At 46.3% G+C, this 72,089-nt stretch overlaps 2 long non-coding RNA genes across 3 annotated transcripts; both read right to left on the bottom strand.

The window, feature by feature from the left end:
• Positions 1–1,725: 1,725 nt before the first annotated feature.
• On the bottom strand, positions 1,726–5,016 carry LOC129651080 (uncharacterized). Its single transcript, XR_008713987.1, has 3 exons — positions 4,865–5,016; positions 3,558–3,651; positions 1,726–1,825 (listed from the first exon to the last, which is right to left on the bottom strand). It is a non-coding gene; the product is annotated as an uncharacterized LOC129651080 (long non-coding RNA).
• A 17,614-nt stretch (positions 5,017–22,630) lies between these two features.
• On the bottom strand, positions 22,631–52,049 carry LOC129648518 (uncharacterized). 2 transcript variants are annotated; one of them, XR_008712761.1, is made up of 3 exons: positions 51,701–52,049; positions 48,452–48,615; positions 22,631–22,837 (listed from the first exon to the last, which is right to left on the bottom strand). It is a non-coding gene; the product is annotated as an uncharacterized LOC129648518 (long non-coding RNA). The 2 variants fall into 2 exon arrangements; XR_008712760.1 differs by lacking the exon at positions 22,631–22,837 and adding an exon at positions 47,770–47,930.
• Positions 52,050–72,089: the final 20,040 nt, after the last annotated feature.

The raw sequence follows: 72,089 nt of genomic DNA, 5'->3' as shown, positions 1-72,089 counted from the left end.
GTGGGTTGTCATTTCCTTCTCCAGTGGATCTTCTCGACTCAGAGATGGAACCCAGGTCTCCTACATTACAGGTGTGTTCCTTACCATCTGAGCCACCAGGGACATGCATAAGAAACTGCTACCTCCCAAAACTGGGGTCAGAAGGCTGGGCATGTGGTTCAGGCTCTATAAGGCATTTCACATCCTCCTAGTATCTCCTCTTGTCTCCCTAAGAAGCTCTTACATCTCAGGACACCTCTAACCAATACCCTCTTTTGGTGGGAGCTAGTGTTCAGCGGTTAATATTTTCAGCCCAGAGAGACACAGCCTGTGCTTTAGACCATGAAAAACCCTCCCAGCTAGCCCCAGTCCATGCAAATCTCTCCTGTTCCTCAGATCCCATGGCCAACAGACAGTCTCTGAGTCTGTTCAGCAGACAAGCTCCCACAGTGTCCAGCGCTGAGGCTTCTCCCACTCCCATGTTCCCTCAGCCCTGCACAATGAGCCCACACTCCTGGGAATGGAGGGTTCCCTGTGCACTTCCTCCAGGGATGCTATTGGGACTTCTTCCTCCTTCAACCAGAGCAGGGAATTGGCTCGTGCAGATCCGTGAGTAGGGGGAGGAGGGGACTAGCTGTCAGTCCCTCTGTCTTCTGCAGGCTGAGGCCCCCGGGAGGAGGCGCTGGGGGCTGAGAGCGGGCTTGGCCTGCTCAGCGGTCAGGACTCAGGGCACATTCGGGGGAGGCTGAACCTACTGGGGAACGGTGACAATGTTGACGGTGACAAGCTGTTTCCATCTCTGTACGAGCTGGTCCAGTTCACCAAATTCTCCCAAAACTAACACCCGTATATCAACACTCTTCCTCTGGCAACAGGGGGTGAGCTGAGTGTTTTCCAGGAAACTCCTCACTAACCTCTGGGAAAGATTCTGACAGAGTCTCTGATGATGCAACAAATGTCCGCTTTGGTTAGGAATCAACAAGGACTCCCTGCTTGGCACATGGATGTCAATGCTATGTAGCAGCCTCGAAGGGAGGGGAGCTTGGGGGAGAAAGGACGCATGTGTGTGTTTGGCTGAACTGTTCCCCTTGGTGTCACTTGAGACTGTCACAGCACTGTTTGTTAATGGGCTACACCCCAAATACAAAGTAAAAGTTAAAAAAGAGAACAACATGTGACCAAACACTCACCAAAAGAAGACACTGGATGATTTGAACATTGGCTTCAAAAGTGCATTTTGGTAACACAGAAAACTACAGTATTTTAAAATCCTAGTTTATGATTTAGAATCTACGATATTTAGGTGACTGATCAATTGTTTAATACAGGCACTGATAAAATACAAGCTAAAGGCTAACCAGTTTTAATATCATAAATTTCACCCTACAGTCTAAAGCCAGGGCACATAGTCTATTTATCTGTCTCCCTGCCTCCAACTCCCTCTCTCTGTAGTTTTAAGATTTGTGTCACCAGTGAGCTCACTCCAGCTCTCCTGCAACACACACCCTTCATTCTGTGGGAGAAGTGATAACACTCGTTTACACTAGTGTAAGTGAGGAGGTGATGCACGGTGACAGAAGGAAGGAGACTGGCGGGGGGCTCGGCCCGGCCTCGGCCCGGCCTCGGCCTGGGGGCTTTGCCTGGACCCTCGCTCCCTCTCTCACTGCTGACCGTAACAGGGGCCTGGAGAAGCCTGTGAGGAGCCCTGGCTAAGAGCCTTCATGCACGTCTCACCATTTACATCGTGAGCATGGAGTTTGCGCAAAGATCTTCAAATTTCTGTTTTTTTCTGACTTCTTTAGTCTTCATTAGTCTTCTCACCAGGCATGTCGTTAACTAAATCAGCCTATATATTATTAATATTAACATATATCATTGATATATAAATATTATATTAAAATAGTAATAGTACATAACATTTAATATTTATTTACATTATATATGCATATATTTATGTAGCATTATGTTATAATAACTTAAATTAATAAATATAAGTAAACTAGCATAGCGATATGAGTATATATTACTCCTCAGAGGCAGACCTTTGCCTTTTATGCAGTCAACTCTGCCTGCTAATCATATTTTGTTTGCCAGAAAAAAATGAAGACTGAGGCCAGAGTGAAAAGTGAGGGGAAGGCAGGCAGAGAAGACCCAAGCTGAAATTACAGGGGAGGCATAATTGAATCACTCAAGTGAAACAAGAAGTGTGTTCCCCAGACCAGCCTGAAGCACACAGTCTTAGTGAGGGGAGCGGATGCGACCCCCCACCCAGCCCATGGGCACCTTCTGGGGTGGGGTGAGCGGAGGGATCCTCCTCTGGGTGTCCCTCCCCAGGCTCTGCTGCAACCAATGTGCTTTGCTACCAGGAGGCCTGTTTCCTGCCCTCCACTCTTCTCCTTCTATCATCTCTCTTTTCTTGATTCTCTTGGCTGCTACCGGCCAGGCTGGAGACACAGCCATCACAAGACCTTCCCCGCAGCCCATGGGCTGTCCTCTCCCCGCCCTCCTCCTTTAGCGCTGGGTTAATGGGGTGCCTGGTGTTCATCACTGAGATTTTCCTTGCTCGCAGTTTCCTCCATTCCTGATGGTGGGATGCGCAGGGCAACTAACATTTCTGAATTTCCCTGAATGTGGATGCTAGATGAATCTAGTTTGCTTATAGCAGAATCGTGTTGTTCTAAAGAAAGATTTTTATATTCCTATTGAAAACCACTGGAAAACCCCCAAACAGGAAATGGTGACACCTTAAAGTCCTACTGTTACATGACAAAAGCAAGTTGTAAAACAACACACACATTATTTGTCTAACTGAACTAAAAATGAACCTATATTATCTGTGTAAATAAATATATATTTGAAAATGTTTTTTAAAAAGCTGGAGGAATATATACAAATGAACCACAGCTACTTTGATAAGGATGAAAGAGAAATTCTACTTTTACTCTAAATTGTCCCCACCAGTCACTGGGCCATTCCCTGAACACTGGCTGGGTTTAAGGCAGCCTGGAAGTCAGTCACCTGTCCAAGGCAAGTCTGAATTTATGCCAGGCCCATAGTAAAGACAAGTTTTATTTAGTATCTCTCAGAGGTAGAAAATGTACACTGTATTCTCTAAACTTATTTTGGCCCGTTCTATAATGGATTGTTCCATTAAAAACAAAACACTCAAACCAACATTAAAAACCACCTTTTTGGTGTACCTGAAAGCTTTTGCCATTTTAGAGCTTTCTCTTTTTCTGTCATCTCTTAAACACATATAAAATAAATACAGTCAAGTCCCCAGCAGGAGGGGCTACTCAGGGAGCTCTGGGCCTCAGTCGTTACTAGGAATAAAAGTGGCAGAGAGCATTTTTACTCCAGAACTCCAAAGGCATTTTGGTGTGGGATAATCGGGACCCGTGGAAAGCATATGACAGCCTGATACTGTTTCTTACATCTGCCACAATTCAGTGATTTTCAATATCTTACTTTCTGTAACCAAAGATTGAGAATGTCAGGAGAGAGCATAAATATAACTACATAACTCGTTATAAATAGCATATAAGTAGAGAGTATAGTTAGATGTGAGTCTAACTTACCTTAATATCCTAGTTCCTGTGGCCCTCAGTCCATAGGCTCAGACTACATTCCTCGGGCACCTCTACAGATTGGACAGTAGGTGGCGCTTTCAGCCTGTTTGAAACAGTTCACGGGCTTTGGCTTGTTTACTTGCTTTTTAACTGTTTTACCACCATTGCACAGAAAACAGAGTAATTTGGTACATAAGTGTATGAAGTCCAGATCAATGTCATGGGAGCAATTCCAGAAGAACACAAAGCCATATAACTGGATCTGCAGGAAGCATTTACAAATATTCACAGAAAAAGACTTTACATCTCCGTAGATCCAAACTGAAAACAGAAAGTGAAAGTCACTCAGTCCTGTCCGACTCTTTGCAATCCCTTAGACTGTAGCCAGCCAGGCTCCTCTGCCCATGGAATTCTCCAGGCAAAAACACTAGAGTGAGTTGCCATTCTCTTCTCTAGGGAACCGTCCCAACCCAAATTATCCAGTAATAAAACGCTTTAGGGTTTGTGTCACAAATGCTCTTTGCTACCTTGATTCCTGGTAATGACAGAATCTCAGGCCGACCTGGGACCCGCCCTAAAGTAGTGTGTGTCCTGTGACCCTGGTCAGGCACATAGACTTTAGTTCGGTTTTCTTGTTTGGAAACAATTTGACCTAGCTGCTCACAAGCGAAAAGCAAACTGCTAGAGCTTAAAGTGTTCCAGTAGAGTATAGTCAAGTGCTCTTGATTCTAGGAACTCCAAAGGATGTTTTTAAGCCTTGTCAGCCACCAGCTTCTCTTGATTCTGAAAGCTGGGTTTACTAGGGACCTGCAGCAGTGGAAGTGTGATGAAATCACTGCAGCGGTGTTGTGCTTCAAAGCACAGGATCTATACAGACTAGGAACAAAGATAAAATATTCTGAAGGGGTGAATCCAGGGCATTTACTCTTATCTGAAAAAAAGTTTGTGCACAGACGCATTTTATGCATCACTTGGGCTTCCCTGGTGGCTCAGAGGTTAAAGTGTCTGCCTGCAATGCGGGAGACCTGGGTTCGATCCCTGGGTTGGGAAGATCCCCTGGAGAAGGAAATGGCAACCCACTCCAGTATTCTTGCCTGGAGAATCCCATGGACGGAGGAGCCTGGTGGGCTACAGTCCACGGGGTCGCAAAGAGTTGGACACGACTGAGAGACTTCACTTTCACTTTCAGGGAGGCCACATGCTCCCTGGGCTCTCCAAATAACTCAGGTTAAGAGCTCCTGGCCCAGGAGTGAAAGAAAGCAAAGGCAGCCCTTCCATCTTCCCCTTTCCGACCTCTGGTCCCATCACATTCTGACCTCTGGTTCCATGAGAGGGACGGTGGACGCTCAGCACGCTGTCTCAGCCGCACGGCTGCCAGAGGAGTTACAGGAGCAGACCTGCCCAATGGCGCCGCTGCTTCCTGCCTGCTGCCGGGCGCTATGAGAAGGCCCCAAGGAGATCTAGGAAAAAAAAAAGGGGAGTCCAACTCAGCAGAGCAGCCCCCGAAGCACAGGCAGTTAAAGAAAGAGGAAGCAGGAGTCAGGTCAAGGAACGACCCCTTTCTGAAGGCTGCACTGATAAGGGGTGTGGCTGAAGCATCACTCTCCCTGTGCACAGGGCTCTGCCTCTGCAGGCACTTCCGGTTTGCCTCACTGTGAGAGGCGGCTGCTTGTCAGAAGGCAGATCTTTTCTACCATCAATTAACTGTCTTTTCCTTGCTGTCAGCCCTGTACTCTGGCACTATATGCGCCTTGCTCCATTGGCTGCTAACACTTCCGTAAAAAGAGATCTAACTGTCGAGAGTTCAAAATTCCAGGGGTCTGTGGAGTCTCGCCACCAAATCAGCCCCCAGAGTTGTGTTTTAATCAAGTTCAGTTCAGTTCAGTCGCTCAGTCGTGTCCGACTCTTTGCAACCCCATAAATCACAGCACGCCAGGCCTCCCTGTCCATCACGAACTCCAGGAGTTCTCTCAAACGAACTTCCATCAAGTCGATGATGCCATCCAGCCATCTCATCCTCTGTCGTCCCCTTCTCCTCCTGCCCCCAATCCCTCCCAGCATCAGAGTCTTTTCCAATGAGTCAACTCTTCGCATGAGGTGGCCAAAGTACTGCAGTTTCAGCTTTAGCATCAGTCCTTCCAAAGAAATCCCAGGGCTGATCTCCTTCAGAATGGACTGGTTGGATCTCCTTGCAGTCCAAGGGACTCTCAAGAGTCTTCTCCAACACCACACTTCAAAAGCATCAATTCTTCGGCACTCAGCCTTCTTCACAGTCCAACTCTCACATCCATACATGACCACTGGAAAAACCATAGCCTTGACTAGATGGACCTTTGTTGGCAAAGTAATGTCTCTGCTTTTGAATATGCTATCTAGGTTGGTGATAACTTTCCTTCCAAGGAGTAAGCATCTTTTAATTTCATGGCTGCAGTCACCATCTACAGTGATTTTGGAGCCCCCCAAAATAAAGTCTGACACTGTTTCCACTGTTTCCCCATCTGTTTCCCATGAAGTGATGGGACCAGATGCCATGATCTTCCTTTTCTGAATGTTGAGCTTTTAGCCAACTTTTTCACTGTCCACTTTCACTTTCATCAAGAGGCTTTTTGGTTCCTCTTCACTTTCTGCCATAAGGGTGGTGTCATCTGCATATCAGAGATTATTGATATTTCTTCCGGTGAGTCAGGTAAAAATGCTCATTACAGGCATAGGATTGAAGATACTAAAGTGAGAACATGATTGAATTTAGAACTTTTGGAACTTCTGATTTTAAAAGTATTTGTTTATCTTTAAAGTCCAATAAGAAAATTTTACTCTTGCTTATGTTGTCTGAGGAATAAACATGGAAAGATACTTACTGGAAAAAAGCTAAAAAATTTGAGGCTTTGAAGAAGTGAATTAAAAAAGAATGGGTCTCATGAAGAGTAAATCCTTTCAGATGGAAAAGCTGAGAGGAGAAAGAAATTGATTTAAGAAAAGATCTTACTGTTAGAGCTGAGGCCATCTGCCATTTAGTCAAATTTGCTTTTCTGCATGCAGGGTCACCTATACAGACTCGTACAGACACACAATACAGCTACCATCTCCATTGATATGCAGAGGGGTGCCCTGGCCACCACTTCAGACCGCCTTGTGGGCATTCACGATGCTCAGGACTCTGTCCTGTGTGTCCCTGGGAAGCGACTCCCAGGAGGTCCAGCCACTGAGCCGAGTTTCTCTGTTTTCAAGCAGCCCTTTAAGTCCCTGAGGCCAGCGCCCCTCTCTCACCACATAAAATGTCCCCCCGTGTGTCACTGCTCTCCATCAACATGGCTGCTGCTTTTATAATCAGTCTTAAGATATGGTCACCTGATTCTATTATTTTTTATTATGCTGAAGTCAGTCAAGTGTCTTATGTCTTACTAGAATATTAATATGTCAGATTCAGAGAAATAATTCAAGGATGAAGCCAACTGATTATCCTCTTATCCATATGAAGTATATAAATATAATCTCTGGGAGATGGTGAAGGACAGGGAAGCCTGGTGTGCTGCAGTCCATGGGGTCGCAAAGAGTTGGACATGACTGACTGAACAATGATAAAATATTATCTCAATTGATAAAGAATGTACAGTGCATAGGGGAGAGTGGGAGAAAAGTGTTTTAAAAGTTGGATCAAGCTTAGCTAATAAAATTTGCAGTTACAAATGTTGTTTGAGGGAAGAACATAATGAATTATGAATTAGGAAATTTTCCTCTTATGTGAAAGTAAAAAAGCAAAAGTCACAGAACATCCTCATGAGTAGATATATTTATTTATTTAGAAACTGCTTATTTTCTGTCATCCAATTTCCATTTTAAGAGTTTGTGGGGTTTCCATAATGGCTCATGGTAAAGAATCCTGCCAATGCAGGAGACATGAGTTCAATCCCTGGTCCAGGAAGATCCCACGTGCCTCAGAGGAACTAAGGCCATGAACCACAACCACTGAGCCTGTGCTCCACAGCCTGGGGGCCACAGCCACTGAGCCCATGCTCTGACACCACTGAAGCCTGGGGGCCTTAGGGCCCACGATCCATAACAAGAGAAGCTGCTGCAATGAGAAGGTCAGGCACCACAGCCAGAGAGTGTGCCCCACTCACCACAACCAGAGCAAAGCCTGTGCAGCAGCAAGGACCCAGCACAGCCCCCACCCCAGAAAAGAGCCCGTGAAGGAACAGCTGAAGCCCACGCAGTGCTGTGCCTACCCGCCCAGTGGCCTGAGCAGTGGATGCTGCAGGCCAGCCTTCAGGGGGAACTGCGGAGTAGGCAGTGAGCTCACCTGCCTGCCTGTGGACTAGGCCAGCACCTCGGATCCAGTAGCATTGCACTGAGCTGCTGAAGTGACCCATTCATGCTGAAGTCCTCCTTGGTCAGAGCTTGCTCAGCTGCCACCTGCTCTTCCCTTTTAATCTCTTAAGTGTTGGGGATTTTTTTTCCGGGACTTGGAAGCGACGAACTTGAAAGAATGACACTCGGACAGTCTCTTGTAAGGACTGACAAGTTTATTTTTGTAGTCAAGTCTTTTTATAGAAGCAGGAACAAAGAGCTTAGAGTATATAGCCAGCAGAGTATGTACGGGGTTAACATCTAATCAGTAAAAATATTTTAAGGGCAGCGTGCTCTAAGTGACCCATGTGTTTATCCCATAACCCATTTTTTCAAGTAACATCTTTAATATTTATTATTAAATCTTGGTGCTGGACAGAACCAAAGGCAGGAGATGTTTTTTTTTGCCCTCAGCACATCAAGCCAGAGTATCTTTGGCCCTTCGCCTTTTTTTCAAGGACTTCTTCCAACAGGCTATTTTGTACTGCGCTTCCCAACACTTCAGAATCTGCAGACGTAGAGATCAGGCACGACCTCCCAAGAGTGTTCACAGGAAACAGGCAGAACTTCCCAGGTGAGCATCTGCCAAGGCAGACACACCGACTGAGCTCCCTGGTTGCCGGGAATGGGTGGTCTCCAGAGTGCAGAGGAGAGTCCGTGTCACACAGACCGATGGTAAGAAGTTCACATACATGCCTCTGGAAGAGGCTGGCGGTCAGCCCAGGGATCGTAACCACCAGGAGTCTTGGCTCCTGGAAGCTGCCTGGGTCTGGTTAGTGGAGGCTCCAGGAGCAAAGCGGCCGACCAGAGGAGCGGCGGCAGCAAACTGCAGCTCAGCTCGCTGGCCAGGGTTCCTGGAGGACGCAGCAGGGACAGCAGCTGGGTTTTCAGTGGCAACGATGGCATGAGCTGCCTACAGAAGCTTCTCCCAGGTTCTCTTCGGATTCCTAATGTAGACGGTGTCACTTTTCCTTCTGTAGATGTACTGCTCCATTGGGAAGTAAAAGTCGGTGCTACCTAAGTGGTCCCCTGCTGCAAGGAACGTGATGGTGTCGTCCTTCATTTGCGGGACATCAAGGACCCAGGATAGTGTAAAAGATTCACTTCATGTTATGACAAGAATCCAGACAGTGCCATATGGACCACTGTCTGGGTAGCGTGGGAAAAGCCTGAGAAGATATGTTAGAGAAGCCAGATAATCTTTCTGATAAAACAAACTTGATTTTCATTCAGTTTGTAGAAATAACGCTGTGAATTTTATTCTTTAGAGGTTTAAAATTTTTTTGTAATGTCTTGGCATTTCTGAGAAACTTGTAATACATGTACAAGGTTCAAGAACCTAGAAATATAAAATACTTTATATTACATTGTTCTTCCTACCCCCTCCCTTCTTGTCAAGGCCCTGCTGCTTCCACAGTCAGCCATGTGTTTTGTTTCTCAGGAATAACTTCCAGACATTTTTTTTTTGTCCTAAGTATTTATTTGGCTGTGCCTGTGGGAAGTTTTCCATGGGAACTCTTAGCTGTGGCATGTGGGTTCTACTTTCCTGACAAGGGATTAAACTCAGGCCCCTACAATGAGAGTACAGAGTCTTAGCCCCTGGATCAGGAGAGACGTCCCAGAGTGTCATTTTATGGACACAAGCAACTACGAATATCTATTTCTTCTTCACTCCACATGTGGTGCTAGTGGTAAAGAACCCACCTCCCTGTGCAGGAGACATAAGGGACTCAGATTCAATCCCTGGGTCTGGAAGGTCCTCTGGAGCAGGAAATAACAACCCACTCTGGTATCCCTGCCTGGAGCATCGCCATGGGCAGAGGAGCCCGGTGGGCTACAGTCCATAGTGTCACAAAGTGTTGGACGTGACTGAGTGTGAGCACAACCACATTTAAAACCATAAATGGTCGCATACTGTGCACAATGTTTTATGTATCTTGCTTATATTCAGCTGACAATATCTTGGGGAATATTCTCTCTAGGGACACTATTTTCCACAAATCAGCCCACTGACTAGATGATGGACTATAATACGCTTTACTGGTCCACATTGGAATAAACACTAATAAAAAATGACATCTTGACATCACAAAAAACAATGTAATGCATAACCTTAGCCTAATTTATTCCATTTCAGGAAAATGTATCAATTTCTAATGCATTAGGAATTTCTACAAATCTAATGGATTTGTAGCCTGAAGCATTTCTAACTGAAATGTAGCATCTGATAGGATGTTGCTGGTAAACTAGCACATTGCTGGATTCCCCACCCCGAGGAGCTATGCAGTGATCATTTCTCTTTCCTTAAGACTCGACCTCTGCCGGGAGCAGGAGCTCCGCCCCGGCAAAGGTCATGAGGAAGGAGGCTGGGCATACGCAAAGGCGAGATCGAGCCTCAGGAGTCCCCCTGGAAATTCTCGACCATCTACCCCCCAAACCAGAGTCTGCCTAGTTTCTGCTTTGTGCTCTCACCTACACCTCTGACTTTATGGGGGGCTGTCCCCCACTACCTCTCTCTGAAAAAAAGAGTTAACTTACAGCTCCAGTTAATAAAGTTCCTGGGTGTGATAGTGTTTCAACCTACAAACTCCTTTGGAAGTCCTCTAGCCTGCCTGAATAGGTTTTTCTGGCCACATGTGATTGCTCAGAGCCTCCCAACTGTGAGAGGCATGAGATGTTCTAAACTGTTTAAATACAGATTCCTTTGAGCAGTTAAAAGATTGATTAGAAATTGTATTGGTGAAGGGTTTTTCACTTGTTGGGCCAATGTTTGCTGCTAAGTCTCCATATCCCTTACCTGCTATATCCCTGGCAGTGTATTGATTAATATAATTGGTGTAGGTAGTAGCTTTAATGTTTATAACCTTGGACCCTTGAGTTTATTCTTTTTTCTTGTTACAGCCCACCACACCTTTGCCCTATAGGAATGCAACTTTAATGCTTTTGGAGGGTGGCGCCTGACTAATCACCTTTAGAGAAAAATAAGTTTTCTGAAGAAAGGGTTTTAAAATGTTAACAGGCCTCCGGGCCAGAAGATGATGCAAATCACCTAAGCTTTTGCATATGATAAGTCTGCAGAAAGAAAGCCTGGCTTACTGCATGACTCTACCCCTTCCCCCATTATCCTCTATGCATAATTTAAGGTATAAATACTACTTTGGAAAATAAAGTGTGGGCCTTGTTCACCGAAACTGGGTTTCCCCATGTCGTTCTTTCTCTCACCTTCTGGCTGAATTATTCAGCCTCTTTTCTCCACTGAATTTCCTCACTGAGCTATCCTTATTCTATTACTCTTTATATCCTCAATTAATGTTTAATTAAGCCGTTGTTTCCTGATCCTCGCTGACGCTGTCCCTGCTTCGAATTCCCTGGATCCACCAGGGCTGGACCCTGGCAGACCTCTCCTCTCCCAGATTTCTCCCTGATCTGTTTTCAAAAACATACTCCAACCTCTTCTACCCTTGTGACTTCTCTATAATCTGCTCCTCTTCTTAGCACTGTCTTTCATTCACATGCCCACATTGCCTGGCCTGGTCTGTACAGGCCATCTCAACATTGTCCATTATTACTCCACCCATTCCCCTGGAGATGGTATCAATATGGCCAGATAGATGGTTGAGCATAGAAAAATGGTTCATGGATGATATTGAATCACTGAGCCTGGATGAGAAGGAGACATCCACAGGGGAGTTTAAGGTAGCTGGGGAAGAAGGAGAATTTAGGTTTTATCTGTGGTCTTCATTCAGGGGAGGATGCTACAGGGCCCACCAGGGAAGAAGAAGTCAGAGTCAGAGGTAAATACTTGGGAGGTGGTGTCCAGAAATTCCCGCAGGAACTCTGGAGAGAAGAGTGAGGGAGAGCGCCTGCTGTGAAGCTGCTGTGAGTGTTGGGCAGGGACACACACGGGGCAGCAGAGAAAGAAGCAGGAAGGTAATGACAGGCTTCCCAAGGGAGGGGAGGGTGTCACGGTGATAGTGATGTGCACATAGTTACACATGTCACGGAGAGACGAGGGAGGATGGAAAAGAGCCAGTGAGAGGGGAGGGCGGATGCAACTAATACATCCTGTACGTTGTTTCATGAGAGGCCAAGAGCAGAGGCCGAGAGAGAGGCTGAATCACAGCACAGGACACAATGAAGGAGACATAAAAGTTGATAAATAAAAACATAGGTGTTCAAATCAAGATTTTGTGAAAACACTCTTTTAAGGAATACAATTGGGATTTTAAGGAACTCCTTTTAAGGAATATAGAAATAAAATTGCAGGTGAGATGATATTAATTCTTAGATGATGATTCACAAGAATGACTCCCCTGGCTAAAGAGTGACACCATCAGAAGCAATTCTGTGCAGAGGAGAGCAGGGAGATGGCACAGCACAGTGGTGGAGACACGTGGTCAATGGAGACTCTGGGCCTTCACGGGAGGAGGGGGTTCCTGTAGACCCCACACGCCGGTGTGCTGAGAACATCGAGCAGGAATTACTTGAGCCATTGAGAGTGACTGTACTTGAAGGGGTTTTTGTTTACATATAATTTTATTTCTTTCTGGCTGCACTGGGTCTTCTTTGCTGCCTGCAGGCTCTCTCTACTTGTAGCAAGCAGGGCCTGTGCTCTAGTTGGGTGATTGGGCTTCCCACTTTGGCGGCTTCTCTTGCTGTGGAGCGCTGGGCTCTAGGATGCCTGGGCTCAGTATTGGCGGTGTACAGACTTAATTTCTCTGTGGCATGTGGGATCTTCTGGGGACCAGAGATTGAACCGGTGTCCCCTGCTCTGCAAGGTAGATTCTTAACCAATGGACCACCAGGGAAGCCCCTGTACTTGAGGCTTTCATTGGAGCTACCTAAAACATAATAAAAGTGATCTCAGCAAAAGGGGGAAGGAGCACACGGCCTGCCTTCCACCAAAAAGAGCCTGCTGGGTTTGCACAGACCCCTTTCCATTTCTGAACCACACTTGCCATTTACTCACTCCCTCTTTCTCCACCTAAAAACCACACATCTCTTAAATTCTCCAAGCAATCTTCCTGGTGGCTTTCTTCCATGGAAGTAGAATTTTTAGGCGAAAGATTCTGTGCAATCTTTCTATGTGAATATCAGAAGAAGGTGAACATTTTGTTTGAGGTTATGGTTCTGGAAATTCAGAATTAAATATGTTTCAGCTCACATTGGCCAAACGTGCTGTACCTGGCCTCAGACTCCTGTATTTTAGTTGGCTCACTGGTGTCATTAAGGTCCTTGGATCCCTCTGGCCCCTCAACCACTGCATTCCACCTCCTACAGCATGGCAAAAAAAGAAAAAAAAGGCTCTCTGGTACCATTAAGATTCCTGTTGATTATAGATCCTGTGATCTTGCTGGTACCTTGACTTACTGCAGCTTCCTAAGTCCTTACCTAGGATTTGTTGGCATAAGGTTCAACCAGGAAAAGCAGAAAACAAAACCTGTTTTAATGTGTCTCTTGATATTTGGTCTTGTTTTTAGATTTGCAAGAGCAAAACAGAGAAAATGAAGCAAAGGATACTTTCAAACATATATGGCTAACTGATTTAGAATTACTGATTCAAAGAGTGTCTGTAAAAATAAAATGTGACTTCCACTTCCAGCTTTAAGAGGAACAGTGTCTGAACTTCCTCACCTGGCACTGGTAATTAGAAAGCTGAACAAAATACTTGAAACAACTGTTTTCAGATCCTGGACAGCAGGCCATGCAGGACTAAGTTCCTAGAGTGAAGATGGATACACAAATCCATCTGATGACTCCCTGCTGTCTGCCTTCAAGCAGTTTCCATGCTGTAGGTACAGGGAGGGGAACCCAGATGCAGCCCAGCAAAGTCCTGATCTGAGAACACAGGTGAGCCAGGGAGGTGCAGAAGGTGATATGTGTGGGGCAGGGCATCGATAAGAGAGAGCTACTCAGACAGAAAGAATTATTCCAAGTGCCTAATGAGCCTTCTGAGTCTCTGTCATTGGATCACACACAGGTGAAATTCCACAAGGCTGGGCAGGAACAACTTTTGAGGAAAGAATGATTACTGGAGACCTATGCATTGAATGGGACCAGATGCCATGATCTTAGTTTTCTGAATGTTGAGCTTTAAGCCAACTTTTCCCCTCTCCTCTTTCACTTTCATCAAGAGGCTCTTTAGTTCCTCTTCACTTTCTGCCATAAGGGTGGTGTCATCTGCATATCCGAGGTTATTGATATTTCTCGTGGCAATCTTGATTCCAGCTTGTGCTTCTTCCAGCCCAGCATTTCTCATGATGTACTCTGCATCGAAGTTAAATAAGCAGGGTGACAATATACAGCCTTGATGTACTCCTTTTCCTATTTGCAACCAGTCTGTTGTTCCATGTCCAGTTCTAACTGTTGCTTCCTACAGGTTTCTCAAGAGGCAGGTCAGGTGGTCTGGTATTCCCATGTCTTTCAGAATTTTCCACAGTTTGTTGTGATCCACACAGTCAAAGGCTTTGGCATAGTCATTAAAGCAGAAATAGATGTTTTTCTGGAGCTCTTGCTTTTTTGATGATCCAGTGGATGTTGGCAATTTGATATCTGGTTCCTCTGCCTTTTCTAAAATCACAGTGAACATCTGGAATTTCATGGTTCACATATTGCTGAAGCGTGGCTTGGAGAATTTTGAACAGTACTTTACTAGCGTGTGAGATGAGTGCAATTGTGTGGTAGTTTGAGCATTCTTTGGCATTGCCTTTCTTTGGGATTGGAATGAAAACTGACCTTTTCCAGTCCTGTGGCCACTGCTGAGTTTTCCAAATGTGCTGGCATATTGAGTGCAGCGCTTTCACAGAATCATCTTTTAGGATTTGAAATAACTCAACAAATAGATGGGGAAACAGTGGAAACAGTTGCTGACGTTATTTGGGGGGGGCTCCCAAATCACCACAGATGGTGATTGCATCCATGAAATTAAAAGATGCTTTCTCCTTGGGAGGAAAGTTATGACCAACCTTGACAGCATATTAAAAAGCAGAGACAGTACTTTGCCAACAAAAGTCCGTCTAGTCAAAGCTATGGTTTTTCCAGTAGTCATTATAGATGTGAGAGTTGGACTATGAAGAATATATTTGAACCAGTTCTAATGAGGTGGATGAAACTGGAGCCTATTATACAGAGTGAAGTAAGCCAGAAAGAAAAACACCAATACAGTATACTAATGCATATATATGGAATTTAGAAAGATGGTAACAATAACCCTGTATACGAGACACCAAGAGAGACACTGATGTATAGAACAGTCTTTTGGACTCTGTGGGAGAGGGAGAGGGTGTGTTGATTTGGGAGAATGGCATTGAAACATGTAAAATATCATATATGAAATGAGTCGCCAGTCCAGGTTCGATGCACGATACTGGATGCTTGGGGCTGGTGCACTGGGATGACCCAGAGGAATGGTATGGGGAGGGAGGAGGAAGGAGGGTTCAGGATGGGGAACACATGTATACCTGTGGTGGATTCTTTTTGATATATGGCAAAACCAATACAATACTGTAAAGTTAAAAAAATAAAATAAAATATTTTTAAAAAATTAAACTAAATTAAAATAAGAAAATTTAGCAGAGAAGAATTGATGCTTTTGGACTGCGGTGTTGGAGCAGACTCTTGAGAGTCCCTTGGACTGCAAGGAGATCCAACCAGTCCATCCTAAAGGAGATCAGTCCTGGGTGTTCACTGGAAGGACTGATGCTGAAGCTGAAACTCCAATACTTTGGCCACCTGATGTGAAGAGCTGACTCATTGGAAAAGACTCTGATGCTGGGAGAGATTGGGGGCAGGAGGAGAAGGGGACGATAGAGGATGAGATGGCTGGATGACATCACTGATTCAATGAATATGAGTTTGAGTGAACTCAGGGAGTTGGTGATGGACAGGGAAGCCCGGTGCACTGCGGTTCATGGGGTTGCAAAGAGTTGGACATGACTGAGCAACTGAAATGAACTGAACTGAATGCATTGAATAATGTGCAACATTCATGTGGGGCTGAGAATCCTCACCAGCCAGAGTGCAGAAACCTCCTTGAATATGTGGGACATTCAACTGAGACAGAAAATGCATATATTAGAGCTGAAACTAAAAAAAAGAGAGAGAGAGAGAGAGAGATGAAACTAATCACAAGCCTTAAAATAAAGGGCACATAGAATTGTACTAACAAACCTTAGCAATAATCGTCAAACATGTCTGTTATGAAGGTAATCATTTCCTACCAGGAAAAAACAAAATTAACATTTTTAGAAAACATACAAAGAAAACAAACCAAAAGACATTTCTATCACTCAGGAAACTTCAAGACATTTAGGGGTCCTGTGTAAGACAACAGGTCCAATGTATATTTCATATTATCTCATACCCGCCCACAAAAATGAATATAAACCCCTTTATATACACTGTAAATATATGAGAATATTCAAGACATTGACTACTTTCTGGAAAAATATGAATTCTCAAGACCAATATTTAAAGCAGCTATAACAAAAGAAAAATAAGCAAGGAAGGCTATAAAATAAAATTTTTTCAAGAATTACTTCTGAAAATCATGTGAAGGCTATGCAAGCAAAGAACAACTGACTAGAAAAGTACCACATAATTTTAGAGAATCAAGAATAGACCAACAGAAGGAATCTGTATTTTGTAAACATAATTTAACCCTGATATGAGTCGGACAGGACAGAGTGACTTCACTTTCACTTTTCACTTGTGTGCATTGGGGAAGGAAATGGCAACCCCTCCAGTGTTCTTGCCTGGAGAATCCCAGGGATGGAGGAGCCTGGTGGGCTGCCATCTCTGGGGTCGCACAGAGTCGAAGCAACTTAGCAGCAACAGCAGCATGAGAACTTGACATAAGTGACATAAAACAAAACCACACACCAATTTTACCTACTATTCTTGGTCTCCCAATCCATTAAATGCTGATTAATGACATTTATGAATCATTGCAGAGAAATGCTCCATCTCTAAAAAAACTTAGGTTTACTCACAATTTTTGTTCCTTTAAAGTAAGTCAAGCTGTACAGTCTAAGAAGTGCTTGCTCCAGAAGATGTGGAATATATATACAATGGAAAATTAGTCATAAAATCAGATGAAATAATGCCATTTGCAGCAACATGGATGAACATGGTGATTTCACTTTAAGGGAAGTAAGTCAGACAGAAAGAGACAAGCATCGTATGACATCACACATGTGGAATATTGAAGAATGATACAGATGAACTTATTTACAAAGCAGAGGTTGAGTCACAGACATAGAAAACACGCTTATGGTACCAAAGAGGACACGGGGGTGTGGGGAGAGGCGAGTCAGGAGTTTGGGGTCAGTACGCACGCACTGCTGTATGTACACCAGGTGGCACAAGGAGCTGCTGTGTAGTGAGGGAGCTGTACTCAGTATCTTGTGACGACCTGTAACGGGAAAGAATCCGCAAGAATATATAGTCGCTCGGTCGTGTCCAACTCTTTGGGACCCCAGGGCCTGTAGCCTGCCAAGCTCCTCTCAAAGGAGGGGTCACAAGGAGCTGGACACAACAGAGGGACTAACCACACGAGTCCTACTCTGCTCGTTCTCAGCCAACTTGGAGAAAGACATGACGCCCTAGCAGCGCTGCAGTAGTTTTGCTCTAAGATGCCTGCCCTGTAGGGAACGATTTGAACATATTCTGAACTTCAGTTGTGCTTGCAAGTAATTTTGTCAGGAGAAACAGTTGGTGAAAGAAAGCACAGCTGACCCAGAGGAAGCTAACCAGGCGGGAAACACAAAACACACGCTTAACACACAATAAACATTAGACTGATTGAGGACATTGCAGGAGGTGTCCTAATTCATGCTCCATTTGTCCACACTTCATTGAGTGTGCTCAGTTAAGACACTCTGTGTCTACAGAGTGTGCTGCCATTCTTGGCTAATTTAAAATATAGTGTATTAATAGGAAATTGGAGGCATAATAAGGCAAACAGATCAGGAGACGACTGTCCTCGAAAAGAGAGTTGATGACTTAAGAGTTCCCAAGAGGAGGGACAGGCCACGCCACTGGGCCACACGGGAAAGGACCGGCCTTGTCCGGAGAGGGAGGGAGGGGAATTCAGCACAGGGGCCTTTACTATGACTCCTCAGGAGGAACAGTGAGCTGGGTGCGCAGGCTCAGGACTGGCTGGTGCGCGTGATGTTAGCAGCCATCCTCGGTGTCTGGCTCTGGGTGACAAGGGAAGGGGACAGTGGCCCGGAGCACAGCTTAAATGTCACCTCCTCAGAGACACGTCCCCATGTGCATCTGCGGTGACAGCTTCCCCATGTCTCCTGCCCTTACCACCTCGGTCCTTCACGGCACCAGGGCCGTCCCTTTCAGCGCCCACTGGGGCTCGTCACCCCTCAGTCCTCTGCCCCGGGACTCCCTTCCTCCCCGCCCCCCACTGCCCCGGCACCCCCTTCCCGCTGTGCCGTGTCCTGCCCTTCACTCCATGGAGCTGACTCTTCTACAAGCTGTTCTGTTTATTCCTTGTCTCCCTCCACAGCGTCAGCTCTTTGGGAGCAGCAGGATCGTTTCTTTTTAAAGTGTGGTGGTTTTCTGTCTTGCTCTCCTCTTGAATGTCAAAGACTGTGAAGTGTCCTGGCTGGGTCCCTGCCCCCAGCACAGGCCTGGCACAGAGCACATGTGCTCTCAGCATTTGGGGAAGAACCAGCAGTGGTAAGCCTTGTTGTTGCCCCCGGGGGACTGTGAAAAACAAAACAACAGCCCCAAAGGAGTTGCTTAGTTAGGAACCATGCTAGCAAAATAGACGTAAATGCAGTTTTGGCTCTTCCAGAAATGAAATCTTGAACCAGTAGGCCAGGAATCTTCTGATTATCACTAGTTAAGTCATCTGCCTGAGAAAGCTTTCCAGCCTCTAATGGAAAGTAACCTCGCAGTAACCACTTGGATTCTTTGCCCAGTACAACTTCCTTGTTCCCAATCCCTTATGCCTATAAACGTCTTTTATTTTGTGTAACTCCTCAGAGTTTCTAACTGCTAAGTTGGATGCTGCCTGATTCATTAATCTTTAAATAAAGGCACTAAGATTTTAAAATTGTACTCAGTTGAAATTTATTTTATTTATTTATTTATTATTATTATTATTTATTTATTTAAATTTATTTTAATAGGGCTTATAGCTTGTTTTGGAGAAGGCAATGGCACCCCACTCCAGTACTCTTGCCTGGAAAATCCCATGGATGGAGGAGCCTGGTAGGCTGCGCTCCATGGGGTCGCTAAGAGTGTGACACGACTGAGCGACTTCACTTTGCGTTTTCAAATGGCAACCCACTCCAGTGCTTTTGCCTGGAGAATCCCAGGGATGGGGGAGCCTGGTGGGCTGCCGTCTATAGGGTCTCACAGAGTCGGACACGACTGAAGTGACTTAGCAGCAGCATAGCTTATTTTAAGATTATATTTGGCTTTTAAGAGATTGTTATAGATTCAATCGAGCTTACTGTGAACGATGTCGGATTCAGGATCTCCGAAGAAGATTTAGCTTCAGGACCAGGGACCAGGATTGATCACTCAAGAGCATTTGTGTAGCAGAGTTTTATTACAGTGGAAAAAGGTCAGAGAAAGCTTCTGACATGGACAGAAGAAGGGGGTTGAGAGTGTCCCCCTTGCTAGTGTTAGCAAGGGAGGTATATACTTTTTAAACTAGTTACTACAATAAATCAAAAGAATGTCTCAAGTTTGTGAAAGTTTTACCAGACCCACTCCCACAATTAACATTTTAGGATAACAGGATTAGAATTTAACAGAAAGATCCTACCAGACCCATTCCCATAATATACATTCTAAGACATCAGGATTAATCAGAAGGTTTTCAGGAAGGAGAAACTGTCCTCAAGCAGGATACATTGTTGTTATATGATCCCTAGTACAGAGTTTAAGTGGCTCAGATGGTAAAGCATCTCCCTACAATGTGGAAGACCCGGGCTGGATCCCTGGCTTGGGAAGATCCCCTGGAGAAGGAAATGGCAATCCACTCCAGTACTCTTGCCTGGAAAATCCCATGGACAGAGTAGCCTGGTAGGCTACAGTCCATGGGGTTGCAAAGAGTCAGGCGTGACTGAACAACTTCACTTTCTTTCACAGAGTTTAAACTGAGTTGTGTAACCATCAGTTACAGGCCGAAAGAAAGAAAGAAAGAAAGAAAACATTTTAAGTGACTAAGACTAAGGAATGTAGAAGAAAAAAAGATGTTTGTCCTTTCCTCCTCCTTGAGAACTCCAGACCCCTCTCTCCTCAGCCTCCCCTGGACTTCTTATCAACCTGCCTAGGAATTGACTCTCTCATTTTGAGCACCTCTTCAGCCTGTGAACTCCATGAGAACATCAGTCCAGAAAGAGAAAAGACCTTGAGTAAATGTCATGATGACAGAATAACTGTACAGATAAATGACTACACAGAGTCCATGTGAAGGTTGCATTCACTGAAGATCAGCTTTTTCTTCCTACTCCCTCCCTCTTTCCAGAACAGAAGTTCAAGGGACCTTATATCGCCCTCACCTCATAAGGAACCCCAGTGGTCTGGGTGATTTTTATCTTTTCTTTATTTTTACACTGGAAGACATTTCATGACTGTACCCCTCAAAACTGAGAAAATTACTACTTGAGGGGCAGGGACCCTCCACATTGTCTGAGTCAAAACAGAACACTGCATGAACACAGGATATTAAGGAGATGGCTGGGCCCCTGGGCAGCTGGAAGGAAGAAGACAAAGGCCCAGGGGTGTTGTTTCCACCTCGATCCTCCCAACATGACACACTTGTCCCTCTTTTTACTTAATCAATCTGATCCTGATTATCTGGAGATAATCCTGCTGGCAGATGGTGTGGTCTTAGGTCACAGCATTAAAGGCCACCAGACCTCAGTTCTGAGCTGTTTGCAAGACCTAGGACAAGTCTTCAGCGTCTTAGATCTGCTGTTTTTAACCCTAAGCATTGATAGCGGTATACCTATGTGAGGATCCAGAGGTTGAAGCATAGGTACTTGGGATTGGTCACTGGGAAAGGCTGCAACCCTGTGAAGGCTGACCCTAGAATCCCAGCCTGGAACATGAGTGGTACGTGGAATATCTGGATGAAGCAGTGAAGATGTCAGCGAGAGACACTCAGTTGGTGCCAGAACAGCATTGAATTAGAGCACTGGGCTTTTCTCTACTCACTTCCAGAGGGTCAGGCCCTATTGCCACTGGCCACATACCCTGAGTGCTAACCATCTCCTGGGAACTCCAAGTCACAGCCTGATGGCTGGGCCTCCACAGGGCTGAAGGACGTGTCAGGAGCGGTTTGCCCACAGATGCTGGGCAGCCCAGGGCTCTGACAGGGGCTGGTGAGGCTAGCATGGCAGGCCCCACAGCCCAGGGTATTGGTGTGCCTGGTCGGGGCTGCCATCATCTAGGGCCATGCCACCATGAAGGCACCTGGTAATTTCTGAGCTCAGAAGCTAAAGCAAGGTTGAGCCTGATTAGTACTTGGTTGCAAGACCACCTGGAAAGACCAGGTGCTGTGGGCTTTCCCGCTTGTCTCTCCTTTCCTCTCTCTTTCCCTTGGCCACTGCCCCCTCCCCTGGCACAGATGGGCTCTCCTTTGGCCATTGGGAGGTGCACCTATTGTTGAGCCTTGGCCCGGGTGTGTGCTGTGGGGGGTTTTGACAATGGGCAGCACAGTTGGGCTGGCATCCTCTCTGCTTGCTGGCTGCTCTGGGTTGGTGGGCAGGTTGAGTGCCTACAGGAAGGCAGTACTTTATGCCATGGAACTGTGTGCATAAAATGGTTCTAATGGTGACATTGGACCTCTGTGCATTTTCCACATTAAAAAAACTGTAGCATGTCTGTGTGTGTGTGTGTGTGTCCGTGTGTGTATGTGTTAAAGACTTAGGAAAATTCTGAAGCCAAACAAAAAATTTGATCCATGATAAAATATGAATAAGCTTCAAAAACATGACACTGTGTAAGAAACTGGACCTAAATGGCCACAGTTCTACAAACCCATGTGCTTGAAATACACAGAATAGGCAATTCCATGAGGATGAAAGAGTGAGGAATGTGGAATTTAAAGTGACTGATTAAGGAACGCTAGGTGTCTTTGTAGGGAGATAAAATATAAACTATTCTGGATCAGATCGTGATGATGGCTGCACAATATAGAGATGGGCAATCACTAAAATACAGTGCTCAAAGGGGAAGTTTTTGGCATATGATATATATCTCAACTTAAAATGATTAATTTGAATTTTATTTCAAAAATAACAAAACCCACATATTTCCTCAGTGCTTTATTTGGTTCTGACTCTAAGCTCTGTAGACATAAACAAAGGTGCCTGTGTCTGTGTGTGCATGCTCAGTCATATTTGACTCGTTGTGACCCCACGGACTGTAGATGGCCAGGCTCCTCTGTTCATGGAATTTTCCAGTCAAGAATACTGGAGTGGGTGGCCATTTCCTATCCCAGGAATTTGTCTCCAGAACAAGGAGTCAGCCACCACCACTCACTCGCCTAGGCTGAGACTCAGGGCACACGTAGGAGTGGGGACGCATTCTGGTGGGAAAGAGGGAAAGCTTGTCCTGCTCAGAGCATGTAATATGGGGTAGCCGGAGGCAGGCTGGCAGGAAGAGGGCCGTCCCAGTTGACTGCTTATACGACAGATTTGGCTTCCCCCATTTGGTACTAAATAGAAAGCAAGAAAAATAAGGAAGGTGGCAGTCACTGACCACGCACTGAATCCTGGAGCCCATTGCAGCAGGGGCTGGGGTCTGGTTTTCCAGGTCGGCTGCTGCAGGGCAGGGCCTTGTGGCTGGAAGGAGAGGTTCCCTGACTTCCCCGTGTGTCAAGAAAGTTCTTCATTTCAACATCCTTCTCTGGTCGTCTTCAATTGGATACTCTGTGGATAAACTTGAAACAGTGTTTCTTAAATTAACTGCAAACAAAGGTAATAATTACATTATTGTTGAGTAACAATGATAATGGTGATTTTCATTATAATTAATTTCAAGATTTCTCATTGAATACTTACATTACAGTACATATACTAACAAAAATCCCCAACAACTTGTCGGGCCATCTGGTCGACCTCGCCACAGCAGCCACCAATCTGTCGGCTTTGTGATCCTCACACAGATGTATCTGTGTCTCACACCCGCGAAACACAGCGCCTCCAAACGGACACCATCCTTTCCACTTCTGAGCCCGAGGAGAATAGAAGGGACGCCTGGCGCCCCCTCGAATAGATGCAGCCCGACCCGCGGGAAACCAGTCTGCTGAGTCCTGAGCACGTCACCTGGAACCGAGGCCGCCTGGGAGCAGCCTCAGCGCCATGAAGGCAGAGGAACGACCGTTCCCCCAAGGTGGCAAGGAAGCGCTTCCGGGCGCCCTTTGGGGAGGGGGACGGGCGGCCCGTGGTCCCTTGCGGTGCCTCCTGTTCTGGACCCCAGGGCCGGCCCTCTCCGGGGAGAGGACACACGTTTGTGAATCGGGACTATCGGGGTCCATGGGGGAGGCTGGGAAGACTGGACATGTCTGCTTGCATCCGTGTGGTCCGCACCTCCGGGCGAGTGGGAAACATCGAGAAGGTGTAACCCCGCGGACGCCGGCTCGTGACCTTTCCTGCTCGCGCTAAGCTGCCCCGGCGGTGCCCGCGGGCTGAAGGGGCCCCGCGGCGCGCTGGTCCACCCGGCCGGGCAGCTACAACGACCGCCGCCGTCCGCCCAGGCCGCGGACCCGCAGCCCGAATCTCAGGCGACAGCAGGCTCCTCCCGGGTCTCATGGCACCGGTAACGTTGCCGCTGTCACCCCCGGTCTCTGGAGCTCTGCCCCGGGCACGGAGGCCGAACCGCAGCCTTCGCGGGAGTCGCCAGCGTTCCCCAGGAAGGACCGGCTCACGGCGGCCGCTGGGTGGCTCCCGAGGAGCGGCGCACACGGCCCCGGGCGGACCCCTACCTCCGGGCCGCCCTGATGCCCCGCTTGTCCCGGGCGTCCGCCTGGGAGCCGGCTCCCGGCCCGGCAGGGCGCGGAGACCCAGACACCAGACGGGAGGGCGGGAGCTGGGAAGACTCCCCGGGCAGCTGCGGGAGAAGGCGCGCTCCTCAGCGATTCCCGAGGGTCGGACCCAGGTGGCCCAGAGGGCAGGTCCCTGCTCCCGGACGGACTTAGGAATTTAGTGAGACTTGGACTGTGTGGACTGTAAACTGAAACCATGAAAGGATTGGGTAAAAACATGTATGAATGATTTTTATTCTGTGCAATAAAAAGAGTGGAATCTTGATACAACATTAAAAAAAAAAAAAAAGTCCAGAAGCCATCAAACAAATGTATGATAAACAGCCATAAATCCACCTTTTCATATTCCACACGGAAGGTCCAATGATAACAACTCAGCGTGGGAGGAACATTTGTGCAAATACTTGTGTAATAAGATTATTGATATTAGTATCACTCAGTATAAAAACAGAACATTCAGGAAACAGCCATTAAGAGGGATCTGGGAAGGAAATTTGTATCGGTACTGACTTGAAAAGATCTGTATGATGAATTGTTGGATAAAAATAGCCAAGTCATAGGATTTCCACTGGTGCTAAAAGAAAAAATATAAACATTTGTACATTTATCTTTTAAATGAACTAAGATGGAACAGCAAATGAATTAGAACAGCTAAAGAAGTTTTATAAAAAGAATACAATACTTCCCATAGCTTGGCACCTGGTGCCAGAAAGAAGTGTCTTCAGAAACCAAGACGAGCCACACCGCCTGCTCTTCTGCCCCCTCCTCCTGTAACCTCCAGGCAGGCAGCTGGCATGCTAGCCCCTTAAAGTCACTGCTCCACTCAGACAGACGCAGATCCAAGGAGGGGTTGGTATAACCTTGGCTTTGCAGACTTGGGCTCCTCAGCCTCTTGCCTCATCCTGGGAGCCCCCAGCCAGTCAGTCATCACCCCAGTCTTCCCCACCAGAGGCTACTGGCCCCACTCTGCAGGGGGCAGCCCTTGTTTCTATGAGCTCTGAGCTGTTTTCCCAAAGGAAAGATTTTCCCTTTGCACAGCAGGTTTTTGCACCTGGACCCATCGCACACTTTGTCCTCACATCTGGCCCCAATTATCCCCATGAGGGTAGAAGAAGGCCATTCCCTTTACATAGGAGGTGTGAGTCAATGGGATGCCTGAGCTTTCACAGCTGGACCTTTCATACTCATTTGGTATGCACTGAGCTCCTGAAGACACAAGACAGAGACAGGGTTAGGCCTCTTAGCATGGTGTGGTCATTGCTCTCATGAAATATCCAGGGTCTCTAAGCACCACCAGGGTGGCAAGAATAAAGAAGCATGCAATCATTCAAGCCACACACACAGATACACTCACACACACACACACACGCACACACACACAGGAGAGGCTATAGAATAGACCTGATCCAAAGGGAAAATGCAACTCTGGAATCAACCATTTCAATGTGTCTTGCAGAAGGAAGATCGCCTAAATGAATTGATTCTTTAACAAATTTTCAATTATCAATAAATACTTGCTGTCCTTGTGTTTATTCTGAGATTACTGAGAGTAACATGACCAGTTTTACATTGCTTAAAAAAATTTTATTTCATGGGGCAAAATTTAATTAAATTTTACCTTTCTTTAAGCAAAATTCCAGCATAGAGTATTTAAAATACTACTTTCCTGGGTGGAGTTGTGAGTGAGGACACTACTTTTGTTATGTCCGAGCGGGGGACGGCCAATGGTATAAGATGGACGATGCCAAGGTGACCGCCTGTGACGAGACCGCTGCCCTGAGCCAGAGCGCCTACGTCCTGTTCTACGCCCGGGAGGGTGCGTGGGAAGGGGGCGCTGGGCGAGGGGCAGTGGCCCCCGTCGGGGCTAACCCCACAGACCCCGGGCAGCCTGCAGGAGACGCCGGCGGCAGAGCTCCTGGGTCGGAGGAGTCCCCGGGGGACACAGAGGTCGAAGGGATGAGCTTAGAGCAGTGGAGACGCCTGCAAGAACACAACCCACCAAGCCGGCCTTGGAGCTGCGGAAGGTCCAGTCTGCCCTGCCTGCCGGCGCTGTTGTGATTCACCAGTCCAAACACGGAGGAGGGAGAAACCGCACGCCGCCCCAACAGGAGCACGAGCGGCTGGACCGCCCCAGCACGGACACCCAGCCTCCGGGGCCAAAGAACGTCGGCAACGGCCCTTGTGCCAGCAAGAGGGCCAGAGCAACCAAAGGGAAGAACAAGAAGCCGCGGCCATCTCTGGGGCTGTGGCGGTAGGTCGGCTCTGACACACATGCGTGCAGATGCCCAGGCACACGCTGTGTGCGGCACGCCCTGTGTGATGCACCCAGAGTTCGGACGAGGAGCGAGTTCCTCTCGGCCGTGTGCATGATGCAGCCTCCTGGGAAAAGGCAGGGCCTGGAGTGTGCCCGGGGTCTCGGTGTTCACTTGGAACGGGCTCGTGCCTGAGCGGCTGAGCTCTCCAGGGCTGGCTCTGCTGGGAAGTCGCTGGAGAGGATGGGGTGCATGAGCGGGTCTGGGCACAGTCCGAGGGCCTCCCACTTCTGCGAGGATGGGAGAGTCCTCTCGGGATGTGACTTTGGGTGTGGGTTTGCCTTTCTTTCCCCGTCTCCATTCCCTGGCCACACCGCTGGCCTCGGGTGAGAGACGCGGCCTGGAGACGCCTCACAGAACGCCCCCAGCCAGCTGAGCAAGGAGACCATCTCCGGAGCCCTTCACGGGGCAGGGAAGAGCAGGTGCAGGTCCATGAACCATCTCCTTCCGGCCGGTCAGGCTCTCAAAAATGCCCCAAACATCGAGCAGCGTCCGGGGAGAAGATGGGCAAGCAGTCTTTATGGGTGGCTGTCCTTAGGGGCCTCGTGCTACTTGGCAGAGGGTCCGGCAGGAATGAGGCGGGGATGCGTGCATCCCCGGCAGCACGCTCGTCCGCAAAGATCCTTGGGTCTCCATGTCCGGTGCAAGGAGTGTCCTATGGAAGCTCCAAGTGCCAAACAGGAGTAGCGATCCACAAGGCCAGGAGCACTACCGCCAGCGCCACCAGCACCGACACGAAGGCCAAGGGGAGAAAGGCAAGCCAACCAGTTCCAAAGAAACTTTCCACCAGCATCGCACTGGTGCCTAAGTGGAGATATGTTGCACAACGTTCATTTCTGAAAGCAAAGGTCCTCCCCGCACTGAGGAAAAACCGAAGCCTACCCTCCAGTGTGATAGCAAGACAACTGGATTTCCGACTCTGCCCGTCCTGTCTGGCAGTCTCATCCAGCTGGGCCCCGGACAAATGCCTCTGGACGCCAGACGCCAGGAGATGCGGCCGGCCTCCAAAGTGCCTGGGGCGGTGGAGAAGCTGTCCTCCCCTAGCTGCTTTCTCGACTGCCTCATGAGCCCGTGACCCGCTGGAGGGGCAGCTGAGACCCCTTATCGACCACCTCTTGCGCTTTCTCTCTTTTTCTTGGCTGAGGGCCTCCATCCCCAAACCCTCCATTAAAGGGCAAACCGGGAATTTGCGATTTAACATCTCAGACCTCGAGGGACAACTCTGGCTCCTGACTGCGCTAGTTGGCGTGGCAAGGAACAGAGAACGTTCCAATGGCTTGTTGCTCCTGCATGGTTACCTACACCGCACCATGCCCTCCACACGTAGAGAGGAAAACGAATGATGAGCAGTATCTTCCCCCAAGAACACAAACAAGAGTGCCCTGCACAAGGAAGTGGAGCCAGTCACAGCCCACCCTCATCGTCACCACCCATCTTCCTCCACCCCATCGTCTCAAATGGACTTACTGCTTGCCCCATCCACACCCTCTGAAGAAGAAGTAGGAGAAAAAGGAGAAGAATGTGGATTGGAGCGGCGTGGCAGAGGGAATGGGAAGGTGGCCTTATGCTGGGGGAAATCCATACAAAAGAGAAAAATACTGGCTGATCTCGCTTCTCCGTGCCATGGGAAGGAGGCAAGAGGACAGCAAGGGTGTGAGCACTTGGATCATAAAGCACAAAGCGGTAGGGTCCTGGGATGGGATGGGGGAGCGGGAGGTGGGAGGGGTGCAATAGGTTAAGGAAGAAAGCGGGGTCAGGGCCCTTCTTTCCTAGTAAGGATCAACGGAATCAACACTTCAGCTATGGTAAACCCGTGGACGGTCAAAACCCCCATAGTCCTGGAAGGCAAGCGTAATGTCCAGGACGGGAGAGCAAACGAACACACATGTCACACACCAAGAAGGAAAGCAACAGTCATCCTCCTCCAGGAGGGAAACCTTTTTTATACCTTGAGTTATAGCACGTTTTGAGACCTGGAATTGGAAAGATGACTGTATGAGTCAACTAGTGTACATAAAATAGAGAAGCAGAATAAAAGCAACAAAAAATAACAAAATGGACACAAAATAAAAAAATATTAAAAAAGAAATGAAAAAGAAAAAAAAAAAAAACACCCTCAAAAACCCAAAACCAACCAACGGGGGGGGGGGGGGGGGGGTGGTGGTGATGGAAGAAGGAAAAGGAAGAAAAAAAGGCAACGGAGAGAGAGAAGGAGCTTAAGAAATGAAACCAAAGTTGCAGGAAGCCTATGCCTTTCTAAATGAGCTGGATTGGGTCTTGACCTATGGCCCTGAAGGGAGCAAAGCATATGTGCCTCTCTGCCGGTATCTTTTGGTGCTAGGACCCTGAACGGTAGAAGAGTGGCCAGCGAGAAAGCATAGAAATTGGGGAGGACCTCACTGGAGCGCAACGTTGAGGCAAGGGTTGATTGTTGTCTGCGGAGGGGTTGTCCTCAGGCAGGGGTCTGGGGTGGGGAGACCCCTAAAGGGGAGAGGGTAGGTGGGCAGACCTATGTTTCCACAAGTGTGTTAGGATGTGAATGGTGAGCCCACGGAAGTCCTGTCCAGCCGGCATTTGTGTGCTGAACTTGGAAGCCCCGCAGTGACTGTCCAGCGGGCAAGGCTGGAAGGCCCAATGCCCCCGAATCATTTGCATCCTGAGCCCTTTGGTCCAGGGGCTCAGGTCGGAAGTGCGTGTGGGGCCCGGTCAAGGGGAATTCCCCGAGAAAAGTGTGGGTGGTTGGATGGCGGGAGTGGGAGTGGCCACGCCCTCGCCGCCTCAGCCAATGAGGAGCTTGCACGTACAGGGGTGGGGCTGTGGGGAAGCCCCAAAGGCCCGAGGGGGCGGGGCCCAGGCCCTTTTTTGAGCCCTATGGTCTGAGGGAAGGAGGCGTCGGCGTGCAGCTGCAGGTAGGAGATGGAAACCCTCGTGGGCCTTGTGTGCAGAGCCCCGGTGGCTGCTTCTGAGCACGGGGGAGATGTGTGTCCGTCTCCCTTCGATGTCTTCCCCGGAGGGCAAGGTTGTGGGCCCAGCGCGGCTGGTGCGGATGCCCTTCGGGAACCCTCTGTCCCTGAGAGGCCGTCGCCGGCGCCTGGGCGTCCCCAGCAGGGTGACTTGGCTCCTGGGTCAGCAGGGCTGAGGCCTGGCCAGAAAGGCGCCCTGAGTTGGAAGGGGCCGTGGGGGGTGGGGGCTGGGCTTCAGAATCTGGGGAACACCTGCTACGTGAACGCGGCGCTGCAGTGTCTGAGCCACACGCTGCCCCTGGCCAGCTGGATGGTGTCCCAGGAGCAAGCCACCCTCTGTCTGGCCCACAGCGCCTGCACGCTCTGTGCCATGTGAGCTCATGTGACCTGAGCCCTCCTTCACGCAGGAGAAGTGATCCGGCCCCGCAAGGACCTGCTGGCGGGCTTCCACAGACACCAGCAGGAAGATGCCCACGAGTTTCTGATGTTTACTCTGAATGCCCTGCTGCAAGGGTACTCGAGTGCATCCCAGCCGTTGGGCCATGCCTCCGAGGACACCGCCGTCATCCGTCAGATCTTCGGTATGTAAGGTTTTCACAAAAGTCGATAGGGGTCCTTGGCTAAGAGGAGACTGTGCCTTGGGTTTGCCTGTATAATAAACTGCACTCCATTATCTGCACGCCAAAGCCTTTGACTGTGTGGATCACAATATATATGGAAAATTCTGAAGCAAGATGGGAATACCAGACCACCTAGTCTGCCCTTGAGAAACCTGTATGCAGGTCAGGAATCAACAGTTAGAACTGGACATGGAACAACAGACTGGTTCCAAATAGGAAAAGGAGTATGTCAAGGCTGTATATTGTCACCCTGCTTATTTAACTTATGTGCAGAGTACATCATGAGAAATGCTGAGCTGGAGGAAGCACAAGCTGGAATCAAGATTGCTGGGAGAAATATCAATAACCTCAGATATGCAGATGACACCACCCTTATGGCAGAAAGTGACGAAGAACTAAAGAGCCTCTTGATGAAAGTGAAAGAGGAGAGTGAAAAAGTTGGCTTAAAGCTCAACATTCAGAGAAGTAAGATCATGGCATCCTGTCCCATCACTTCCTGGCAAATAGATGGGGAAACAGTGAAAACAGTGTCAGACTTTATTCTGGGGGGCTCCAAAATCACTACAGATGCTGATTGCAGCCATGAAATTAAAAGATGCTTACTCCTGGAAGGAAAGTTATGACCAACCCAGACAGCATTATTAAAAAGCAGAAACATTACTTTGTCAACAAAGATCCATCTAGTCAAGGCTATGGTTTTTCTAGTATTCATGAATGGAGGTGAGAGTTGGACTATAAAGAAAGCTGAGAGCTGAAGGACTGATGCTTTTGAACTGTGGTGTTGGAGAAGGCTCTTGAGAGTCCCTTGGACTGCAAGGAGATCCAACCAGTCCATCCTAAAGGAGATTGGTCCTGGGTGCTCATTGGAAGGACTGATGTTGATGCTGAAACTCCAATACGTTGGCCATCTGATGCGAAGAGGTGAGTCATTTGAAAAGACCCTGATGCCTGGAAAGATTGAGGGCAGGAGGAAAAGGGGATGACAGAGGATGAGATGGTTGGATGGCATCATCAACTCAATGGACATGGTTTTGGGTAGACTCGGGAGTTTATGATGGACAGGGAGGCCTGACGTGCTGCAGTTCATGGGGTCGCAAAGAGTCGGACACGACTGAGCGACTGAACTGAACTGACTATCTGCATTGTCCTTCTGAGTGAATTTGTTTCCCAGAACGCGTGGCTACAACAGATTTGCTAAATGAGGGAAAAGCACAGTTTGATTCCCTACCTGAAAAGCTCCAAGGTATGCCGGCTGTATCCCATTGCTTCAGATGTCTATTGATTCCTTGGAATTAACTCTGGACGCCTATTCTGAAATGGCAAAAAGTCCATAGATTTTCCACTTCTATCTTCTGTTTCAGTTATTTGTGATTGTGATCAAGGCTGGATAGTAGTTTAGAAAATTTTATTCCAAGCAGAGCAGCTGTCCTCTGTGTCTAATGGGTTAAACATCCAGTAGAGAATCTGATGGTGGATATTGGGGGCTCTTTTCCTGGAATTGAAATGGATATGGTCACTGTGGCACAGAATAGAGGCATTCCCCACGCCTCAGAAGGCCTAAAAGCCAGATGACACTCTTATTCTTCTAGCATTGCTCCAAGGATCTGGGCACACCCTAGGCATGAGAGCAGGCGTGGATGGATCAGAGCATCACAAGTGCCATCTGCAGATAGGCCAAGCACTGAGATTTTTCCATGACTTAGCATTCATGAACAGTATGAAAAAGCAAAAAGATATGACACTGAAAACCCCCTCAGGTCGGTGGGAGTCGGTGTACTACTGGAGAAGAGTGGAGAAATAGCTCCAGAAAAATGAAGAGGCTGAGCCAGAGTGGACCCGGCGCCCAGTTGTGGAGGTGTCTCGTGGTGCAAGTAAAGTTGGATGCTGTAAAGAACGATATTGCTTAGGAACCTGGAATGTTAGGTCCATGAATCAAGGTACATTGGACGTGGTCAAACAGGAGATGGCAAGAGTGAACATTGACATTTTAATCAGTGAACTAAAATGGATGGGAATGAACGAATTTAATTCAGATGACCATTATATTTATTACCATGGGCAAGAATCCCTTAGAAGAAATGGAGTAGTCCTCAAAGTCAACAAAAGAGTCTGAAATGCAGTACTTGGGTGCAATCTCAAAAATGACAGAAAGATCTTGGTTCATTTCCAAGGCAAACCATTCAGCATTAAAATAATTAAAGTCTATGCCCCAACCACTAATGCCAGAGAAGACCAAGACCTTCTAGAATTAACACCAAAAAAAAAAAAAAAAAAGTTCTTTTCATCATAGGGATTGTTGTTCAGTCGCTCAGTCATGTCTGACTCTTTTGTGACCCTATGGACTGAAGTACAGACTCTCTGTCCTTCAACATCTCCCAAAATTTGCTCAAACTTATATCCATTGAGTTGGTGATGCCATGCAACTGTCTCATCCTCCGTCATCCCCTTCTCCTCCTGCCCTCAGTCTTTCACAGCATCAGGGTCTTTTCTAATGAGTCAGCTCTTTGCATCAGGTGGTCAAAGCATTGGAGGTTCAGCTTTAGCATCAGTCCTTCCAGTGAATATTCCAGGTTGATTTCCTGTCAGATTGACTGGTTTTATGTCCTTGCTGTCCAGGAGACTCTCAAGAGTCTCCTCCAGCACAACAGTTCAAAGCCATCACTTCTTTTGTGCTTAGTCTTTTTTATTGTCCAACTCTCACATCCATACACGACTACTGGAAAAACCACAGATTTGACTATATGGACCTTTGTAGGCAAAGTCTCTCTTCTTTTTAATATGCTGTCTAGGTCCATCCTAGCTTTTCTTCTAAGGAGCAAGCATCTTTTAATTTCATGGCTGCAGTCAACAAACTACAGTGATTTTGGAAACCAAGAAAATAAAGTCTGTTAACTCTGTCTGTTTTCCATTCTATTTGCCATGAAGTGAAGGGACCAGATATCATGATCTTCATTTTTTAAATGTTGAGCTTTAAGCCAGCTTTTTCACTCTCCTCTTTCAGCTTCATCAAGAGACTCTTTTGCTCCTCTTTGCTTTCTGCCATAAAAGTGGTGTCATCTGCATATCTGAGGTTATTGATATTTCTCCCAGCAATCCTAATTCCAGCTTGTGATTCATCCAGCCCAGCATTTTGCATGATGTGTTCTGCATATAAGTTAAATAAGCAGGGTGACAATATACAGCCTTGACATACTCCTTTCCCAATTTTGAACCAGTCAGTTGGTTCCATTTCATGTTCTAACTGTTGCTTCTTGACCTGCATACTCGTTTCTCAGGAGGCAGGTAACGTGATCTGATATTCCCATCTCTTGAAGAATTTTCCAGTTTGTTGTGATCCACACAGTCTAAGCCTTTAAACATAGTCGAGGAAGCAGAACTACACGTCTTTCTGGAACTCTCTTGCTTTTTCTATGATCCAACGGATGTTGAGAATTTGATCTGTGGTTTCTCTGCCTTTTCTAAATCCATCTTGAACATCTGGAAGTTCTTGGTTCACATACTGTTGAGCCTGGCTTGGAGAATTTTGAGCATTACTTTGCTAGCATGTGAAATAAGTGCCATTGTGCAGTAGTTTGAACATTCTTTGTCATTGCCCTTCTTTGGGATTGGAATGAAAACTGACTTTTTCTAGTCCTGTGGCCACTGCTGACTTTTCCAAATTTTGGGGGCATATTGAGTGCAGCACTTTCACAGCATCATTTTAGGATTTGAAATAGCTTAGTTCGAATTCCATCACCTCCACTAGCTTTGTTTGTAGTGACTGGAATGCAAAAGTAGGAAGTCAAGAGATACCTGGAGTAACAGGCAGGTTTGGTCTTGGAATACAAAACGAAGCATGGCAAAGGCTAACAGAGTTTTGCCAAGAGAACACGCTGGTCATAGCAAACACCATCTTCCAACAACACAAGAGATGACTACATATGGATATCACCAGATGGTCAATACCAAAATCAGATTGATTATATTCTTTGCATCCAAAGATGGAAAAGCTCTATACAGCCAGCAAAAACAAGAGCAGGAGTTAACTATGGCTCAGATAATGAGCTCGTTATTGCAAAATTCAAACTTAAATTGAAGAAAGTAGGGAAAACCATTCGGCCATTCAGGTATGATGTAATCAAATCCCTATGTTTATACAGTGGAGGTGACAAATAAATTCAAGGGATTTAGGTCTGATAGAGTGTCTGGAGAACTATGGGTGGAAGTTCATAAAATTTTATAGGAGGCAGTGACCAAAACCATCCCCCAAAGAAAGAAATGGTTGTCAGAGGAGGCCTTACAAAGAGCTGAGAAAAGAAGAGAAGTGAAAGCAAAAGAGAAAAGGAAAGATATACCCATTTGAATGCAGAGTTCCAACGAATAGAAACGAGAGATAAGAAAATCTTCTTAACTGAACAATGGAAAGAAATAGAGGAAAGCAACAGAATGGGAAAGACTAGAGAGCTCGTTGAGAAAGCTGGAGATATGCACGATGTGATAGTTGCCAAGCTACATTTTATTTGGGGCAAAATGAGGACTGAGCCCAGGAGACAGCACCTCAGATAACTCTGAGAGACTGCTCCAAAGAGGCAGTGGGGGAGGTCAATACATAGGATTTTGGTGAATGGGGAGTTCCATGCAATCAAGCACTTATTTTACAAAAGGTTTTCTGCTGGTCGTGAGGAGCTGATGTCACCATGAAGGGATTCAGTGATTTTCTAGATATGAAGAAATGTAAGAGTTGGGATCAAGAAATCAGTTCCTGAAAATATCTGACTATCTAAAAGACCCTTTCCACCAGTTTCCCTGGAGCATGCCTGGTTCTGCACCCTGAATTCCCCTCAGCGGATGTTGAAGGTCGGCAGCTTCAGCAACACAGGAGTCAATCTCCGCTGAGGCAGCTGGCAAATCCCCTGTTGCAGGTCAGCCTCTGGCAAATGCTCTTTACAAGTGCCAATTTGTAGCTGACATAGATATCACGTGGACGTAGTTGAGAAAATACTGAAAAGGTAAAGCAGAGATGTATTAAAGCGCGCTAGGTTAGGTTTGTCCGCCGCAAATTGGCACTTGCAATGGTCATTTGCCTTCCACCTCTACAAGGTCAGATAGTGTGCTGCTGCAGCTGCTGATGTGCAACACCCCCTGAAAGGAGTTCAGGCTGGAGAGCAGAAATGAAGCCCCCTGTGCTGTGGGAAAACTGGTGGAACAAGTCTTCAGATAGATATTTCCAGGAGTCAAGTTTATAAGGCCAATTCTTGCATCCCCTGGTATCTAGAAAGGGGCTAAAATCCTTCCTGGTGGTTAAGTCGACAGGTTTTATATTTTAAGGAATCAGAATTTATTATACTTTGGCTTTGCCATTGAGAAATGGAATATTTCCTGCCGTGTCAGTAACAAATGATTTCAGTCATCAGTGATTGCAGCCACCAGCCAAAGGTGAGCTGGTGAAGCCCTGAGGGGACTCAGGAGGGAAAGCCTATCTGCCCTCTGGCAGCCTTCAGACTGCAGCTATGCCCCATGGCGAGCCCCGAGGGAACTCAAGATGTGAAAATGCGGTAGGATGTAGATGGGTCCCAGGCTGGACGCCTGGTGATTGTCAAGGGGAGTAAAGTTGAAGCTCTGCTCTCACCCAGACACTCCAAGGACAAAGCTAGTGGCAAACACTGAGCTCTGCTGAAGTAGAGATACAGCGCCCGCTCCTTAGGCCAAGGAGGACTTCTCTGTGCACGCAAGTGCAGGAAGGCTTGTTGAGGGTCAAAAAGGGAAGGGAGTCCCATCCCATAAGTGTGGACATACACCTACAGGCTTGTGTGGTCGAATCTATATTAGCAGAAATTTGCACAAGCATCTTAGGGGCGAAGGATCAGCCAGGTGTGAGAAAAGAAACAAAGTAATTGGCCAAATGTAAACAAAGACCCTATATAAGGACACTCCTATATAACTGTTTTAAATCAGCTTCTTACTGCAAGGAGATCCAACCAGTCCATTCTAAAGGAGATCAGCCCTGGGATTTCTTTGGAAGGAATGATGCTAAAGCTGAAACTCCAGTACTTTGGCCACCTCATGCGAAGAGTTGACTCAGTGGAAAAGACTCTGATGCTGGAAGGGATTGGGGGCAAGAGGAGAAGGGGACGACAGAGGATGAGATGGCTGGATGGCATCACTGACGCAATGGACGTGAGTCTGAGTGAACTCCGGGAGTTGGTGATGGACAGGGAGGCCTGGCGTGCTGCGCTTCATGGGGTCGCAAAGAGTCGGACACGACTGAGCGACTGATCTGTTCTGATCTGATCTGATCTTACTGTGCTCCCCGTTCAGGACACCCGTGCTCCTCTCCCAGTGTGTGTTACTGTCATGCTTCTGACATAAATAAATTATTTCTCTGAGTGCTCTCCTATATGTTGCGCTGTGTCTCTATATAAAAATCTTTGTACTTGTTCTGCAGTTTTTGCCTCCTTGAAACATTTTTGCTTTCAAATGGAGTAAGAATCAAGGAACTTCGCTTGTAGCCTCTAGCCACTGGTGGACTGGCAGCTGGGTTCATTTCCTAGATGGGGAAATAAGATCCTACTTCAAGACTAAGACTGTGCCCCCAACGCAGGGGGCCCGGGTTCCCTCCCTGGTCAGGGAATTAAGTCCCACATACCTCAACTAAAATGTCCCACATGCCACAGCCAAGTCTTGGCACAGCCAAATAAATAAATAAATAAAGACTGCTATTCCTTCCAGGACAAAACCACAGGATCCTGGCCCCAAACAGCTGAGATGCATATCAAAGGAATGATTTCAGTGAGCCCAGCCTCTTGCATCTTCCCACACACAGAAAAGTGCTAAATTCATTCACTTGAGATATCTGGCTTTCTTTTAATTAACAATAATCTTTGATGTTCTGACTACTTGCCCTTTACGCAAAACTTCTATCTAACCTGGCTCCCCCCTCACCTCAGAGCAGTTCCCTCGGGTTTTCTTGAGGTGCTGTCTCCCTGTTTTGAAATCCTAAAAATTCCTGCTAAATAAAACATAAGTCTAAACTTTTAGGTTGTGCATAATTTTTAAGCCAGCACTTTACTGTCTTTAAAGGAATAAAATTATTTGTACCATATGTAATATATACTTCTTAGGGGCCTCTGTGGTGGCTCAGATGGTAAAAACCCACCTGCCAATGCTAGAGATTTGGGTTTGATCCCTGGGTCAGGAGGATCCCCTGGAGAAGGAAATGGCAACCCACTCCAGGACTCCTGCCTGGGGAATCCCATGGACAGAGGCTCAGAGAGTCAGACGCCACTGAGTGACAGCAGCATCTGCGACAACAACGGCCTCCACCTGAACGCGCCCGTGTCCCGTCCATCACCTTATCTGTCCAGGGGAGGTTTTGTGTAGACCTGGGAAGACGTGTATTCTGGTTCCATTGGGTGGAATGTTCTACATATGTCTCTTAATTTAATTTGGTCTAAAGTTTGGTTTAATTCCAACACGTCATTCTTGATTTTCTGTTGGATGATCTATCCATTGCTAAGAGTGAGATGTTGAACCCCCCTACATTGTTGTAATGGTGTCTGTTTATTTCCTATAGATCTGTTATTATTTGCTTAAAATACTTAGGTGATCCAGTGTTGTTTTATATATTTGCATACGTGTGTGTGTGTGTGTGTGTATACTTTTTGATGTATTAACCTTTTGTCATACAATGGCCTCCTTTGATGTTTGTTATCATTTTTTCTTAAAGTCTTTTTTGTCTGATATAAGAATTACTATGACCCCTTTCTTTCTGTTTTTATTCCTGTGAAATACCCTTATTTATCCCCTCACTTTGAGCCTTTGTGTATCCTTAAAGCTGAAGTGAGTTTCTTGTAGACAGCATAGAGTTGGGTCCTTTTTTTTTTTTTTTTTTTTAAAGCATCTGTGTCTTCTTATTGGTGAACCCACTCTATTTGCATTTAGACTGGGTATTGATATGTAAGAGCTGACTCCTGCCATCTGAGTGATTGCTTTCTGGTTGTTTTTTGTCTCCATTCATTCCCTTTCCCTTTGTTTCTGCCTACTTTTGTAAATTGGTGGCTTTTCATAGGGTATTGTTCCCCCTTTCTATATTTCTTGCATCTACTCTAGATATTTACTGTGGTTACCATGGAGCTTACATTAAAAATTTATACCTAAAACAGTTTGTCTTGTGCTGATTGCAACCTGGGTTTTTTAGCCAATAAAGTGGCTCCACCATTTAACTCTTCCTCTGCAATGTTCTGATGTTCCAGTTCTCTCTTTTATGCTGTGTGTTTGGTGATAAGGTATATTAGCTGTAGTTACTTTTAGTCATCCTTTCCTTGAGCCTTTATACTTGAAGTTGTTAATATACCATTCTTCTAAGTAATTGGAATTAACTAAATCTGACTATACATTTTTACCTGACCTAGTGTGTTATATACTTTTGTGTGTGTTCATGTGTTACTTTGCGTCTTTTTTATTCTGCTTGAACTTCTTCAGCATTCTTTGCAAGGCAGGTGTGGTGGTGATGAACTCCCTCAGCTTTGCTTTAGGAAAGCCTTTATTTTCCCTTCATATTTGAAGGATAACTTTGGTGAATAGAGTTCTCCTGGTTGGCAATTTTTATTGCTCTGCCCTCTGAATATTTAATTTTACTCTGTCCTGGCCTGTAGTTTTCTTCTGAGAAATCCCCTGATAGCCTCATGGGGTTTCTTGTGTCAGTTATAGTCATCCCTGTAAGTAAATCAGACATTCCTATTTTAGATAGGAAAATTTAATCAGTATTTTGTAACAACAGTAAGGAAAATTGTCGTGGTCTGGGTGCTGGTTGGAAAAGAATTTCCTGACATGAGACAGAGTGAGAGGGAAATAAAGTTTATTAGCGTGGGAGACGCTATTAGAACAGCGGACTAGCTCAAGAGAGAACCGTCTTTGAACAGAGGCCCTTAGTCCAATTTTATACCCAGGCTACAGGGAGCAGGTTAGGGGTCTAGCGGGTCATTGCTGATTGGATGAGAAGTGGGGGGGGGGGGAGCAGAGAGTAAAGACCTTCTCCCTATGGGCTAGGAGGGGAGACAGGTTATACTGCTCAGGAGCACCTGAAATCCGTTAGTAGTTACACCATGGGGGAGGGAAGGATGATCAGCGTCTGGTTCTCGTTCCTGCATTCCGTTCTCCCTCGGTTTTCTCTGCTCTTCCGTCCTTGGGTCTCCACCTTCCTCCCTGTCTTTATTTTTAGGGCCAATTCTTTGGCCCCCCTTTGATACCATGCTCACGTCTAACCATCTACCTATTTCCCTTCTTAGGCATTTGGGAACCCGGTCTCAGGGGAAAAGGGGCGATGGCCGCTCTGGCTTCTTCAGGCTGTAGGGGCGTCGTGGGGCTCTAGGGTCTCTTTGCCTGCTCTCTGCCAGGATGCATTTACAGAAGGAGATGAGAGTCCATGGAATGATAAGGTGACTCGTTTCAGCATTGTCTGGGTGTTGGCCAGGGAATATTCTCGCAAACTATCACTTGGAGATTTGCTGTATTCTAGAAGAAGCCAACTTAACAAGAAAGTTAAAGATACATGACCCACAGATTTAGAGAAGCAGAAAAGCTCCCGAGGAGCTAGCCAGGAAAACCAGGGCCAGACATTGGGTCATGCCATTAGTGTTTCTCTAGGTGCAAGAAGAGGCGAGAAGCTGGGCTCATAAAAACCTTTACCTGAAAACATCTGGCTCTCTGAAAGCCAGTTCTTCTGGGTTTTTCCCAGAACACAGAGTGCCTTATTTCTGATCTCCACCCTGAACTCCTTTCAAGGTCAGCAGCTTGCAGTGGTCACGATGTAATCTTTGTAGAGACAGCTGACAAGTGCCAACTTCCAGCCAGCAGGGTCCCTTCATAACCACATATTTGACCATGCTTTGGGGGCATTTCAGGGCCCTTGTGTCCCAGGTCTAATGAAGATTCCATTGACAGGCCATTGTGTGTGTTACTAGACCAGACCTTGCAAGTAGCAAAAGTCTGAGGACCATACCTGTCTTACTAGCCTCTTGGCCCAGGAGAATATTCCCTCTTGTTGCTTCTTTCCATATCTAGAGTTACATTATTACATTCATTGATCTCATGAGTTCAGTTCAGTTCACTTCAGTCACTCAGTAGTGTCCAACTCTTTCCGACCACATGAATCGCAGCACGCCAGGCCTCACTGTCTATCACCAACTTCTGGAGTTCACTCAAACTCACATCCATCGAGTCGGTGATGCTATCCGTCCATCTCATCCTCCTTCATCCCCTTTTCCTCCTGCCCCCTATCCCTCCCAGCATCAGAGTCTTTTCCAATGAGTCAACTCTTTGCATGAGGTGGCCAAGTTATTGGAGTTTCAGCTTCAGCATGAGTCCTTCCAATGAACACCCAGGACTGATCTCCTTTAGGATGGACTGGTTGGATCTCCTTGCAGCCCAAGGGACTCTCAAGAGTCTTGTCCAACACTACAGTTCTAAAGCATGCTGCTGCTAAGTCACTTCAGTCGTGTCTGACTCTGTGCGACCCCATAGACAGCAGCCCACCAGGCTCCCCCATCCCTGGGATTCTCCAGACAGGAACACTGGAGTGGGTTGCCATTTCCTTCTCCAATGCATGAAAGTGAAAAGTGAAAGGGAAGTTGCTCAGTTGTGTCCGACTCTTAGTGACCCCCTGGACTGCAGCCTACCAGGCTCCTCTGTCCATGGGATTTTCCAGGCAAGAGTACTGGAGTGGGGTGCCATCACCTTCTCTGTCTAAAGCATAAAGAACTGTATATCAGCATTTTATCACATCAGTCACACATTTAGTAATGTAAGAAACAATGTCCTGAAACAAGCAACATGGAAAATAATATAGCTAGCAGGTATTAGTAAGGTCATAAGCAAGAATTTAAGTCAAGAACTTTCATTAGTTAGAACCCAGTATACCCCAGGTCATGTGACACAGTTAAGTGATTATAGCCAGGTATTAATCTCCTGGTTGTACATCATGGAGGATCTGACATTTATCCAAAGATTGGTTATGGAGATAAGCTTTAGAAACAAACTTAGAGTGTCCTTTTTAAAAACTTAATTAATTAAACCTTTTAGCAATATAACATAACAGCAAGGAACTATCTCAGAAGTGAGTCGTGGTAAACACAGACCTTAACTAACAAAATTAGAACTTAATATTAAGTGAAATATATATTTTTTGTCATTGTGAGGGCATTAGCCCTGAAGCCAGGGAAGGCTTTAACCCATCAAATAAAAATGAGGTCTGTCAGGGAGCCAGGTAAAGCCAAGCAGCCGCCTTGGATTTCCCATAGCTCTGACTCCTTGATTTACAGCTACTGTTCATGCATTTTTAATTCCCCAGTTTAGGAGTAGACTGTTGCCATGTTTTAAGGACATCAGAATAGCAAAAGTCTAACAGTGAGGGTTTTTTTTTTTGTGGAAGCAGAATGAGCTTTTACATGTTCCATAATCTTAAATAACGCTTATTTACTTTACCAAAGTAACAAAAGATTTTAAAAACAAATATAAATCACTTAAAGGCAAAGAAATTCATAATCTGTTTTTGAAAGCCTCATTCTAAGAAAACTTTGTTCTCTTAACATAGAGAGTAGACTAAATCCTAGTCTGGTGCCAGCTTACCAGATAACAAACAAACAAAATGTGTTTATCGGTGAATCTTAGAAGTCTTTTCCATAAATCTTGAAGTAGCAGTATTCTTGCAAAGGAATCAGAATGAGACCATAGAAGGCATGTTTAAAATCTGATTAAATTGCAACTGACATATACAATGGAGTATTACTCAGCCATTAAAGAGAATACATTTGAATCAGTTCTAATGAGGTGGATGAAACTGGAGCCTATTATACAGAGTGAAGTAAGCCAGAAAGAAAAACACCAATACAGTATACTAATGCATATATATGGAATTTAGAAAGATGGCAACAATAACCCTGTATTCGAGGCACCAAGAGAGACACTGATGTATAGAACAGTCTTTTGGACTCTGTGGGAGAGGGAGAGGGTGTGTTGATTTGGGAGAATGACATTGAAACATGTATAATATCGTATATGAAACGAATCACCAGTCCAGGTTCGATGCATGATACTGGATGCTTGGGGCTGGCGCACTGGGACGACCCAGAGGGATGGTACGGGGAGGGAGGAGGGAGGAGGGTTCAGGATGGGGAACACGTGTATACCTGTGGTGGATTCATGTTGATATATGGCAAAACCAATACAATATTGTAAAGTTAAAAAATAAAATAAAATACAATTAAAAAAAAGAAAAAGAATGCATATATGTGCATAACTGAGTCGCTTTGCTATACAATAGAGATTAGTATAAAATTGTACATCAGCTATCCTTCAACAACAAAAAAAACAATTAAAAAAATTGCAATTGACAAAGTAGCCTGGTCATTCCTGTGATATGTAACACTTTAATATAATAACTAGAATTATAACTGACAACATTTTACCAGGACATATCAGATTTTCATGAATTTCACATAATTTCTAGGATATCTATATTAGTAACATCAACCATACAATATAACCTGACAAGATTCGCTACTCCTCCAACAATACTTCCCATGTAATTTAACATGTCAAATAAACTCAGGTAGTTTAATATCTCTCTTTGGAATGTCTCAGGGGCCCTCTGAAGCACCCCAAAGTTAGCCAGAAGTCAAATGATTTAGGAAATTTTTCAATAAATATCAAACGGGTTTATAACACTCAGTCGCATAGGATCATATAAGTCGCTATGAAACAATAGTTACTCACTTAGCCAAAGGTAACAAAAGATTTCAAAGGTAAGCATAGATCACTTCAGAGATAAAGGAACTTAAAATCCAGTATCAAAGGCAGTTCAACATCTCAAGAAAACTTGTATTTATGCACAAATCTCTTCCCTTGGGGTCCACTTCCCATAAAACCTCATCACGTTCTGTACCCATTACTTTGTTCTCCTGCCTGAAACAGCCACCTGTAAGTCAGACCCACTTCCTTCTCCCTTTATAAAATGTAATTTCATGTCTCATATCTTTTTTACTGAAAACACACATCCTACTTTCCTTAAGCAACCAAGAACTGACCTTTATATTAGCATTCTATAGATTGGCGAACATAATTACCAGTGATAATTTCTAAAGAAAATTCTAGAGAACATCTCAGGATGGCAGCAAACATTATTCATTAATCATCCAAAATCTCTAGTTTCTGTCTAAGAGGAAGTTAGTGTTTAGTAATGAATATTTCAGAATCTTATTTTATTTGGAAATGACCTAGCTATTCAATAAACTTCTGTCACTTAGTTTAGCACACCCCTGGAAATTCAAGTTGAGAAGGCGATGGCACCCCATTCCAGTACTCTTGCCTGGAAAATCCCATGGACGGATGAGCCTGGTAGGCTGCAGTCCATGGGGTCGCTAAGAGTTGGACACAACTGAACGACTTCACTTTGACTTTTCACTTTCATGCACTGGAGAAGGAAATGGCAACCCACTCCAGTGTTCTTACCTGGAGAATCCCAGGGATGGGGGGGGGGGCCTGGTAGGCTGCAGTCCATGGGGTCGCTAAGAGTTGGACACAACTGAACGACTTCACTTTGACTTTTCACTTTCATGCACTGGAGAAGGAAATGGCAACCCACTCCAGTGTTCTTACCTGGAGAATCCCAGGGATGAGGGGGGGCCTGGTAGGCTGCCATCTATGGGGTCGCACAGAGTTGGACACGACTGAAGCGACTTAGCAGCAGCAGCAGCAGAAATTCAAGTTACCCCAATCTGTAGAGACTATTTTAGACAGACATTCCTAAAACATAATTAGTCTTAATAGTTTATCTAAAAGTTAATATCTCATCTACATTTTTATGAGTTTTTTTTTTTTTTTCTTCTAGAGGTACTTTCCTTCTTTACAAACTTGTAACAGATATAACAATATTTAATTATAATAAATCTAGGCACAATGAAAATATTAAGCTTAACGTTAATGACTCTTGACGTGTCTATATTAGATTAGCAAACTAACATCAATACTAGTTATTTCATATTGAATATTTCCCAGTTCACATGAATCTGATATTCATTTAGGTTAATTTCTCTTGTATTTAGAATTGTCTGATTTGTAAGTACTTATTTTTCTTTGAAGTGAAGTGAAGTGAAGTTTCTCAGTCATGTCCAATTCTTTTCGACCCCATGGACTGTAGTCTAACAGGCTCCTCTGTCCATGGGATTTTCCAGGCAAGAATACTGGAGTGCGTTGCCATTTCCTGCTCCAGGAGGTCTTCCCGACCCAGGGAATGATCCCGGGTCTCCTGCATTGTAGGCAGACGCTTTACCATCGGAGCCACCAGGAAAATGTGACCCTCAAATCTATGGCCAGCTGACTTTCAACAAGCATCCTGAAAGGATAGGCTTTTCAACAAGTGGTGGTGGAACAACTAGAGAGCCGCTAAGTGAAATAAACCAACCAACTACCTCCAACCCTTACTTTAAGAATTTTTATTCTTCAACTTTTCTTTGGCCAATTAAATTAGAACTCATTTACCTTTTTGGCAATATTATTAAAACAAACAAACAAAAGACACACACTGAGACATACATAAATTGAGACAGATGGGCAGAAATCTCATAGTTTTCCACTTGACATTTAAAATGTCTCTTTGTCTCCCCCCACCCCCATTTTTTTGAAATTCTAATTTGCCCAAGGCTGAGGTCTCAGACAATGTGGGCTGTGTATTTCAGGGACATGAAAAGGGTTAACTTCAAGCTTTTCCCTAGGCAGTCTTTTTAACAAACTTATTTTTAATTGCATATGCAAGAAGACCTGGTTTTCCAGTTTCCAAGAAAAAAATTTTTCAGTTTAACCAGTTTTCTCCAGAGTCTAAAGAATATCATGGCCATCCTGTGTCAGAAACTCACCTTTCCTTTCTGTAGTCATAGTTTTATACCTAAATTATAGGTCAAATAGTGCTCAAATTGACTCTGATATCAGGCGCAGATCAGCTGATAAATATCGTGGATTGTCCCTCTGGTGGGAAGGGAGGTCTTTGTCCCATCAGAAGGATCTGAAGGGTTAAGGGAATTTGCAGGAGTTGGGGAAGTTTAGTCTTACCCCATCCTGAGGAACAGGAATAGTTACAAGGGAATTCTTTAGGATATTCAGGGGTGGGGGAAGCTTGGTTCTCTCCCCACCTGAGATAAGCATAGTTAGAAACGGATCTTCAGAATGTTAGGAGAGCTTTTGATCCTTCAGGCTTTTGAATATAGGAGAAAGACCTGGACCAAAGGGAACCTCAGAATCCTCTCCAAGAGATCATGTGGGCATGACAGGTCGAGTAGGGGTCGTCTAGGAAACCTGATGGAGAGAGACAGAGGGGCACAGGAGACAGGAAGGCAAGAGGAAGACATGCGGCATGAGTCCCTGAGACCCGGATTCCGACTGAGGGCCCCGAAGGACTGAACGTAAGGAGATTCTGAGTTCTTTCACTGCTTTTGGCAAAAGCTAGTGTGCCTTTCAGAGGCCATTTTTTGGGGTCCCCCATGGCGCAGGAGTGCGTCCAGGAGGAGCTACAGCATGTCCAAGGTCAGGGGTGACAGCTGAGAGGAGCTACTTCACGTCCGAGGTAAGGAGCAGCGGCTGCACTTTGCTGGAGCTGCCATGAAGAGATATCCCACGTCCAACGTAAGAGAAACCCAAGTAAGAAGGTAGGCACTGAGAGAGGGCAGATAGACAGAAACCACAATCACAGACAGCTAGCCAATCTGATCACACGGACCACAGCTTGTCTAACTCAATGAAACTAAGCCCCTGTGGGGCCACCCAAGATGGACAGGTCATGGTGGAGAGGTCTGACAGAATGTGGTCCACTGGAGAAGGGAATGGCAAACCACTTCAGTGTTCTTGCCTCGAGAACCCCATGAACAGTATGAAAAGGCAAAAAGATAGGACACTGAAAGATCCCCAGGTCGGTAGGTGCCCAATATGCTACTGGAGATCAGTGGAGAAGTAACTCCACAAAGAATGAAGGGATGGAGCCAAAGCAAAAACAACACCCAGTTGTGGATGGGAATGGTCTTAGAAGCAAGGTTCGATGCTGTAAAGAGCAATATTACATAGGAACCTGGAATGTTAGGTCCATGACTCAAGGTACATTTGAAGTGGTCAAACAGATGGCAAGAGTGAACTTCGAGTTGGACTATAAAGAAAGCTGAGCACCAAAGAATTGAAGCTTTTGAACTGTGGTGTTGGAGAAGACTTTTGAGAGTCCCTTGGACTGCAAGGAGATCCAACCAATCCATTCTAAAGGAGATCAGTCCTGGGTGTTCATTGGAAGGACTGATATTGAAGCCAAAATTCCAATACTTTGGCCACCTGATGTGAAGAGCTGACTCATTTGAAAAGCCCCTGATACTGCGAGAGACTGAGGGCAGGAGGAGAAGGGGACGACAGAGGATGAGATCGTTGGATGGCATCACCAACTCAATGGACATGAGTTTGAGTAAGCTCTGGGAGTTGGTGATGGACAGGGAGGCCTGGCATGCTGCAGTCCATGGGGTCACAAAGAGTCGGACATGACTGAGCAACTGAACTGAACTGAGTTTGTATTTGGGCCAGGCCTTTTGCAGGACTAAATTTTACAGTTTCTGAGAATGTAGCCAAGGGGTGAGTCTGAGAGAGGCTCCTGGGATGTACCAGAGCTCACTCTTATCCTATCTGCCATAGAATGGGGGTACTGAGAGTCACCGGCTGACAGGCATCCCTTTTGTCCCATTGATCTCCTCGTGTGACTAGTGCACGAAGATGGCCGAGGGACCCAACAGTTGCACCCGACAGTGAGAGGTGACCCCTGAGAACTGTGCAGCTAGGGCACCGTGTGACCTGGGCAGAGATAGATTCCATACTTTTCACAAGTGCACGGGGAACATTCTCCAAAATTGACCATATGTTAGACCAGAAAATAAGTCTACTCTAAATAGACTCAAATCATACAAAGGAACTTTTTCCTGTCACAAAGCAATGAAACAAAAAATCAATAGTAGAAGGAAAAGTGGGAAAATCCACAAGTATGTGAAGATTAAACACACTCTTAAGTAACCAATAGGCTAAAAAATAATTTAAAAAAGGAACTTAGAAAATACCTGGAGACAAATCAAAATATAAACAGAGCATACCAAAATATATGGGATTCTGCAAAAACATCACCAACAATGAAATGTAAAGCTGTGAATGCATACATTAAAAAGAAAGCTCAAATAAGCAACCTATCTTTACACCTAGGCAGAAAAGGGAGAGCAGACCAAACTCAAAGCTAGAAGAAGGAGTGAAAATAGTAAAGATTAGCTCTCAGATAAATATACAGAAGAGGAAAACCAAAGAAATCAATTTTAAACAAAAGTTACTTCAAACAGGTCACTAAAGTAACAAATCTTTAGCTATACTGACTAAGGAAAAAAGACAACTAAAATCAGTAACAAAGAGGAAATGTAACTGCTGATATGAGAAAATAGCACAGTAAGGGAGAGCTCTGAGCAGCTGAGCGCGGTAAAATTGGATAACCTAGATGAAATTCTGTTATTTAAGCCTCAGTCTGTGATAGTCTATTCTGGCAACCCTAGCAAACTAGCATAGCTTTATCCTTTTTCTTGCAAGTAAAAGTTATGAAAATAGTACCAAAACCCACAAAGTATATAAAGTATCCGAAAGGAGGAAAAAAAAAAGGACGAACTACCTAGGGTGTTGAGAAAAATCTTTTTCTTTGTTTCCTACCAAAGTTAAAATAAAAACATCAAACCCACCAGAAAGGACTCATGAATAGACATTTTAGAGAAGCCAAACAACAACCATGGTAAAACAACCAGAAAGTCATTCAGTTGATAAAAACAGTAAAATAATATAGCAAAATAAACACAGTAAAATGCATTTTATTCTTTGGAGGTTTTTAAAAATTCCATTTATTGAAAATTCCAAAGAAGTTATAATACAGGTACATGATTCAAGATACTGAAAATACACTTTGCCTTAATCTGTGCCTCCTGTCATTTAGCCTGTGTGTCCAGGGCCATCTGCCTCCACAGGTAGTATTTTGTTTCTTATGGATCCTTCTAGAGTTCCTTATAAGCAAACATGAAAATATATTTCTCCTTCATGCCCTAATTCAAAACATACATAGTGGTATATTAAGCATGGTGTTTTGTTACATGTTGCTTTTATTCATTTGACAATGCCTTGGAAGTTGTCCTCTATCAGGACATAATTTCCTGCAGAGCAGTGCACTGAGTGGATGATGTAGTAGTATAATCCTTCTTGCCCATCCACATTGGGAGGAACACTGATATACAACACTCTGTTTATATTACGAGCAATGCTGCAATGGAGAACTGTGACCTGTGCTCTTCTGCTGCGAGCAAGTGGAAGATATATTTCCAAAGGATTTGTAACCTGGAGTATTTGTAACTGAGAGAGCATTTGATAAGATGCTACCAGTAAGATCCTTCTGAGCCAGCAATGAGCCTTTCTCTTTAAACTGCAACTTCTCTATCACACCACTCCCCCACCTTTGTTTAAAACTGTTTTGCAATGTTTTCTAACCTTCAGAAACCCTCTACAGTCTTTCCTATCATCAGCACTGCCCTTTATTTTTGGTGCATTTAGAACATCACCGGGTATGTACCAGTTGTCTCCACTCTTCTCCAGGTCCATCACTGCTAACTCACTCCATTAGAGCTGGAGCCAATGTGGCCAGATAACTCCTTGAGTGTAGAGAAATGGATCATGGATGATCTGAACTAGGGAGCCTGGTGCCCAGGAGAGAGGGAGGGTCCGTAAGGGGTGTAACTGGGGAGAAGCAAAGGTATATTAGGTTTGATCCATGGTAATTTCTCAGGTGAAGATTCTACAGAGCCCAGACATGGGAGCAGGAGTCTTGGTTGGAGAATTTGTACTTGGGAATTTGTACCCAAATAACACAGCTAAAATGGGAGGCGGGGACTCCAAAGGGAACAGCCTGTGAGTGAGTCTGCTGTGAACCTGCTGTGAGTGCCAGGGAGAGACACACACGGGGACAGGATGCGGCAGAGAGGCAGAAAGGCAACAGCAGGCATTCCAAAAGGAAGGAGAGAGCGTCATGGCAATAAGGACGTGTCACAGAAGCATGTGCCACAGAAGGGTGGAGGTAAATGGAAAAGGGATCAGAAGTCATTCATAAGTCCTGGCAAGTTGCTTCATGAGAGGCTAAGGGCAGAATCAGACCATAGGATACAATGAAAAACAGATAAAATCAGTAGGTAAAACCCATTCATGTTCAAATCGAGATTTTGTTAAAATGTTCTTTTAAGGAACATAGAAATACAATCTCGGATGGGAGGACGTTGACGTTTAGGTGATGGCTGACAGAATGACTCCCTGCCTAAAAGAGATGCCATCAGCAACAGTTCTGTGCAGAGTCGGGCAGAGAGGCCATGACACTGGCGGACAGATGTGCTGGGAGACACGTGTGGAAAAGGCTGCTGACTGGAGGGCTTCAGGGAAGAGGGGGTTCCTGCAGACTACATGTGCCACTGGGCAGATAACATCAAGGGGGAGATATTTGGGTCTTAGGAATTACTTAACCTGAAAAAAATTACTTAAAATGAATTATAAATTGGCACCATGTAAAGTGCAATGGCTTCCCTGGTGGTTTGGGTTGTAAAGAATCTGCCTGCAATGTGGGAGGCATGGGTTTGATCCCTGGGTCAGGAAGACCCCCTGGAGAACAAAATGGCAACCCACTCCAGTATTCTTGCCTGGAGAATTCCATGCACAGAGGAGCCTGGTGGGCTACAGTCCATGGGAAAGCATGGGAGGAATAAACCCAGCAACGTAAGGAAGTGTGCTGTGTGCTGGTTTTTCTCACCAGGACAAAGCCTGCCGGCTTTGGATCAACTCCTTCTGTCTCTGAACTTTTCTTGTATTTTAGTGTCTTTCTCTTTTATAATTTAAAAGTCACATTCCTTAAACTTCCCAAGCAGTTTTCCTGGTGGGCTTTCTCCCATGGAAGTAGGATTTATAGGCATGGGTTCTATGATTCCTTTCCAAACATAAACATAAAAAGCCCAACATTTTTTTGAGGCAACAGTTCTCAAACTGTAGAAATAAATTTAGTTTGGCCCATACTGGCCAAGACTACAAAAATTGCTCCTCAGTCTCCTGAGTTTAAAATAGGCTCTGTGGTGCCATCAAGGTTCCTGCTGATCTCAGATCCTGTGATCTTGCTGGTGCCTTGACTACTGCATGCACTCTGACTGCCAGGGCCCTGTGTCATCCATCTGTGTGGGCACGTGGCATCAATGTGCTGTATTTATGGAGAAGTATTCAGAGCAGGCTCAAATCCCGGGATCAGGGACTGGCAGCACTGAGCTAGCACTGACTCCGCCCCCCGTCGTCCGCCCCGCCCCTCCTCCCCTTCACCACGTGTGCGCTCACTCAGGTAAACTCAGCCCCCATGTGTTTCCACCCTCCAAGTTGGTGCCCATCTCAGGGCCCTTGTCCCTGCTCTTCCCTCTCCTAGAATGCCATTGTCCTAGAGCTTAAAGTGGCTGCTGTTTTCTGCTCACCTGGATGGCAGCTCAGATATTAACCTCTTGGATGGGCATTCTTGGACCAGCCTGTCTAATGCTGGTGTTTCCCCTTTACCATCCCACGTGATCCTGATATTTCCATCAGTGTTGTTGTTTAGTCACTAAGTCATGTCTGACTCCTGCGACCCCAGGGACTGCAGCCTGCCAGGCTCCTCTGTCCAAGGGATTTCCCAGGGAGGAATACTGGAGTGGGTTGCCATTTTCTTCTCCAGGGGAGTTTCCTGACCCAGAGATTGTACCCATGTCTCCTGCTTGGCAGGTGAATTCTTTACCACTGAGTCACCTGGAAACCTCAGTTTTTTTCTTTATAATGCTAATCAAAACTTTTCCCCCAATTAAAATTTTTATTTATAACAGTCTGTGTACTCCAGAAAGTCACATAAGATCAGGATCCCTATCTGTTCATTTATTAACATGCCTCTGGTGATTACAATTCTCAGTTGAAAAGTATTTATTGAGTAATGAATACAAGAACCTTAAGGTCCCTTTAATTCAAATTAATGGATTAGAAATGAGAAATGAGCTACCAAGTGTCCTACAAGTGGTCACTATCAAGCCAATCCAGAGATAGTGAACTGCACACTTTAGAGCAGAATGAACTGCTAGTGACTGAAAAAGAAGACGGACACTGGGATTCCGGTGAAAAAAATTCTCCAAATGTAAACCGTGGGAAAATTTAGTGTGACTTATTAGACCAACAGATCTTATGAAAACAGGAGCAAAAATTGCCTCAGTGACTTGATATGCCTGAAGGATTCAGAGACTCCTAAGACCTTACCCAGGATTTATTGGCATAAAGTTCTTCTGGAGGAGGGGTGGGGGTGGTGGAGCCATCTAAGTGTGTCTCCTGATATTTCATTTTAACATGTTCATGAGCAAAACAAAGAATATGAAAGAAAAGACACCTTCAAGCCTGTGTGCTTAGGCTATTTTAAATTATTGATTCAAAAGTATAATTTTCTCTTAAAATGAAATGTGATTTCTGCTTCTAAATACAAGCAGGAGTTTCTGGACTTCCTCACCTACTACTGGTAATTAGAAAGCTGAACAAAACACATGAAATGAACCTTCAGTCAGAATGCTTGGCTAGAGGCAACCTGGAAACCAACCCCATCACCATAAAACCTGAGATTGCAGGTTACGTGGCGAAGTCCCCTAGGCTTCCTTACCCTGCTGCTGTCCTGCCTGCCCTTCCCAATCAAGTCTCTTGCTTTGTCAGCACGTGTGAGCTCACTCTAGGGCCCTGGAAAGGGTTCCCCTTCATGCAATGATAAGAGGAACAGTGTCTAGACTTGCTCACCTACCATTGGGAATTAGAAAGCTGAACAAAATAGGAACCGGTTCTCAGACCCTGAACAGCAGGCAGTGTTAGGGTTCCAGGGCTAGGTTCCTCGAGTGAAGGTGAGCACACACATCAACCTGATGACTCCGCAGCTCTCTGCCTTCAGGCGGTTTTCACGCTGCAGCTGAGGGTAGAGGAACCATAAACATTCTGGCAAAAATCTGAATTGAGAACGCTGGTGAGCTGGGAGGCCACGGAGGGTATAATCTGTGTAGCAGAGCATCAAAGAGGAGGGAGCTACTCAGAGAAAAAGTTCCACAACTGCTTCATGATCCCTTTAAGTCGTTATTGAATATCAATCTGAGGACACACAGGTGAGATTCCATAATGAATAAAAACACAAAAACATAAAATATTGGTCTCACAAGCAAAAAATAAAACAATTCCTTCCACATTAATTTTTTTCAAAGTATGGCAATTAAATGAAGGCTAGTGCGCAGTACACACATACATAAATGGATATGTTTCTAGAAAGCAATTTTTTAGAGATGTCAATAAACCTCTTGTCATTCCAATTTTAGAATTCTACTAAAAAAGTGAAAAAAGTAAAGTGGAAATATGTCTTTGCATACAAAAGGCATTCGAAGCTTTAGTGTTCTTTTTTAAAATTTTGTTTTAATTGGTGGAAATTGTTTTACCATTTTGTGTTCGTTTCTGCCATAAAACCATGCAAATTAGCCATAATTATTTATATATATATCACTTGCTTCTTGAGCCTCTCTCCCCTCCTTGAATAGCTTTAGTTTTAGAATGGAAAAGTTATAAGCAGCCCTATATGTAATGTCTAAATAGTAAGGAGATCGTTAACAATGTCACACATGTTCCTGACTCAATATTTTGCTTCCATTACCATGTTTATGAAGATTTAAAAATCCAGATCAGTAAGTGCATTTAGCAGCTACTATTTGCATTGCAAGGGGTCAGCCAGCACCACTTGCACTAGGCTGAGACTAGCGGTACGCATAGGAGCGGTAGCAAAACAGGAAGGCAGGTCCTGCTCAGAGCTTGTGATGTAAGGAAGCTGGAAGCAGGCTCAGGGGAAGAGGGGCGCCCATGGGATTGCTTAGAGGAACCTAGTCACACCGATTTGTTTCTAATTGGAAAGGATACAGAAGGAAACAGTCACTGACTAAGACTGGACCTTGAGGCCTATTGCAGCAGAGTTTGGGGGTGTGGATTAGCCAGAATGGTTGCTGCGGGGTATGGCCTCGTGGGTTGTAGTTCCCTCTGCTTTGAAACAAATATTTAGACATACGGAAACTCCTCTTTGGTCATCTTCAACTGAGCAGCTGTTCTGTGGATAAACTTTATAATTACAGACAACGGTAATAATTACAGTAACGTCGAGTAACAACGATAATAGTAATTTTCATTATTATAGATTTCAGTACTTTGATCTACTAAAAGCTGCTGCTCCTAAGTCGCTTCAGTCGTGTCTGACTCTGTGCGACCCCATAGATGGCAGCCCACCAGGCTCCCCCGTCCCTGGGATTCTCTAGGCAAGAACACTGGAGTGGGTTGCCATTTCCTTCCTCCAATGCATGAAAGTGAAAAGTCAAAGTGAAGTCAGTCATGTCCGACTCTTAGAGACCCCTGGACTGCAGCCTACCAGGCTCCTCCACCCATGGGATTTTCCGTGCAAGCGTACTGGAGTGGGTTGCCAATATCTTTTCGCCACTAAAACCTACTATAACAAATTTTAAAAGTACCAAAGTTGTCTGGCCATCTGGTAGACCTGTCGGCGGCCCAGCTACAACCAAACAGCATGAACGCCACCAGGACAAATCCGGATCGCAGGGCGGAGAAGGCACAGCATCACCACTCCGCACTCGTTCCCTCCGAGTACGCAGCCGGTTGCTTTTCTCTCTACCGCGCCCTCAGAGGCTCTTCTGAGACTAAAGACCGCGCCAGGCTCGCGTCTCTCCAGGACCCTCACCGGACGGCCCCGGACACGGTCTCAAACATTTGGCGCTTCCGACCGCCGAACCCAAGCAGGACTGGAGCCGCGCATTGGGCGACCTCCTTGCTCGCCCGCCACGTTCCGTTGTCACCCACGGTGAGGGGACCCGTGTGTGTGGGGTCCACACAACCGCCGAGGCCGCAAGGGGAACAGAAGGGACCACAGGCGGTCCCCAGGAAGACGCAGCCCGGCCTGCGGACGATCGCAGAGCTTGGAGAAACGACAGTGCCGTCGGGGAGCAGCTACCCGGCTTCACGACCCTGGTGCGGACCTGAACCCCAAGCCGCGAGGCCCCGTGCACGGGGACAGCGGTGCTGCGGGGATGGCCGGGCGGGCAGCACAGCACCACCTTGTTCCGCGCGTTCGGCCCGGGATTCAGGGACGGCCGACGGAGACACACGACCACTCCCAGCCGAGACGGGAAAACTGGACAATGTGGCCCCAGGACACCGCCCGGGGCACGTTCACTCTCATTCGCGAGCTATAGCCCAAGCGGTACCCACGGGCAGAGGAAACATCCCGACCGCCCTCCGGCTCCTAGAGACACGGCCCGTCCTCGCCATGCAAGCCTACTCGTTCAAGTCAAGCGAGCAGGACGCGTCCAGGCCCGAGACGGAGGCCCGGAGACGGGGCCCCGGCGCGCCCGGCAACGCGTCCTACAAGCACGGACTCGGGCGTGCTGGCCAAGCCCCGGAACCTAGAGCGGGAGTACCGCGGAGGGGAAACGAAAGCCCTAAACGGTGACCTAGGAGCCTGGCCGGCGAGCCACAGCCGCTCTGGCGCGGAAGACCCTCTCCCTGCCTGCTCCGAGGCGCCGCGGATGGGCGGGCTCGGGGAGATGCTGGTCGACCCGAGCGAGCAGCCGCTACAAGCTTACAGCGTGGCGCCAGGCCGCCTCTAAACACTGCAGATCCAATCTTCTGCAGGAGCAGATGAGCCCAGGTCTCCGCAGCACCGGAGTTATCGCCGCCAGTGCTGCCGGCCTCTGGAACTCTTTGCCGTATTCGCCGGCTGAATCGCAGCCCCTGTGCAGGTCGCCGAAGGAAAGGAACGCTCTGAAAGCGGCCGCCAGGGGCGCCCGACAACCGGTTCGAGTGTCCACGGGACGAGTCGCCGGCAGGCCGCAGCGGCGCCGACCGCCCTAACGCCCGAGCTCGCCCGGGGCCTCTGCCTCGGAGGGGGCTCCCCGCTCGGGACAGCGCGACGCGGCATCGCGGAGCGGCCCAGGCGGCAGACGAGGGCGGGCGGAGAGCGGGAGGCCGCGGCGGAGAGGCCCTCCCCGCGAGACTGCAGGGCCGCAGGCCAACCTGAGCAAGGGAGATTCTGCAGGGGGCTGGGCTGTGTGAACTGTGAGCTGGAACAGTGAAAGTAAAACAGAAAGCAAGCAAGCACGGAAGACATCTTATTCTGTAATTTCAGAGTTGAAATGTTGCTAAAGTATAAAAAGACAAGGCTCAGAAGCCATAAAGGAAACGACTGAAAACTTAGCTATGTAATTGGACTTTTAGTCTTTACCAAGCAAAGCCAGATGAGAAGAAACGGGTGTGTGAGAACATTTGTGTGACTACATGTATATTAAGAATGTTGATATCAGCATTATGTAATAACAGTATATTTAGAAAACACGGCATGGGACCAGTTAAGTAAATTTTCAGTGCATTCACATAACACAAGATTGTCAATTTGCTTTTTGGTTTATTGCAGTTATTTAAATGAGTTAGATCCATAGATATTGACTTGGAAAGATGTCGATGGCAAACTGCCAAATGAAAACAAAGTTTTAGCACTTCCAGTGGTGTATGTATATATATATTTACTTTTTTAAAAAATGAAGTGGAAAAATAAAGAGTAAGAATAGCTAAAGTGGTTTTAAAGAGCAAGAATCAAATCTTCCCTGTAGCCTGGTGTCTGGGTGTCTGGACAGAAAGACGTGCCAGAAACAAAGATGGGCCACACCACGTGCTTCTCTGCTCCCTCCTGCTCTAGTCTTGGGAAGGCAGCTGGCATCTCAGCCCCTGCACCTCTCTACTCCACTAACACCCACAGCCCCTGCAGGCAATCAGAACTCTGACTCTGCAGGCCTGGGGTCCCTATGTCCACAGTCTCTTCCTTCACATCAGGAGCCTCAAGCAATTCACTTGGTTTGCCCAATCCTCCATGCCCAGAGCAGCTGGCTCTAACATACACCTGTGTAGTCCTTCTCTCCATAAGCTTTGAGCTGATATCCCAAGGAAAGACCATTCCCCTCACAAAACAGGTATGAACCACGGAAACAACCGGAAGTTTGCACCTGGACCCATTATACAAACTCTGTGTGCACACTCAACTCCCAAAGACACTACCCTTTTCACTGTGCTGTTTGCATGGCATGGCCATTGCTTAATTGAAGCATCCAGACTTACTTATATGGCAAGAAGAAATACGAAGTACACACACACACACACACATGCATGCGCACACACCCACGTACAAACATAGAGGCACACACATACCCCAGGAGCTAATCTGGACTCCTGCTAGGGCTGGCAATGGTGGGAGCAGAAAAGAGATCACTGTTGCTGCTTCTCGGGTCCTCTGCGCTGGCAGACCCTGGTTGCTTTGCTGACTTCACCGTGGGGGAGTGCGGGCTTGGGGCGCCCTAGTCTGCAGTTTGCTGTCCAGCGCCCTGCGCTTTATTTGGCCCACTCTACCCTTTCTCCTCAGTGCAGAGTCACCGTTAAGAAATAAGAATCGACACACATTGCATTCAACTTTCAAATTTGAACAAAGTTTAAGAACACAGAGAGAAATTGAATTATTGTGAAGAAGATAGTGAGAAAAATTTTTTTATCTGTTTTGTAGCTACCAAAATGTTCAAATATAGTCTATAAAATCTTAATATTTTTTAAAATTAGGAAAAGTAAATAATCCCTCACTACTCCTTCTTGCCCATCACCACCTCTGCCCCAGCTTCTGTCACACTGGGCTCACCTGACGACAGGCCTGTTCTCCTGGTCTGGAGACTTTTTTCACATGCATCACTATCACCTATGCTCACTACACACTTGAGGCCATGGTAGCCGTTCACAGGGTAACTCAGGGGATTTTGCTCTAGTGAGCCTGACGGTTGTAGTTTCTTCTTCTTCTTCTTCTTTTTTTCTTGTAATAGAAACCTCTCCCATCTCTCCTCTAAAGTGACAACCTTTGCAGAAGCTGTAACAAGTGGGTGTGAATGACAGAAAGAGGCTATTTCCATATCAGTCCCTGAGCTGCCATATGCCTAACACAGTGGTGGATGTTACTGGCATTAGTATTTCCTGGGTGGTGTTAGAAGATCCAGGCTGAAAGAGGAAGCCGGAAAATTTGGCAAGACACAGATCAAACCAGGAGCCAGAGCAAGTCCCTCTCATTGTTTCAAGGCAAGAACTCAGCCACCACTGTCCTCCTCTGCATCCTCATGCAGGATGGTTGAAACTGACCAGATAAAGCTGAGGAGATGGAAAGAAGTTATGAGAGCCAAGGCTCTAAAGCCCTGCTAGATACTCCAGGCATGAGTCCCCAACCATTCACCTGGGGGTGACCCCTCCCATGAAACCATGGGCATGCAGAGAAATAGGGACCCATCCTCTCTCTGGGGTCAAAGGTAAAACACTATGGGCTGCTGCTACAGCTGCTAAGTCGATTCAGTCGGGTCCAACTCTGTGCAACCCCATAGATGGCAGCCCACCAGGCTCCCCCGTCCCTGGGATTCTCCAGGCAAGAAGACTGGAGTGGGGTGCCACTGCCTTCTCCAAAAATACTATGGGCTACTCCCCGCACAAACAATGTAGTAATATTTCCATTTTACACAAAAAAAAATGAAAGTCATGAGCTGTTATTCTCTGATAAGACCCACTTCTTCAGAGTTTTTTAATTAATATTCAATTCCTATGATTTACATCAAATCCGAGGAAACCCTCACAATGATGTCACTTGGGGAATCTTGACTCCACAGAACAAACACCACTCTCAAACATTTCAATAACTTATTCTTGATCAAATGCATCAGGTGTTGTTCTCCAGTACCCACCAAAGTGGTTTAGAGTCCCCATCCTTCCTGCTGTGCCCTCCCCTGACCCTCCAGATGCAAGTGCCTTCAGTCATCTTGAGTCCTCCCCATGTGGGAATCAGGCAACTTTGGAGCCTTAAACTTAGTTCCATCATCCATGGCCTCAGATATGTGGCCAAGCGACTCTGAATCTTTTCAATGGTGGGTGAAACAATCTAAGGGGTCATGCCTTGGTGGAAGGTCAGGCACTCTGGCTGCACAGATAAGCTTTTAAACCCCCTTGCACAGGAAAGAAGCAGGAGCACATACATCATCAGTCCCCTGGTGGGCATCACAGTCCCACAGGGCAGACATGCTCATCAAATGCAGAGGAATTTTACTTTGGGGTGAAATCTAGTTGACACCTTCATAGATATAGTGAACTACTACATGGATTTCTGCCCTACCAAATATTATTGGCAGAAGCAGTCATCATTTCAAAATTTTTGTTTAGGAAAGTATTTGTCTTTAAGGAAGAAAAAATAAACTAATTACATTCTTCATTGAAAAAATTTATGTGCTCACTCAAAACATATTCTGACATTAGTTGATGGTCTCCAAATTCTAAAAAGGTAAGAAATATAATCATTTGTTTCATTTCACCCTGCTCATCTCCAGGTTTCCCATTTTCCCAGAAGGGTGTGCTTCCTCTGAGTGCAAGTCCCACCTACCCTCTTGTCTTCATAAGAGAGCTCAGGCCTCAACCATAAGTTTGCCCTCAAAATAAATACCTCAGATGATCTAATGGCCACAGGAGAATGAGAAGCTGTCGCTAATGTGGTGAGAATTTGGGTTCCCTCCCCAACTAATCTTCTGCCAAGCCTCCCTCCCCTCTGGGTTATTATCTTAAAGATGTCTGTGGTCAGCAGTGGATGTGGAAGAGAAGAGGGTCTCCAGAGGCCCAACACCGCCCCATCCTCGCCCCCAGCAGCTCTAATTCTGGGTCTGGTTTCTTTTTTTGTTTATTTACCATGGGCACTCTTTCCAGCCATTCTAGGACTTCCTTTAGAGTAGTTCTTGAAAGATTCCCCAACCACTTGGCCAACCATTGGCCTCATTTTCCACTTCTATACTTCCCTTCTGAAACTAAATTCAGTTCTTTCAAGAAGATTGAGTCCAGGGACTTCCCTGGAGGTGCAGTGGAGGGGACATAGGTTTGATCTCTGGTCTGGTAACATCCCACAGACCACAGAGCAAGTAAGCCTGTGCACCCTGAGTACTGAAGCGAGAACAGCCTGAAGCAGGTGCTCCACAACAGGAGAAGCTGCCACAGTGAGAAGCCCAAGCACCACAGTGAGGAGCAGCCTCTGCAGCACGAAGGCCCCAAGCACAGAAAGCGGTGTGCGGCAGTGACAGCCCCGTGCAGCCAAAGAAAGTAATTAATTAGCTGAATTTTTAAAAGACTGAGTCAGGGGGAAAAAAATTGAATGACATTTCATTTCTCTTTATGTTCATTCTTCTTCTGACATTCTGTACCTGGTTCTGTTAGATATTTTGGATGCTTACAAAACTCCAGGTCACAGAAAAGGAGGAATTTCCAGTGTGTTCAGCGTCTCAGGGAACAGGCACACATCACTTCTGCTGAATAGTCCAAGGAGATGTGAGGGGAGCAATGAACCAAAACCACCAGAAAACCCTAAGAGGAGAGCAGCCCATGGACCCTTGAGCAGCTGTCTGCGGGCTCACTCAGGGGCAGCAGAGGGCCTGCAGGCTGGCCGGGCTTCCTGAGCCCCCAGACTGCTGGGGAAGACTGCCGTCTTTCAATGATGATTCAGACTCAGTCAGTTCAGTTCAGTCGCTCAGTCATGTCTGACTCTTTGCAACCCCATGAATCGCAGCACACCAGGCCTCCCTGTCCATCACCATCTCCCGGAGTTCACTCAGACTCACGTCCATCGAGTCAGTGATTCAGACTCCCTATCAGCAAAACCTGATCTCAGCATCTCTGACTCAGTAAATACCTTCAGGACCCACCCCAAGTCCACGCTCTCTTCCTCTCTCTCAGGCAGAACAAATGCAGTGCGGGCTAGGTCGCTGATCATCCTGGGGTGCTAAGGCCAGGGCTGGCCACATAACTTACCACCCGGGGATTCTCAGGGTCATAAGAACTTACCCACTTCCTCATTCAGGGTGAGGAACAGCAGTGGCTGTGACAGGCAGGATGCCCCAATAAGGCAAAGGGACAGGCAGGGTCAAGGTGAAACGACAGGAGGCTGTCTGTGCGGGAAGCTGACCAGGGCAGCATGGCCAGTCCCTCTGTTCAAGGACAGGCGGACGCCCTTGTCACCAGAAGCAAATGCAAAGCAGCCAGGATCCCAGGGCTGTGACTCACAGCAGATAACCAGGTCAGCTTTTCGGCACCTGAACCAGGCAGGCACTTGTGAATCTGGGATGGCCAAGGAGAGCCAAGCCAGGTGGAAGATCAGCCCATGGAGCCTGCAGACCTTGACACCCACTGGGCAGAACACAGAGAGAAGGGCTGACTGGTCACCAACTCTCAGTAAGGGTAGGGTGGGAAGCTTTGGCCTGAGTCTCATTCCTAGGACCTACCTACAAGGTTAAAGACTGACCTGACCATTTCTAGATTCTTTTTAACAGAAGCCCAGGGATCCTACTATACCCAGTTTCTAATGGGCCATGGTGAAGATGGAAGAAAATGTTAGCATTATTCCTTCTTGGATTCATTTGTAAATTCATCCAATATTTATTGGACATTTTTATCACTAGTGATAAAGAATAAAATCTCTCTTTGAGAAGCTCATTCTCTGCTGGTAATACAGAAAGTAACCCCCATCAAAGGGCAGTGGACAGTCCACTCGCTCTGCCCAGGAGTCTGGGGGCCCTGACAGTCTCATAGAGGAGGGGAGGTTCAAGTGAGTCTTTAAAAGTGAGACTTTTTTTTACCTGGAGGTGGAGGCAGCTAGTGTGAAGAACAGGAACGTTTGTGAAAATGAACCTCATTCCCCCCCTTTTCCTCTCAGGTGCTGGACCACACAGCACCCCGGGCTGTTCTTTGAAATCCCCACGCACCTCCAGGCACAGAGCATTCCCCTTCTCTCTGATTCCTCTGAAACACGCTTCTCTTCCAGCGACAGATAGCTCATTCCTTCACTGGCTTCAAGCCTTTACTTAAATGCTCCCTCCTGGGGGAGAGATCCCACACCTCACATGGAAATCATCAGCTGCATCCTTCTCTTCCACTTGTCCTGCTCTCTCGCTCTCTCTTATTTCTTGCATCTCTGACAGCCTCTAGGGAGGGGGCTGTGGGTGAAGGGAGATGTGGGGAGAGGGTAGGGTGCTATCTTCTTTCTCTCCACAGGCTTTGCTGGAAAAGAAGCTGTTTTTCTTCAGAGACAAGGCATGAATATAAATTTCAGGTAAATTGAAACTTAAATTGAAGGTATTAATAAATTAAACATTAAGTGTGAAAGACAAAAAACATGAAACCTTTTGGATAATACCTAACAGAATGCTAATATGATGACTGGGAGATGAAGAACTTCTTCAAAAATCCAAACAAATGGGTAAGCAAAAGATGAACAAATATGATCATGTTACAAGTAACAACTGCTGCTCATCAGAAGACATCATAAAATGAGGAGAGCAAAAGCCAGGCAGTGGGAAGTGACATGCACAGCAAGTGTAAAGATCTTTCACCAATAAATATTTTTTAAAGTAGATGTAAAAAACACATTATCAGGCATTGCATGGAAAGTTAAACATGGAAGTCCAATGAACACTTAAAATGTGATTAATTTCATTTGTGATAAATTAAATACTAGTTAAAATTGCAACAAAACACCATCTCACAGCTCACAGTTGAGCAAACATTTGTGAGTGACTATGAAAAGGCTGGCTCAGATGTGGAACAGAAGAAGCTGTCATTCCTTCTTAATCGGAATGGCAATGGTTTGTAACACAGCACAGCTGGACAAGAGCACACCCTAGGTTTCATTAATTCCCATCCAGCTCATAAAGTAGATACATGTGAATGATATTCTTAACAGCAAAGAGCTGTAAAAAGCTCCAACATCCAGCAACAATAGAATGGATAGATTTGGTACATTTAAAGTATGGACTACTATATAGCTGCTGCTAAGTCGCTTCAGTCGTGTCCAACTCTGTGCGACCCCATGGACCACAAGCCCACCAGGCTCCTCTGTCCATGGGATTTTCCAGGCAAGAGTACTGGAGTTGGGTGCCATTGTCTTCTCCAACTATATAGCAGTAAAAGTAATTCAATGGCATACATATGAATGAATGAACCCAATACCACACATAAAATAAATATTATGTCACAAAAGGATAATCACTGTGATTCTACTTACATAAAGGGACAAAAGAGGAAAATCTTGTGTACTGTTTAGGAACTCATAGGCATGTGCAAATCTCAAATAAAAGGCAGGGAATGACATAGAATTGAGATATACAGAAAAATTAGAATCTTTTAAAATGAGAGTGGGTGTTGAGAACATGAGAATTTGCTTTACAATTATTCTGCAAATTATGTACTTACATTACCTACAAGCTTTTCTTTGTATAATCTATTTCTCAGTAAGATTTGTGCCACATATCAAAATAAATTCCAATTGGCATTTAATATAAAATTTGATACCATACACCTTAAGAATAAAGTATAAATATGTATGCAATCTTGAGATGAGGAAGACCTTGATAAACTCTGATGGACTGGGTTGTGTCCCCCCAGGGAGATGTGTGGAAGCGCTAGCCTGCAGGGACTCAGAATGTGACTGTATCTGCAGACCGAGTTTTTAAAGAGATGAATATATTGAGGCCTTTAAGTTGTGCCCTAATCCAGTGTGACTCTTGTCCATGCAAGAAAAGGAAGTTGACACAGAAAGACACCCCAGGAAGGGTGCACACAGAGGAAGGGTGAGTGAGGACCCAGAGAAAGTCCTTGTCTGCCAGTCAAGGAGCAGGGCCTTGGGAGAATCATCCCCATCCACACCATGATCTTGGGTGTCCAGCCTCTGGAGCTGTAAGAAAACCAATGTCTGCCATTCAAGCTTCTGGGGATGTGTGATTTTGTCATGGCAGCCCCAGCAAACTAATATATAAGCATTACATTGAAGGGCAAACTACATAGAGAAGTCTTTGTGGGTTTTACTACAACATTGCTAAGCACTTACATGTCAAAAAGTAAAAGGAAAATTACAAACTCAAAACTATAATACACTTGACAAAAGTCTGACATTACCAATACATAGCTCCTATAAGTGTGTAATAAAACAAGTAATCTAGCAAAAAGTTTGGCAAGATCCATAAACTGAAATGTTCATTTAAAGAAATACACATGCTTGTTAGAAGACAGAAAAAAAAAAAAAAAAAAAAAAAAAGGTCAACTTCCCTCAACAAATTAAGGCTGAGATATTATTTTGTCTTCTATTAAGAGACAAGAGCCTCATAAAATAATAGCATATACATTTAACAAAGATTGTAGCTATCATCCTTTGCAGATCTAAGTATTCAACATTCCTTCTTGTTTGGTCCTTCGACAGTACATACAGATCAAAAAGGTGTAAAAATGATTTATGTTTGGCATGGAAATTTTAAGTCTCAGTTCTGGGAATTTATACCAAGTAATTAGGTAAATATTTTGATTATTGGAATATGTACTCTAAAATGAGAAATCATCTTTACTCTCAGCATAAGGATTTGGTTAAACAAAGTATAGCAACTTTCACACCATGGAAATGTTTAAATTGGAAAGGAAATAAACCAAGATATGAAGTGAGATCATTTCTGATAGGTAGATTTTTCTGAATTGTATACAGGTAAATTTAAGTGTCTTCTTTCCTAGTTATCAATAGTTTTAAAAGTTTGCTACAATAAAATATAGATTACTTTGATAATAATGTGGTGGTGGTTTCATCACTAAGTTGTGTCTGACTCTTTGTGAACCCATGGACTGTAGCCCACAGGCTCCTCTGTCCATGGATTTCCCAGGCAAGAATACTGAAGTCAGATGCCATTTCCTTCTCCAGGGCATCTTCCTGACTCAGGGATGGAACCCATATCTCCTGCACTGCAGGCAGATTTATTACAGCTGAGCCTGCAGGGAAGCCCAAGAAATCTATAAAGTCACTTCAAAAGAAACATGAAAGGAATTGCCAAGGTGATCTGAGTAGAATGGGAAGTGGACCTCCTGTGGTCTGAGACCCAGGGACAGGACTCATCTGCATTTGAATCATCAACTTGCCCCTTCCTCTGTGTGCACCCTTCCTGGGGTTTCTTTCTGTGTTCAATTTCCTTTCTTCACTTGCTCTAATCTTGGCTGGGTTTCTAAAAGTACAAAAGTCTGAGTTTTCTCAGGTGCTTCAGAACCTTGTTTCCTGAACTCAAAGGGCTCAGAGTGGGCACAGAGAAAGGCTGCTTCTCACCAACTCCTCAAACCTTGTTCAGTGAAAAGTAGATTTTTAAAGTTGCGAGTAATAAGGTCTTTTTGAACCAAGGGGGATGCAGAAGTAGAAACAGGCCATATGGATGGAAAGAATCCAAAGCAGGACCAGAATCCAGAGGCTGCTAAGCATGATTCCCCTGTACTCAGTATCACGAGTCATTTCCTGGGATCTGGGGGGATCGCTAGCTACCCTGACAGATGTGAAGAACTGACTTACTGGAAAAGACCCTGATGCTGGGAAAGATTGAAAGGAGAAGAGAATGACAGAGGATGAGATGGCTGGATGGCATCACCGGCTTGTGGACATGAGTTTGAGTAAGCTCTGGGAATTGGTGATGGACAGGGAGGCTTGGTGTCCATGGGGTCACAGAGAGTTGGACATGACTGCGTGACTGAACTGAGCTGAGCTACCCTCATATAAGTGCCAATACATGTCTTATGTAATTTTCCACACAGCTCTATGATGCAATAGGATTGTCATTTCTACTCTAGAAGTAAAGAAACAGCTGATTAAAGACACTAGGTGTCCTGTCCAAAATCACACAAGTAGACAGGGGTAGCGATAGGATGGGGATGTTTGTGTGGCTCAGAGTCAGCTCGTGTTTGCCCCACTCACACAAGCACGGTTTACTTCAGGCTTGTGCACTGAGAACAACTGGCTTCTTACCTCAGCATTTGATAACATATCGCTGTCACTTTCACCTAGTATCAGAAGAAAGGGAAAGATGCAAAACTAAGTTTACATGGGGCACGTTGTGATATAAGGTCATTTTTTTTTTTCCTGGTTACTCATTCCCTCCAGTGGGACACCCCCCCCCCCACCCCCCAGTTCTGGATGCTCATCTTTGAGGGATGGCGCTCACCTGGTGGTCAAGACGCAGGTGCAAGGCCCCAGGAGGCCCCTTGTGCATCACCCTCTCTCAGCTCAGCTGTCTCCAGATAATCTCCAGATCTAAGTAAGATCATGAGCACACACCCTCCCAGCTGTTTCCCTGAGGCTCCTCTGCCCACAGTCCCTTTATGCCCCCAGGGAAGGCCTTTCATATCTACCCACATCTTCCCTTCCCTCTTTCTCAGGAGAGTGGCTTCTGAATTGCTTTTCCAAGGATACATATTATCGAATTACCTTTCCTCATTCTAACTCCCTGATACAAAGAAATTCTTCCTACCAGTAGGAGGGCCATGTATCTTTTAAAAAGATACATTTTTTAAAGAAAATATTTTAAATTTTAAAGAAATTCTTCCTACCAGTAGGGAGCCATGTATCTTTAAAAAAGATACATATCCCTACCTATATTCATTTCTTATTGCTGGTATAACAAATGAGCACAAGTTCACTTTCTCATCCATCTGGAGAAGTCCAATATAGATCTCACTGTGCGGAAAAGGCAATGGCATCCCACTCCAGTACTCTTGCCAGGAAAATCCCATGGACAGAGGAGCCTGGTAGGCTGCAGTCCCTGCAGGTTACGAAGAGTCGGACACGACTGAGCGACTTCACTTTCACTTTTCACTTTCATGCATTGGAGAAGGAAATGGCAACCCACTCCAGTGTTCTTGCCTGGAGAATCCCAGGGACGGCGGAGCCTGGTGGGCTGCCATCTGTGGGGTCGCACAGAGTCGGACACGACTGAAGCGACTTAGTAGTAGTAGTAGTGTGGACATCGAGGTGTCCGCGGGGCTGGGTTCCTTCTGGAGGATCTGGGGGCGTTCTTTCTAGGGGTCGCCGCAATGCTCGTTTGTGGGCCTAGCAGCCACTTCAGTCCCGCTGTGGCTCATGTCCTCACCTCTCCTTCACCAGCTGTGACCCTCCTGACTCCCTCTCTGATTTCTGAGGATCCTTGGGACTACATTGCACCCTCACCAGTAACCCAGAGGGCCTCTGGGTGTAGATCCTTTCTTTAATCACACCTGCACAAGTCCCTTTTGGATGTGAGTTAACAGTCACAGGTTCTGGGGATTAGGACCTGGACATCTTTTGGGGGAGGGAAACTGTTGATCACACTACTCTTTCTGCACAACTTGAGAGAAAATTATTTTAAAAAATTGCCAAGTACCTTCACAACAGCTCAGAGTATAATCACCTACGAAAATATGATATACAGCTAATAAAACAATTGGGTCATAATGTGGGTCACAATAAACAGGCCTAGAAGAATGCTTTCCTAAGTTTTCACCAGCGAGAAACAAAGATCAGATTGTATTTGGGTGACACCTGTCGGGGTCGTTTCCTGAAGCTTGAGGTCGGGGAGGGTGGGTGGGGTCTGCACAGACAGGGCTGAGCCGGGAGAGGTCCCGGTGAACACAGGCACAGAACCCAAGGGACAGCTAGGCCTCTGCAGGGTTCAGGCAGGATCAGCCCCAGCATTAGGGTGGGAGCTGGGTGGGCAGGAGGTGGCTGCGGGTGTGGGGGTCCCTGAGACGCCTTGTCTTCTCACCACCTATTTGCGCAAGTGCCCCACCCTCTTTAACTCCTAGTTACCCCGTGATGTCCTGATCTACAGCGTCCATTCAACACAAAAGCACAAGGTAGTAACAGCAGCGTGGCAGGACTGCAGAGGGCGGTTCGGACCACTGAGATGAAGAAGCACTTGAGAAACAGCACCGCTGCTGAGCGCGGAGCCCCGGGAGACTCCTTCCGACCCGGCTAGTCTGTGATCCCCAGTCCCGGAGCTTCCCGCTCGGGTCCTCTTCTGGAGAGGGGCCCGGGCGCCCGCACGTCTGAGCCCTGGGCCCTGCGACCGAGCTCGGGTGTTTCGCGGGCGCCCCTTCTCCCGGTCCTCCTCTCCCGGTTCCCGCAGCGGCCGGAGGCCCAGGGTCGGGCCCGGTGAGGCGAGCGGGCGGGGACGCGAGGCACCGTGGGTGGCCGCGTGCGGGGAGCGGGCGCAGTTTCTCCCCGTGGGGCCGAGCCCGGTCGGTCGGAAGCCCTTAACCCGGCGGAGGGGCCGCTGTGCCGCCGGCGGGATCCCCGGGTCCTCCACATCTCCGGCCCGAGAGGCATCGGAACCGTCTCTGGGGCCGAAGACCGCCCGCTCTCTCCTCGCCGCCTCCCGGCTTCTCAGGGCGCACACGGCTCCCGGGTTCCAGCGGCGGCCAGCGGCCCGGAGCTCCTGCGGGGACGGAACCCAGATCCCACCCGGCGCCGGGCCCTCCGTGCGCCTCGCCTGCCCCGCGGGCGCGGCTTCCCGCAGCGGACGACAGAGCAGCAGCCCCAGCAGGGGAGATGCGGCTCCTGGAGGCTCCGTCGGACTGGGACAAGGGGCCGCCTCGGCTTCTGGCTCCGCCGGCCGCCCCGTCTGCAGCCCGAGGGCAGGAGGACACCAAGCGAGGCGGCTTGGCCGTCTGCCCGCGGAGCGCAGGGGCGGCCCAGAAACTAGGACTTGGGGTCAACTGCACGCGCGCCGCTTGTTTGATCCATGTCTCTGGTGTGAAAGAATCCAAATTTCCCACCCTGGGCGGAAGAAAGTTTCTTTATAAATGTTTTGTAGAAGGCGTTTTTTCCCCGGCCAAAATAAGGCGGTTGGTGATTTGAAACGCCACCTTTACCCACACAGTTGGCCGTGAGACTGAAGGGCAGGTCTGAGCCCGACCCCCTGTGGGTGCGCGGAGCACAGAACACGGCCAGCCTCGGCTGGTCATCAGCCGTCAGAGAGTCAGAGTCTCAGGGCTGGACTCCAGCTCCAGGGCTGGGGCTGGAAAGGCGGCTTCTGTCCCTCTGGGAGCCTCAGCAGGTACTGACGACTTGATGGGTGAGGAACTGTGCCCAGCAAGTAACTGCTGCTCAAAACTCGATGGGCGCCAGCGCGCAGCAGGAAAGGGGGTACCGGACAGGACAGCTTCACTCCCTGCTGGAGGCTGGGGACGCACAGATGAGGTTGTTGCAGCAAAAATAGAAACGAAGTGTTTCCTCACCTGAGAACAAGGACAGTAAACAGCGAAGACTAGAGAAGAAACATGACCGGTCGTCAGAGTTATTCGCTCCTAGTTTTACTTGAAGTGTTACTAACCTGTAGTGTGTGTAACCAGAAGTCCCGTAATTCTACATAATTTTCATCCTGTACCGCATTTTTGCTCTCCCTGCACCCTTGTAGCAAGTCACCCCTTAGGGCTGTTTGCATTTCGGAAGGAAGGTGGCCGGCTGAGGGACCCAGGAGACCCAGGCTGTATAGAGTCTCTCAGGTCCCCCAGGTGGGGACAGGGCACTGTTTCTGGGGTGCTAGCCTGCTGTGTGCTCCCCTTGGCCAGCTGAGGAGTAAAGCCGTCTACTTCCTCCAAAATCCCATCTCCGTATTTTTTAATTGGGCATTGGTGGGCAGAGAAAGGCGAGATTTTGGCAGTAACAAGGCGGCCACGCATGAGCGGGAGGTGGGGGGGTGGGGGAGCATCTGGGGGAAGGGGAGGACTTGAATCCCTCACACCTCAGGCAGCTTTTTGGTAATTTGGGTTTTGATTTTTGAGTATAGGTTTCATAGTTTCAGCACATAGCTCAGTCACTCTGTTTTGGAATGGTTGTCCCTATGGGTGGGAGAGTCCACTATAAATGGATAGAATAGGCCATTGCATCTTAGGTCCTATGAACCAAATTCCACTCCCAGATTGTGCTGGTAGGTCCTGAAAGCTAAAAATGGTTTTTATATCTTTAAATGGTTGAAAATAATTCTTAAAGATAATATTTTCAGCATGAACATTATATTCATTATACTCATATTCATCCAGATTTCCTTTTCTATAAGTAGTGCTTTCTTGAAACAGGCTATTTCATGTGCTTTTTATCTGTGGTGCTTCTTGGATACAATGAGTGAACTGACTGGATGCAACAGATGTCATATGGCAAAGCTAAAATACTTACTCTCTGGATCTTTATAGAAGTTTGCCCACCTCCACTGTAGAAATATGGTAGGGTTTTTTGTTTGTTTGTTTGTTTGTTTTAACACATATGCTGAAAGCTATACTTTAGAAATACTGTGGATTTTGTTCCCATTACAAATTAATGTGAAGTTAATTCACATTACATTGTGAATTCTTTTGAAACAAACCTCCTGTAGGGAGATGTGAAACTGGTTTCATTGCTCTCAGTAATCTCAGCCAGAGTGAACACTGAGCCTGTGTACTCAGTTGCTACTCAGTTGCTAAGTTGTGTCTCTTTGTGACCCCATGGAGTGTAGCCTTGCAGGCTCTTCTGTTCATGGGATTCTCTTGTCACGAAAACTGGAGTGGGTTGCCATGCCCTCCTCCAGGAGATCTTCCCAACCCAGGAATTGAACCCGGGTCTCCCTCATTGCAGCTGGATTCTGTACCATCTGAGCCACCAGGAAAACCTCTCAGGAGAATGGTCAAGCTGAATCGAGCTCTCAGAGTGATGTTTACTCTACTTTCTGTCTCAAATGTCACCCCTTAATTGAATCTCCCACCTTTTTCTGCCTTGATTTGTCACATTTTCCATCTCTGCCTGACGCCTGCCCCCAAAGGGTCTCTCTGTATTGCTCCCATCCTATCCTTCCTACAGCAGAAAATGTAACTAAAAAAAATAAAAACCCAAATCCTGCTTAAAACCTTCAGTTTTTTCTCACTACCACCAGGCCCAAGATTCCAGGACCTTCCATGAGTGACCCCGGTGTTTTTCCTCACTCTAATCTCCCTGCCATTCTGGACTTCTTTTAGTGCCTGGCACCATACATTTCCCTCTGTGTCATTGCTTTATATATGCTGTTCCTCCCGCCTGGGGAGCTCTTCTCCCTACCCCTGTTCCACCAACTCCCCATCATTTCATCTTGATGTCCAATACTCCTTGTTGAGGGGAGTCTTCCCTAACCCTTCCATCAGCTCCCAGAGCACCTGCATTCACCCTCTGTAACATTCATCAGATTGCCAGTTCTCATATAATCTCCTCCTGCACTGAAAACTCTGCGAGAGCAGGGCTGTGTCTTCCTCGTGGTTCTCTCCTGGCTCCTGACACGAGTTGATTCTCAGTCACTGTTGAATGGATGATTGAAGGATGAGTGATGGGGGTGTGCTGGAAAGGGCCTGGCTCTGCTGTAATCTGGAGATGCCACACATCTTCGGAGGATTTGGAGACTGGATGAGGTAATTGCTAACGTTCATCAGCTCTGACATGTATTAATATTTAGGCTTACCCCCAGCCTGTTCCATTTGCTCCTAGATATTTGCTTGAACATTAGTTGTACTGAACTTGAGATTCAAGATTAGGCTGTGGATAAAAGAGTTAAAAGTGACAGCTGCTTGGTACACACATAAAATAATCTGTATAATTTCTGTGATCTTTCTCCAGTTACACAGTTCAGAGAATAGCCACCAAAATCACATAGTCATGCACTTGGCCACATAGTTTCCTGGGTACTAAAGCACTGTAGCCAAAGAACCAAGTGTTATCTCTGAAGGTCTAGGAACTAGCCATGCTTGGACAATGGAGAAGTTAACTTATGGCAGTCTTTATCTTCCGGTAAATACTGACATTGGAAAGTGATTGATGATCAGCTGGCTTTAATTCCCTCACCCCAGATCCCTCTGGGGGGACTAATCAATCAGGTTGAAACTTGTACTCTAGAAACACAAGGGGTCCTCCCCATGGGAATTTCACTTTGTTCAAAGCTCTTAACAATCTCTGAAATGGGAAATATTCAGGGCAAAACTCTGCCAGCCATACCTGCAATTAAAATTTGAGAAAGGGTTAAGATCTTTGCTGGTGGCTGTTTATATGAGTGAATTCTCATTTGTATCTGTCCATAGATTCCAAGAGCATAATTAATGTTCCCTGAGTTACAGAAGTCAGTTCTGCATCATCTAGGATTAGGGCTGGTTCAAACCCACTCCTGTGGTTTAATTAATGTAAAAGCAACTTTCTGTAAAGGCCTATAGAACATGTGAAGTTTTCATGGTTTGCTGACTCTGTGACTAAAATCTGGGGGAAAGTCTCCTAGGGAGTTGTTTTCTTGCCAGATGTTTGATATTTCAAAGGGAGAGATTCAGATCTGGACTTGTGTTTCCAAACAGCAGTTGCTCTAATTAATGAAGCCTTTATCAAAGGTGATGTCCGTTATCAGGACTGTTGGAAACAGAGTGATTACTGAATGACCACACACTTTACTGATGTGAAGTGGAAGTACCCCAGAGCCACACACCAGGGCTGGGAGAATCTGCCCCATGACAGGCAGTGGGAGGAGATCACATTCCCTTCTTACCGAGTTTACCATCCACTGAATGATCATTCTCCACAGCAGCCCAAGATTCCACATGGAATGCTGAGAGGGTAACAGATCCAGGACCTACTAAGACCTGCACTAGTCTTACAGGTGCACAAAAAAGGGTGAGCTCACTTACATGTGGCATCTTAAAAAAATAAATAAATAAAATAAAAAGCAAAGCACCAAGGTCCTCAATACAGGGCACAGCTTGGTGTTTGCAGAAGGTGGGCTGTGTGTGTGTGTGTGTGTGTGGGGGGGGGGTGGCTATGAAGTAGGTGAAGGTGGTCAAAAGGTACAAACTTCCAATTACAGAAAAGTCACTCATGGGATCATCATGTGTAGCATGGCAACTATAGCTAATAATACTATTTTTAAAAATTATTTTGTATATTTGAAAGTTGCTTAAAGAGTGGATCTAAAAAGTCCTCATCAGGCACACACACAAGACGTAAAAATGTGAGATGATGGACGTGCGATGGACTTACAATGGTGATAATTTCACAATACATACAGATATTGAGTCATTATGTTGCTCATCCAAAATGAATATGAAGGGATATGTCAACTACGCATCAGTTAAAAAAAAGAAAATGGTGGAAGGATGATATGCACTCTCACAATTGCTGAGAAAGATGAAGCACTGAGCTTTGCCTCAGGGTCTGCAGTCTTCCCTCCTCTCAGTGATGTAAAGGATACTTACAG

This window comes from Bubalus kerabau, chromosome 4 (genome assembly GCF_029407905.1).
Source record: "Bubalus kerabau isolate K-KA32 ecotype Philippines breed swamp buffalo chromosome 4, PCC_UOA_SB_1v2, whole genome shotgun sequence".
Classification (NCBI taxonomy): Eukaryota; Metazoa; Chordata; class Mammalia; order Artiodactyla; family Bovidae; genus Bubalus; species Bubalus kerabau.
Note: the sequence above shows the minus strand (reverse complement) of the source record. Positions and strands in the feature narration are given on the sequence as shown.